Source organism: Pholis gunnellus (assembly GCF_910591455.1).
Source record: "Pholis gunnellus genome assembly, chromosome: 18".
Classification (NCBI taxonomy): domain Eukaryota; kingdom Metazoa; phylum Chordata; class Actinopteri; order Perciformes; family Pholidae; genus Pholis; species Pholis gunnellus.
The window spans coordinates 2000001-2057428 of record NC_136545.1 but is presented as its reverse complement, the minus strand read 5'-3'; the positions used below and the strand labels follow the sequence as shown (position 1 = coordinate 2057428).

Genomic DNA, 57428 nt, shown 5'->3' with positions numbered 1-57428 from the left:
CACTCCTCCTTCCGTATTCAATGCCCACTGTAACTGGCTAGCTGGGTAAAAGTAATGAATAATTCCAGCGGAAATAATTCAATGGCAATCTTCCATTTTCCACCGTTAGCCATGCCATCTGCCAATATGATCAGTAATATTGCCACAGTTCACAATAGACAACAGCCCACTGTATAAATACATTCCATCAACCTCAGCATCCTCATCCCTCCAACAGAACGCTTCACTTGTCCAGATGTCCTTCCTCATCGTCTACTCAGAGAAGCCAGTCCCTGTTGGGATGTTGAAATCTAAACGAGTAGCAGTAATGAGTACATCCACACTGTGGAGTGACCGGAGGGTGCTCAACCAATGGCAGGATTTACAGGTAGAGGAGGAGGGAGAAGGAGAGACAGAGGAGAAAGGTGGGTTGAGAAGGCACACATTTGGTTTTCCATCGTCTTCCTCAGCAGACCTGTAAACATTGAAGAGAAGAGGTTGTAAATGTCACGAGTACTACGTGTTTCCATCCCCTTTTTATCATGCTCATTTTCAATTTGTGCATCAAAAACCCTTAATTACACCACCAGCTGTTTATCTTGATGCGCCCCATCCATAATATTTGCATAACAGTCGCGAGTGGCTATTTGCCAGAAATTGTGTTACATCTTGTGCTACAATTTTGATCGTGTGCTATTGATTTCTTTTTAATTTGCCGACTCTTCTGCTTGTATTGTCTTGATGTGTTGCTGAGATTGGCTTGAACTAGGGCTCCTATTTTTGAACAAATGAGGACAATGAAATTAGTTGAAATGACTTCAAATGCAGACGTCGTAGCCTAATCTTAAACCAACTACCTCTGAAACGTGGTACCTCTGCTGCATGTGTAGAGTGGCAAGCTAACAGGTGACTTCAGCTCTGTTGTGGTGCTAATGTTACTGCAAGGCAGTTGTGCAACAAAGGAAAAATACAGACTTTTCCCTTTATCAATCTTATTTCCTCGGGTAAAATGTCATGAGTCAATTTGAATACTTAATGGATTGTTCTATATTAGATCCTATGTTTTGTAAACCTTGAAGATGTAAATCCCAAGATATGGATGCTTTAATTGATGCAACTAATGATGGCTTGATTTATTACACTAATTTAGTCCTTTGTTAATGATAATATATTAGTTTGGCAATCAGGAATGGATGAAATGATGGTTTATTATATACACAAACAGTTAAATATTTCCTTTTGGTGTATCAGTTCATACATTCCTGATTGCGTGTCCTGGATCCCCGTGTTTGACTGAGCACACCACACCATGACCTACAGTATTGAGCCAATGGCACCAGCATCATTGAAGGTTTTTTATTTCAACAAAAAGAACAAAAATTATAGCCTAACTTGCTGAGTTGCAACACCTTGCCCTGTTGCCCAAAGGCTTTTTATGTTGATTCTAAAAATTGGATAAAGAAATGACTACTAGCAACACATGGCCTCTCACCTTCTGGTCGGACATCATGCTGTTGACCTGCAGTGGAGTTGGATGTCCACCGAGCAGACCTCCCCCCGGCCGGTCATGCTCACAGAAGATAGTCCCGTTGACATAGTGAAAGCGATCGCCAGGGACCAGGCGGTTCCTACAGGTGGCACAGGTAAAGCACTAGGAAGACAAGATGACGAGACAGTGTCACTTGTGATTATATGTAATCAAGATAAACTCATTGAGAACAGCAAGACAACTGCGGTAATGCAAACATTGGAGTGATACGATTGCTTAATCACACTTACCTTAAGGTGGTAAACGTTGCCTTGTGCTCGCATCACCATCTCACTAGCAGGTATGGACTGTCCACAAGCACTGCAGGCTCCACTGTGTCCAAACAGCCTGCACATAAAACCATGGCACAAGTCTGTCAGCTCAGCTAACATGAACAGCTACAGCAGCATTTTTCTTTATTTGATTCTATATAAAATGGTAATTGGACTGTACTTGTATATCTCTTTTCTGGTCTACACACCCATACACACACTGATGACAGGTGCTACCATGCAAGTTGCCCATCAGAACTACTACAAGAGGGTTAAGAGAGAGATATATATATATATATATATATATTAGTGCTGGGCAACGATTACAATTTGTAATCGCGATTAATCACATGATTTTTTTGCGATTAATCGCATTGTTATGCTCAAAATTCAATAATGAATTCAAAAGTAGTGTATTGTGCACTTTTATTTTAAAAGTACTGCTATAAGAACACAAGTGCAATAACATTTGGTTTGCAAACACTTAAAACAAATCAGGTTCTTTTTAACAGCAGTATTCTCTTTACACAGTAGCAGTTATAATACAGTTATGATTCTGATAATAGATATTCAGCCGGTGTTTCCAACTTTATCTCCATGTGTGTAAGAGATGCAATTTGAAATCTAGACCGATTCCTGTTTTTTTCTAATGTTTGTTAAATTCTCAGTAGCGATAACTAAATTATATGTTTATTATACAAATTCCAAACAAAAACACTTTAAAAACTCACATTTTTTTTAAAATGAATCATTGCTTTTTATCTTTTTTTAGTATTTTGGTCAGACACATGCAACACTGATTACCGTAATATGTGTGGTATTTGTTATAAATGTACGTTGGTACATAGAATGTAGGTGAAGGAAACAGGAAACACAAACCGCTGTTCACCACTCGCTGCCGGCCGGTCGGCCGGACGGTTCTTGTGTTAAAAATGTCCGCTTAATAATAAAAAGTGCTTGCCCAGCACTAATATATATATGATAATAATAGCGAATAAGAGCGAGAATACACAAAGTCACATAGCGGAGGAGGGGCCAAACCCTTTCAAATTGTATAAACCAGGCACACATTCTTAAATAATCTAAAATGATCAAAGCTTAATCATTTGTATTTCTCCAGTAATGCAATGGCTTTTGGTTTAGAGTTTTGAGTTTGTTTGTAGAAGGACTCAAGAGGTCTTATGGCTGTTGGACGTTGCATCAATGCCAGTGCTCCAGATGAAAAGTTCAGTTAGAGTTCTGATATTAAGACATCGTGATTCATGCTTTGCGTACAGCCCCGACTACTCCTCCTTTATCGAGCATGGATTTAATATGTTATATTTCATAGTAGTATCACTCTAAAGGTAAACAACCCTAACCCAGTCACCCATTTGTGTGTCTATAAAATCCCTCGAGCTAACAACCGCTAACCAAACTGCCTTCAGACCTCTGTGAGCTTGATGAGACAGAGGCTATGTGAGATTAAATGAGCTGGCATTGTCCATAGTTCACTAACAGAGCATAAGAAAAAGGCAATCTGATGGTTTAATGACATCCAGTCAAAGAATTTCTCAGAATGTGTGTTGGAGCCACAGCAGGTAACTTTAACATTACATATGCCCTGGTTCTGCCTGACATCTACTATCTATATATACACTATAATTTACTTTTAGTCACATTTGTATTACTATATGCTGCCATTAATACCTTTATCATCATTATTATTATATTGTATCCACTACTGCTGTTATTACTAGTAATCGTAATGATTCCATCATTATTCGGTCTGTTTTTAGTGTGCATATAGGCTAAAATTGTATGCTGACATTTCAGCTACCCTGTAGGAGTAGACGTGCTCCTGTGGCTGTGTGAATGCAGCCATCGTATGTTTCCACTTCTGTCTCATTAAATTACAAACTGCTGTGCAATGTGTTTGGCATCGGATTAGCCTTCAAACCCATGGATCCATTACTCAAACCGGCTTCCCTGCATATTTCATTGTCTTAACGGTACGTGACACAACATAGACCTTAGTGTTGTCTAAACACAGTGCTGTGTTCAGTCTGAATGACAAACAACACGTTACACATGCACTCTCTGTGCTCAAATGCAGAGCTTGTACCATTACGCTGGTCTCGTTTCTCAGGTCTATTGATACACAGCCCTCAGCAAAAACATACTTTTCATTATTTTTTGTTGTTGTGTTGAATGTGGCGAGGCTGCTCTGCTGTATTTAAATGACTGTGGGATTTGATACCTTGTGTTGCCTCGTGGATTTGTTGCTGTGCAGAAACTTGAGGTAGTGTGCATTATTTACAGGGCCATCTAGATTTCATTTGCATTCAACAGAAATAAACCAAATGACATTTTTATTGGATACATATGGTGACAGTAATGTTGAACTCTACAGTATATGCATACTTGGAAAAATGCACAGTTCAAGATCAAAATTCCTGCAGCATTCAACAACAGCTCTGAACAAAAAAAGGACATTTGACAAATGTGGACACATAAAACCCGCCTGAACTGCAGCAGGTTGAAGTTTTAATAGGAAGCCTCTGTCATCAAATCTTGTGACACTTGGACCTACTTGACCAGTTTAGGGCCTCTCTGTCAATTACTGCACAGAGTCATGATTTTATGTTCAAACAGTCATTTAATGAGTCACTTAACATCCAGGAGGTTTTCTCTGAATTAGCAAATCCAACTTTCAGCCTTTTTATACACATGTATGAGCTTTTTATTTGTATCACTGCCACAAACCTGAATAAATGAATGCCAAGTGGCAGGTCAACAGCATTAACTCCTAACCTGGCACAACTGAGTAACAGTACACAAGTAGAAATTGCTACAGAAAATAAACCATCAAATCCACAATAGTCAAGCTAAAGATCAACTTAGAAAGCAATTTAGACCATCTAGCAATTCACACTACTCTCTTAATATTGCTATTTATATGCTATTCAGCATTTAAAACAGGCAATTCACAATGCACCACTGATTAAACCACAACACAGCTAACAAAAACCTATTCAAAACAAAATCTACTCAGCCAACTCAATATAAAGTCTAGAGAGTGACGATGTGTACCGTTTCCTCTTTGTCAGTCACGTTGGACCAGTACAATGACTGATCTTAGAACATTAGCAATATGTGAGGCCACATTAGACCAGTACAATAATTGTACATTTATAAAATTACACCGCCGAACGGCATGCTGGGTACAGCTCCCGGTAGCACAACAGTCTGTTAACAGCTGGGAGAGGCTCCGTCGCTACAGTAACGCTACATTAAAGAACAGAAAAGAGCGATGCAGGATGAACAAAGACAGACCGGAGATGCACCGATAGAGTCTGTGCCCAAGAGAGGAGCTGGGTCTGTTGTTTGGAAGTGTTTTGGTTTTAAAAAGTCCAACATCCAAAAGACTATATATTCAAAGTGTGTCGAGCCACTGCAGCAACTTACTCCATCACCTCAGCAGAAAACATGAGTTGGAATACCAAGTGTGTGATTACGGCTGTCAACCAGTAACGTTAACGCTAGTGAAACGGTGAAGCCAAAGGTTCAGACATCGCTTGAAGAGGCTTTTGCTCGAGGCACTGCATACGACAAGAAAAGCAAGCGGTGGAGCGACGTTATGAACGCAATAAAGATCCAGCTCTGCAAGGACATGGTCCCGCTACAGACAGTCGAGAAAGACTCAGAGCAATGATTAAAACACTGGATTCAAGGTACGTCTGACCGGGGCGAAAATACTTCAGCCAAACTGCTATCCCAACATAATACGAACAAACCCTCTAGTAATCAAAGCCTTTATACATGACGACATTAACATGTTTTTATATTTTATGTACTTCTGACAGTAGAGTAAGCCACTATAAACCTATATAAAAACACAGTCAAGGAAGAAAAAAAATACCGTGATATACCATGAAACCGCCAGAATCTTAAAAAATACCGTGATACACATTTATGGTCATACCGCCCAGCACTAGGTCACGTTAGACCAGTACAATGACTGAACTTAGAACATTATCAATTCATGAGGTCACGTTAGACCAGTAGAAGGACTTAACTTAGAACATTAGCAATGAGTAAAGATGTAATGAGCGCCTAAATCTATCTTACAAAGTCACTTTAGACTAGTGCAATGACGGATATCATCTTAGAATATTTGCATGCTTTCATTTAGGAACCATGTTCTTATGATGACTAATTCATTGGTTTTCTCCCTCTCTTGCTCTGTTCATCTTTGTCACAGACAAACAATGAAAGTTTAACAAGTTAATCAACTTGACTAATTAGGCAAAATGAAATAGTGATTACAAATGTTTGCATACTAAATTTACACTATGAATTTACAAGGTCCGGGACAGCGTGGGTAAGTTAGACGACCACAGGCAGAATAACTGCTTTCTGCAGAGACGTTTTTATGTGATAAAGCAGTAAATGAGGAAAGGCTGACACCGCTCTTTGTTTTTGATGAACAGCGTGTAAATGTTTTTCTAGAATTCTCATGGTGGCATTCATATCCTGCAGTGTGGTGTCCATTGTGCTCATGCTGAAACACTCTCTACCCTTTGAAGCTGCCTTTTCCTGTTTATCAGCACTACCTTGCCTCTTAAGGCGTGATGAAGCTGCAGGTTTGATCAACATTTGACAGACGAAAGCAAACTGAGTGGCATGCGTCAAACGTAGCCAGCTAATTGTGCTAGCCTCAAACAGACACCGTGTATTTAGTCATATGTTGGTATTCATTTGGTACTCTTTTAGTACTTTGTGGATGAGATGCCTGTAACGATTGGTGCAATACAACAATCCTGCACCTACACTACTGCAATTAAAGACGACAAGTGGTAGCAGCGCCAACAGTGTCATCATTTCTTAGAGATATTGGTTTTCCCAAATGGTTTTGACACACTTGTAAAATAAAAGTTTGAAGACTTCTGCTACACGAGTTAATATGACATTTTATTTCTATAATGTTTTGAGAGGGACCTGATGGTGGAGGATTACTACTTGTTTGGTAACTAGTGTGTTTTGGACTGTTGGTTGGAAACAACAGGCAATGAGGAGACATCACCTTGGCCGTGGACATCTTCCACTATTATCTGATATTTATAGACCACTGTACTGCACTGTACACAGATGATCAGGGCTCACCTGATGTAGTCGTTCTTGCAGAGGATCATGCCTCCTTTGCTGTAGCAGGTGCTGCTGTACTCGCCCAGCTGAGCGTGGCAACAGGAGCACTTGAGGCATCGCGTGTGCCAGTACCGCTCCATTGAGAAGAGCAGGAAGCGGTCTGCGATTCGACCCCCACATCCTGCACACAACCTGCCCGCTGTCACCCCGCCACCACTCATCACTGCCACTGTGGGCGCCTCCACCCTGCTGTTCACCATAGCAACCTGAAGACGAGAGAAAGAGAGGTTAGACATTAAGGCAGGCAAGTGGAAATATTCAATGGAAACAGTTAAATATGTGGCATCCTTAAATGTAAAGCTCCAAACTGCTTACTTTTCTGATAGTAAGGCCCTTTTCCTTATCAAAAATGTCAGTTTGAATATCGGTCAATATGTATATTAAAATTTGGTATCAGCCCCAAAAATGTGGCCTTACAATGTGTATAAGTTGACACCGTTTATAAAAGTTGTTCGTAGGCTGTTAGATAGAACTTATTTTTTAAGTTAGGTGACTAAATTGTTGTTATTGGGACCACCAATGAAGACTCAAATCAATAACTTGTTATGCAAGCCTGTCTGCTAAAGCTGTCGATAATTTAGGGCTTTAACTCCCCATTATTTTCTTTTATTCATTCATTATTTTTTCTATTAATAGTAGGGCCACCCCCTGATTAATAATGGTGAACGAATAATTTGTGCGAATAAATGACAAAGCAGTTTATACTTTCGAGGCTATCCACACCCAATCCAAAACTTTCATATTTCACAGTGCAGTGTTTTTTTCAGCAGCTGTTTCCAGCAAGCCGGAGAGTAAACCGCAGTGAGAATGTTGTTTTTAAAAGGCCAATCGCCAACAAATAGAGATTTAAGAAGAATATCTTGTTAGATAAATTCAATTTTGGAAATGGTGGCATCTATCTTTTTTTTTTCATTTTGACTGTCACATTACAGAGAAGGACTGAGCACCACGTTGCTGAGTGAGAGTGGTTTAGCACTTAATGTTTATGCTTGAGGAATCCACACAGCCCTGGAAGTATTAAGCTGACCATTCTAAATCATTAGGCCTCGTATCGGCCATGTTTCCAATCCAAGCGATTGACTTTGGAACTTCCTGGTAAAAAGCTTGGGACTATTTACTGGTGGGGGGACGGACACGGACACACACACACACACACACACACACACACACACACACACACACACACACACACACACACACACACACACACACACACACACACACACACACACACACAGTTTTTGGGCCTACAGATAATGTACTTTACCGTGATCATTTGTCCAAAGACGAGACTCTTTGGTGCTGTGGAACATGGCTGCACTGTCAGCGTGCAGAGACCTACACTTCATTCATTTCATTCTGCTGCTCATTGCTTCATCATCTCTTTCAAACGCCATGGAAGCACAATCCAAACTTATTGTAAACGGTTTCAAAATGTAATGGTTGTAAGTTGCTGTAGCCGTTGGTGTTAGACATATGCCATCAGGCAACATTCACTGTATTTCTCCTGTTTCTTTCCATGACAAAACTGAACATATTTCATGCACAGCTGGGAATAATATTGCTTTTGAATCACACTGAGTACAACCATAGCAGTGTGTGCTACTCAGCAATGAGTCAGCAACACCGCCTCTTCAGCCGCTTCCATGATTTATAATTAGCGCCAACAACAACATAAAATAATTGCAGGGCTAGATTCATTTTCCAAATGAGCAACAGCAGCACAATTTGTCCTCTAGAGCGTCTAATTTCAGCAAGGGCATGTTTAGCTTTACGACTAGCCTTCCCACAAGATTATTTGAGATTGCAGCAGCTGGTCCTCTGCAGTGAAGCAGGCTGCCCTCAATACCCTCATTTCCTAGAGTAGCCACCTGGCTCTAATCAGCCACAGGAACACCATGTAAAGGAGCCCAAGGCTGCATTCAAAACCACAAACAGCCTCGTGCACCGGGGCCAAACCTTCCGATTAGTGAAGGCTTATTCATGAATGAATTGAAAAAGTGAGTCAAACTGTCTAATTCAAAAATTCACTTTTAAATGAAACCATTTTAATTCTGGTGTTGCCAATATTAGCATTACATTCAGGTTCAAGAGGCTGAAATCTCTTTTAAGGGTTTCTAATATTTTGACCTTTTCCAATTTTTACAGTGCATATACACAACAACAGCACCAACCAAAGGGCAATATCATTAAACATAGTTCTCTATTCAAAACAAAAGGTCTTTGTCTGATTTCTTGGAACATAAGAAATCTGGTTATTCATGTTCCTGTTTATCCAGGGTTCTGATAGTGGTTGCTTCTCATTGTTGACTGCATGTATTGGGACTTCACCATGTAGGGGAGACAAAGAGAGAGGCCTACATGTAAAAAGAAATGCCTGAACTGGTTTAAACCTTGGTGCCTCATTGGACGAGCCCCACAGGAACCCCAGGGAGTCCCTGTGACACGGTCATGACGTCACCAAAACTATAAACATCTGTGCGCAGTTCCACTGCGAGTCATGTTGCTGAAAGGAGGCAACAACATTGGTGCCGAACAACCTAGGTCACAGTCCCTCGCTGGACGATGAGCTATTGTGTATTTTACAGACAGCTGAGCCCCGTTCAGCCCCGTTCAGTGTTGCTGAGCTTTGGTGTGTTTAAATCCTCCACCACGAGTAAAGTTGGTAAACTGTACTTTATTAGTTCAAAGGTCCAGTGGCAAACTGGAGTTCTCCAGTCGGTCTTCTGTGGGATAAAGCTACAGTTACTGTTCTTTACTGCTGTGGTGAGGACCTGCCTTGTATTGAGTGCTTTCTTCTTCTTTTCTTAACTAACCTACACACATATCCATACGTGGTGTTAAGGGTGGCCTCCATTGTGTGTTGTATCCCCCCCCTTGCCTGGCATAACCACTCACATGACTACGTCTGCCATCTTGCTCTCTCTCTCCTTTTTCTCTCTCCTTCCCCTTCAACACAGAAACAAACACACACCACATGATTGCTTGTTGCTTTTAGGTAGTACGCTTATAGTTGTGTAATGGATGTTTTGTTTATTTATAATATTCTTGATTTTTGACTTAATCCACAGTTTGGTTATTGGTCCCTGATCCTAAGGTGGTGCGAAAAATCCATTTCTCATCATTTGTTGTTTTCTTGACAAACGATGTATCCTGGTCTTTATCACAGTGCTCCAGCCAGCATGTTGAAGTTTCTAAAACCAGGTAAAAGGCTTAACAAGGCTGAAACAAGAGCCCTGACCTGCTGCGAAGCAGGATGGAGATTAGAGATCAACTCATATAAAAGCACCGCCTGCTGATCAATCACAGCTCTGTATGTGGATTGTTAGAAAGTAAAACAGTTTAAACTGTCACATGCAGGAAGGACGGCTGGTAATAAATCACTGACTGTGTGAATGTGTAAAATAACATTCAGAATTTCACTGCTTCATCTAGAGCACGATAGATCGGACTATAATTACATGAGTGTGTTTCGTTAAATTAAATGAATAACAACGATACAATTGTGGCTAAGTGGAGAGCAGGGCCGTCCTTCAATCAGAGGATCGGCGGTTTGAACCCCGGTGCCGGCCCTGCTTGCCACATGTCGATGTGTCCTTGAGCAAGACACTTATCCCCAAAATGTCTCCCGTAGCTGTGCCTACGGTGTAGAAATGTGATAGAATCTGAATTGTAAGTGGCTTTGGATGAAAGCGTCTGCTAAATGACTGTAATGTAACAACATAAAGCGTTACTCAACAGTATATCATGAGGTTTACTCCATATGTACAGTGGTAAATGGACTGTTCTAGTATATCTCTTTTCTAGTCTTCCGCCACTTTCACACTACATGTCATCATTCACCCATTCATACACTGATGACAGGGCATTCATACAACCTACAGACAATTTGGGGTTAAGTGTCTTGTGCAATGACACAACAACATGGACTACAGGGCCGGGGATCGAACCGCTGATCCTCTGATTAAAGGACGACCACAGTGTGTAATCGAATCTTTCTGCCTTTAACCAAAAGCATTTCCCATGAGCCTTAGACATTTGTGGCCTTAATGTCACAGCTTGAGAGAAAAAGTGAGTCCATGAGGGAGTTGAGAAGCCAAGGATGGTTCAGACATGTCTGGAATAGTTTTATATATTATAGTATAGTAGATATGGACAAAACCAATGAAAGAAATACTGAATGACTGAACTGTGTCACAGAGGCTAGCGTGACGTTTTGGCTTCATCTCTCTGCACTAGTGGATTTTGCAGCTGGTTGCTGGTGGAAGCAGTCTGGGTGTCCCATGCTTTGACATACAATGAAAGGTTCAGGGGAAGATACAGTGGTCAAGGTTCAACCAAAGAGGGTTAATTAATTCTTAAATCCTTTGAAAGTAAACAACATGGACACCAACAGTGAAACCTTTATCTTGAATTACTTATTCCCTGCCACGTGTGAACCTAATTGCAGAGGAGCAGCCGATGTAATCCTCATGCAAACACCTGTGTTACTCCAGCAAGTGTCACGACATCTGTCAAATTCTCTCTAATTCAATTCTTATATAAATAAAGTGCAAATCCTGCTTTTATTCATCATCTGCCATGCAAAGCCTTGATGTGACATCAGTTTCAGTGAGTGGAAGCAGGGCTTTAGATACTTCAGTGTGAATCCAGACATGGCCTTCTTCTGTTGAACCTGACTGTGGTAAAGAACAACACAGTACATACTGCTGGATATGAAGAAGTAGTAGACATATCATGCTCATGACGCTAACTACATACTTTCTTAGTACTTGTACTACTGTATTTCAATAATGCCATTTGTATCATTTTATGCGCCTCAGGATGCGTGCTACGCTGCTAACTTGTAGCATTAGCATGTTAGCATGAAGCGTACTGCAGCGCGGACCAACAGTAAACTGTGTGTAAGTTAATGTTGCCGACTGTCTATATGGGCTCTTGCTGTAGGCCATTTCACATTGAAAATACACACAGAGAGTGAGTGGAGTATTGGTAAGATGATGTGAATATGGTAAATGGTACACGGGTCAATGACATGACATGCATATTTTTGTGTCCGAGTCCACCATTTCCTTTAAAAATAATTGTATCAATTCAAGACATATATCATTTCATTCTATAAAACCTATCCAGTTTTGATACATTTTCAGTGCAATCAAATAATATATAATATTTGATGTTTTGGCATCTCAAATAGGGCTGCAACTAACGATTATTTTAATAATCGATTAATCTGTCGATTATTTGTTCGATTAATCGATGAATCGGATAAAAAAAACTACAAACTAAAAAGCATTAATTTCCAACCCTTTATTCAAAAACAGAACTGACAGTGCTAATTCACAGTGCAAAGAATCTTCAGAAAGTGCACAAACAGGTTGCTCGAACATCCCTGAGCTGTGAAAGTAATAATTTAAAAAAAAATGGACTAATATCAGGAGTGGGGTTCAGTGGGTTACCCACGCCTCTCAGTGAAGGGTAGACACACGCTGATCCACTCAGTGTGGCGCGCATGCAGCCCCGGACATCTAAGGGCATCACAGACCTGTTGTTGCTCAATCTCGTGCGCCACTTGTCCCTCTAAGAAGTTGAACGCTGACCGCACGGGGCCGCGTAACTAGTTAGCATGCCGGAGTCTCGTTCGGTATCGGAATTAACCAGACAAATCGCTCCACCAACTAAGAACGGCCATGCACCATGCGTCCCTCTTAATCATGGACCCAGTTCAGAGAAAAACCCACAAAATAGAACCGGAGTCCTATTCCATTATTCCTAGCTGCGTTATTCAGGCGACTGGGCCTGCTGTGAACACTCAAACATCTCTGCCACTTATTGGGTGACCAGGGACGTGCGGTCAGGTAAGGCAGGGGAGGCTGAGCCTCCTTTTTATAGTCAAAATCGCTGAATGTGCTCATGTCCTGTTCAAACAGAGAGGAGACACGCGAGGTGAGGCAGCGAAGAGCTGTGCCTCACCTCAGATTGCGCAATCCCTAACAAACTGGGTTAAGCGCGTGCCTTTTGCTTTCTCATTGTTTGTCACCACTGTAATATTTGTAGACACTTTTATCATAAGTCCTTTCTTTCCATAGAATAGGTCATGTATTGTATTTCACGTGTGTGTAGAACATATTCAGTCTTGCTGATCTGACAGAAACCGCAGTGAAGTAGCACAGTGGGGAGCAAACAGTACCTCTGCCTCACTGAAGGAGGCGCGCGAGAGCCCACGGGTCGGGTTCATGCTTGTAGTGCCGTTACTCTTCTTCTACACTTTTCTTCTTCTATTTTGCTTGCAAATGTTGAAGATTAAATATCTAAGCTTTAACAATTCTAAAAAAACAGGGAAATATGACCATATCAACAGCAATTCAACCTGTGTTTGTTCTCTTTATAAATCCGTGGTTGTTACACAGATTTTCGCGGGTGGCGCCCGCGAGCGCTCCGCGTCTGAAACAGGTTGGTGGGGCAGGTCACAGATCGCGGAGCAGACGCTCCTGGTGCAATCAAATATGTACCTTACCAATGTGTGTAAAGAATGCTGATATGAAATATGAAAAAACAACCAGTAGTCAATGTGCAAGTTGCCAATTGAATGGTGATTTAAGCTGCTCTATATTGGGTTCATATATTTGTAAATCTGACTCTGAAATAGTCAGTGCCTCACCAGCCACTAGTGACTAACCTCACTGCACTTCACTGAGTGGCGTAATAATCGCGCGACACAACGAATCGATAATGAAATTCGTTGCCAACTCTTTTAATAATCGATTTTTATCGATTTTATCGATTCGTTGTTGCAGCCCTAATCTCAAACCCTGGAAATGTCAGGCGCTGCACCTGTCCTAGCAGATGAACAGACTAAGACTATTAAAAAGGTATTTAAATGATAATAAATTCAAAATAAAATACTATGGCATGCTTTTATTGTTGAAACGATTCAAATAAACAACATTTTTATAAATACCAATAGTTTTAAGCTGTTGCAATAATTTAAAAACTGTTGAACAATTTGAATGTTCTCTAATGTCAGGGTGGCACAACTGTAAAGATGGGACTTTTATTATGAAATTAAAGTGCAAAACAGTAAACAGGATATTGCATCATCAAGAGGAGCTCAACTGACCTTTATAGCAGAGTGAAAATGTTTTTATATCTCTTTTGAATGTTGATAAAAACAGCTACTTTCAACTTATAGGTAGAGCGGTTCACTTTCCATGTCAGGCTGGAACAACCAATGTAAAACTAGAAACATGTTATTTTATCATAAATGTCTTTATTCTATTTAAAATGTATACGTATGAAGTTGTTAGCAAGAACAAAAGCTAATGCTAGTGTCCTAGTAGATGCCTGTTTCATTTGAAATAAGTTGCAAACGTCAGGTGGAGCAACCAGTAAATCAGGTGGAGCAACTGCAAAGAATGTCACTTTATGATGTTATATTTAAGCTCTAACATTAAATAAAAACATTTCAAAAGTTTAACAGTGTTAAGTTAACAATATTATACACTTTCAAACTATTTCCATGATATTAATGAATACTGTTTAACTATTAAGGACGCCACTGTGAAGTAAAGCAGAATGATCAGGACCCAGGGAGCAGACAGCAGGTCCTGTGTGGAGCGTGTGCAGAACGCTGCTACGATGAGGTAGAAGCTGCAGCAGCCCGGGAGGAAGAGACTGTGATTCTATTACACTTATGAGCTAAACATGATTACTGTGAAATATTTACTACTTTTACTTCAAAAGAGACTGTTGACTAACAAATGTTGTATTTGAAATAAAAATGCAAACTTTCTGCATATTTCCTGTGATTACTGATATTATCAGGTGGCACAACTGATACATGTCATGGTGGTGCGACCAGGTAAAATATCAATTTAAAGCAATAAATAGGTTAAAGTGAATTTTTGTTTGCTTAATATGATGTGAAGAACTATTGTATTGCATGTATTCATTTGTATTATTATGTTTAAATGTTAAATATACTAAATACCTGGCCAAGAGAACACAATTATGATAAATTATTGTATATATATATATAAAAAACACAACCACAAAATACGATTAGACACAGTAGACACTCTAAGGGAAACTTATAAAATAAATATGAGGAAAATATATATTTTTTTATAAATATGTGGTTGCGCCACCTGACTGATTTTTTAGCCTGTGAAGTTAAAATATACTTTAAAAAACTATTTAAAACATTATGAAAAGTTGGTTCACAACTTAGACTTGTTTCATGACATTGTTCCAGACACAAACATATGCATTACATCCATTTTGAAGATCATTTAAAAAATGACCTTTTTAGAAGCCTTATTTGTCAATGAGCCATATAACAAAGTGCTTTTACACGTTCATACATACATACCATGCACCTACTCATGTATGGCTCAATTTATACCAATTGAGCCATGAGCAATTTGGGGTCGAGTGTCTTGCCCAAGGACAAATCGACGTGAATTAGCTGAGCCGGGGATCGAACCGCCGATCCTCTGATTGATCTACCACTGAGCCACAATCTCCCCAACAGTATACAGTTGGGAAGTGAGTAAAACAATAATGTACAAACAAGAAGAAGGTCAAAACAAAGTTTGGCATTCAGCAACATACAAACAGTGTACAGTATGATACTGTGTATATAATATTCCATGTGTTCATCCTAATGCAGTGTTCACACCAAACGATTGGTGTGAACACTGCATTAGTTGTTTATGTAAAATTGCGAGATTTTGGTTTTGATTTATTGTTTGCACTGTGAACAATCATGTATTTTTCTAGTTTACTGAAATTGTATTTAAAACATTTAATAAAGAAAATGAATTGTTGCCCGTGTCCCATGGTTTCCTTTGTCCTTTAAGTGGAAACTGTTGGGTCTGTAAATCACTTCTTTTACAGTGAGCTGTACTAAGTTTAGCAGACGTTTAAAACTGGTTCAAAATTGAACGTTTTTGCAGTGACTATTTGAAGACGGTGATAAAACATTGACATTTAGATCATATTTCACAATCGTTGTGTGTTTTTTAAGATAAAAAATATATATTTAGAGCTTGGCAAAATATCCCTTTAATAAATACCATTGTATTCCGTAACTGTTTATGTGAGTTCCTGTATAGACTGGTGGTGATGCTGATGAAAACGATCACTCCCCTGAGATACACACATCCACCATTGTTCTGTCTTCATTAGATACTTGAACCCTCCTCACCCAGAACAAAGGCTAGTGAATAAGCAACCACTTGTGTTGTGCCCTGGTCATAAACGGACTGATGAAGACAAACACTATTCCACTGCAGTGTGGACACACTGAGGAATTGTATGTGGTTTCAGGTTGACAGAGACAATAATGGCTCATTTTCCCCAAACCTAAGGCAATTGACCGACCGAGGCTTTTTGGATCAGAGGTCTTGTGTGACTCTCTCCACTTTTTAGTACGAGTGATCCTGTAGTGCTGGCTATCTAATCATTTATCACGTTGAGTAAATAATTACGGTCTCTCTGAGTCTTTAGGCATGAAGGGGTTTGTGTTTCCAGGATGCAGACAATTACTTTTATACATGTATTAAGAAAAGGACTGAAAAAGAGGGACAACTAATTGATTAGTCAACAGCAGCATCACCCATGCATGTTTTGATAATAAGTTAATAATCAACCTAAAATCAAAAACATATACATCTAATGGTGCCAGTTACTCAAATGTGGGGATTTCTCTGTTTTATATCTGTGTAAACTGACTATCTTTTGCAGCATTATGAAGACTTTCTCTTGAGCTCTTGCATTCGTTTTCAATTTGTTCCAACCAGAACCGATTGGTGTCTGAAGATGGACACAGAGATATGCAAAACGTCTGCTTTAAAATGTGTTCAAAGGCTTGACTGATCAGTCTTGTGAATCGTCACTGGTCCACTTTGTTTTCCTGAAATGTAGGCCCGATTGGGTCACACTTTACTATCTAATTCACAGCCCAGGAGATGCCGAGAGGTGGAGATGAAACCACTTCGTTTTCCAGGAATGATGACCGCCTTCCTTCTTTCATAGACAAACACTAACTAGATCATGGATCCACACCCAGTCCACACACACACACAAGGAATAATTAACAAATAACCCCAGGTCATACACGACTGAACTCTCCAGTACTGTACTGTAGAGAGTGGCACTGAGGCACATTCGGGTTTGTTCTCTTGAGAAGGACATGCGGCTTCATTCAAACCCGTCTCTTCTTAATTAACACCAGCGGCACGAGCTCCGGGGGCAGAAGTGTTTTCTTGCGGAAGAACTAGTTCATTTATAAAGATGCCCTTTTAGTGCTGTGGACTCATACAAAGCAAAGCAGCCTGCATGCACAGCAAAAAAACAAACATTTTGTAAGTTTCTAATCTGAACTCATGTTTGATCAGACGAGGAGAGAGGAACTATTTATTTCACTATATTTCCATTTAATCCTCCTTCTACAGCCACTAGCCTACCACTACTAGGTTGTAACGATTAACAACAACATAAACTGCTGTAATATTAATAATAATACAATTGTTGTTGACAAGTATTTTGATAATGAGAATATCTGGACTCAACCCAGCTTAATGTCACGTTAGCTTAAAAGCATTTTTCTCTCACTTATTATTTTTTACTTATTATATTATCATTATTTCTACTGTTTTCCTTTGAAGTTATGCTATGCTAAGCCGCTGTCGGTCCATTACTCCTCGCGCTGCGGAGACCTGTGGAGTGACATTCCGCTCACCTCGCTGCTGTGAGCCTGAAGTGTTGACGCTCCGCGGCGGTTCTCTGTCGCCCTCAGCTGAAGTACAGAGAAGCGCCAGATGACATACAGAGAGCCGGAACTTCTCCGCTGCTACGTCCTCCTCGCGCCGGTTTGTCTGTGTGGAGGAAAGCCAACTCCTCTTCTCTTTTCCATTTACAAAGCTCTGACAGAGCGTCACCTCTCTGACCACCGACTGGTCTCTGGAACGTTCCAGCTGCTGTCTTTGTTCCTGAACAGAGCTGCGGCCCCGCGAGCAGAGAACAGAGGGGAGTTATCTTCAGCTTCAGTCATTTAAACGGATGTGTAACTACTCCTCCTCTGACGTGGTGAAGGGGGCGGGGCTCCCGCCTCCTGTCAGGATAAAGCGTGATACTGGAGAGTTTTTCCTACCTTAGAATGTTCAAAATGAGTCACGATCAGAGCCTTTGGAGCTGCAAGAACAGCGATGATTTGTTTTTCTAGCATTAGAACTGTAAGTATCTCTTCACACCAAAGCCTTCTTAATATCAGGGGTGAAAGAAGTACTCAGATGTTTTAAGTACAGTAAAAGGAGCAACACCACTTTTCTAATTGAGTTTAAGTAATGATATTATTATGAATAAGGGTGTTACAATATGGTGTTGCTAAGGTCCCTAAAGACCAGACCAAAACTTCTTACAGCATTCATAGAGAAGGGGTCAAAGGTCATCAACCAGGATTCTGTAGACAACCAAAAGAAGTTCACGGAGGCCACCCAAAGACAGTTTTCTGTGAGAAAGCTTTGACGAACCCACTGTACACCACCTGCCCAGCACTAAACAGCACTCAGACAAGTTTAGTGACTAGCCAGGGAGCAGTGCGAGAGGTGACGATCACAGAGCGCTATGCTGCCTCCAAGTGGCCATAACATAATGAAGTAATGCTAGTTTTATAGAAAAAGCTGGGATGGATGTGTTAAAGCATAACTGGAACACTGTTGATTTTCCATGCTTTTTTCACCCTACTATGTCAATTGAAGACCCACTGAGTGTAATAAGATGAAGTTAGTGTTTAGTTTACTGAGTCTTAATAACGTAATGCTGTGGCATTAGATTAAAGTTAAAGTTGATGACAGATTCTCTATTAATACGCATGCATATCCACATCTAAGGATATACTATTGCATTTAGGGTTACAGTTCAGGGAGACTCCAAAGGGGTGCTGTTCTTACCACAATGTCAGTTCCCTGTCATCGCCTTGATGATGTGGTTATATAGTCAGCGCTGTGTGCCTCTTGTGGTCTAACTAAGCCTGTAGCTGGAACCACAATCCTACATCACACCTGCAGAGCTCTGTATAAGCACAGCAGAGTTTTGCTCTCTGGGACAGGGCTGCTCAAGGATCCAGAGTCTCAGAGGTTGTGTGCTTATGTTAATAATAGTAATAATAATAATAATAAAGTTCTTGTTAACCAGAATAGGCTTGTATGAAGACGTTAGGGAACTAATCTGTTGAGTTAATGGGCAGGAATGACAAAGCACTGGGGAAACAGCTGATGTGACTATAAAACATTAAGATGTGGTGTAGCTTAAAACCACATCCAAACACATTTACCTGTATGAGTTCGCTTAGCTGTAAAAGCTTGGAGAGGGTACTCTATTTTTCATTGACATGCTGTCGCTAAGCCAGAAAGGCACAAAGAAAACCGAGAATGTAATCATTACCACAAGCAGTCATATTGTATGTTTCCCACCTTGCACTCTGAGATACCAACACACATTTGTAGAGTGTGACCTCTGGTGGACAAACTGCTAAGATGCAGGAATGAATGCTGTCGAAAATATAGGACAGACATCCATTATATTAAAGTCCTTAAGGTGATGGATGATGGACCTGAATCTCATGTTAAGTCATGCCCCTGCGATGTTAATGAAGCTGTATGTGAGTGTGTTCTGCTATGCTCCCATGGTTTCATGTGCATGTATTACTAACACAGTTAGACCATAGGTGGGTTAGCTTCACTATAAGGTGACACGAGTTTGAGCATCTGCATTGGACATAGTGCTGTTTGCTTAAACACTAAAACTAACACATTTATACACAGCAAAGTTATGCCTAAATCGTGAAAACAGTATCATTCAATTAGTTACATCAACACTATAGTAGAAGTTCATGCGTCGTGCTGCTCGCACATTGGAGAAGTGTGCCTTCAAGGCCTTAGGTCTAGGCAGCAAATCAGTCAGGTTGAGGACAATTACAGAACACCCCTCTGGCAGAAAGGCCTGAAGGTGAACTTCATAAATAGTCTTTTCCAGAAAGCTGAATTTACATTTACACACCAGAGTCTTTGGGACACGTGAAATGATGTGTTTCCTTGAGAAAACATGTTTCCGATACATACTGTACTGCATAAATGATATACTGAAATCCACTGTAAATAAAATAGCGTTGATACTACACACTCCATTCTGTAGAGGGCGACATGTGTCTTCTAGCTAGTGAATCCACTCGTTACTAGAGGAAGAAGATAATCGAATGCCGTTATTTGTTATGATGTCGATAAGCAGCCTTCGTTGAGGAAGAGTGACCATCATCATCTTTTTTAACTAGGCAAGTCACCGACATCATATTTCCGCTTTCTACGACTGACTTGGCTAATCACGAGCTAACGTTAAAGTAACGCTAATGTTCAACGCCTCTTGTTAACAGTCTACATCTGAACTCCCCCTCTGGCTCTTCAGATAACGTTAACGTTAACCGGAAGAGTGAGGATTAGTGAAACATCAACACACGGCCCGTGAGTAAAGTTAAACTCCTGGCTTTAGTTTAACTGTGTTGTTATAGCATGTGGGTTGTTGTTATGCTACATGATAGCTTTGTTAGCTTGTGTTCGCTAACTATAACGTCAGCCAGAGGGCCAAGTTGTCATCTGGCTAAGCTAACATTATATGGTATAACATTTAGCCTTATTGGTGTGAAGTGAGCTAGCTAACCTCCCTACAGCGGGCTAATATTCATATCGTTGCTATTAAGAGCTACATGGGTAGCCTGACAGCGGTTGTCATATGGCCCAAAGTGTTGCTTTTGGCAATATTTGTACTTGTTTTGCTGTTAAGAAACGTTAGCTACGTACTTTACGTTAATGCCCCCCCCCCCGCTCACATCCATGTTACTTAAACAGATTCCGTCATCAGTAGTTACATCACTGAAATAATAGTTTAAGATGAATGAGTGAGTTACTGGGTTGGGTTCACAAACGTTAGAGTTGCTGCTCAAAACGAAAACCAATACATAATTCCTGGTCCTGTGTGTGTGTGTGTGTGTGTGTGTGTGTGTGTGTGTGTGTGTGTGTGTGTTATTATATATCCACGCATTTTTCTTTCTTCTTTTTCATGTCGTTGATAAGATAAGGAGAGGAAAGTGTCTTAAACATCAGGCCGATAGTCAGGATCACCCTAGACTAGAGGTCTTCAAAAGGGGGTCCGCGACCCCTAGGGGTCCGCGGAGGTACTGCAGGGGGTCCGCGAAATTCTTGGGTGATTAGACTATTTTTTTTTGTTTTCCAAACATGAATCTGTCTATTATTTTAATAGTTCACTATTGTATGCAAGATAACAGGTGTGTTTATGCATGACAGTGGCACTAATAGGCCATCACTCATTTCCGTTTCCACATTGATGCTTAAAATAAAAACATCTATTTGAACAGCTTGTATGCATGATTATCATGCAATTGACAGACAATGTTGATATTGTCATTGGTATCAGCTGAAGGTATGTTTCTAAATGTCAGTGGCACGACCCCCCTACTCACTGTACCTTCATGTTTAAAATAACAACATGAATATATCAACCTGTGTATTATTAGAATAGCTTAGAATGCACAATAAAGAAGTATGTTTATACATGGCACTAGGCCCAGTTTAATATAAAACACAATTTTATACAGTATATATATATAGTCTGGGGTCCCTGCTCCATCAGTTTGGGGGTCCTTGGCCTGAAAAACTTTGAAGACCCCTGCCCTAGACAGATGTGACATCTCTAGTAGATGATCGTCTATTACTGGCTGCCATCACTGGTAGATACATGGGACAAACAAGTGGCTCATGAGCATGGTAGGGGGACTGAACAATCGTGGGAAACATCATATTTTTTGTTGTGTATTACTTGTGTCTCCTCACACACATTAGGTATGAAATTAGCTTCTGATGCCCGAACTTGTTTTAGAATAAAATGATGGACTTTGACTTTTCTAGTGGAGTTGGGGGTTGTAATACTGACTTGCATATAGTAATGGTTGTATGTTTCAGGGGGGATAACAAGGGCTCATCAAAATATGGCCTATATGTAGATTTGCACATGTTTAAATAGAGCAGGTTGAAACATACTGAAATAGTCCTCAAATGAGGCCTTATCAGAAATTAGGCCGAACAAGAACACAGAGTTTCCCTTAGGAAAGACATTTCTTTTTTCTAAAAACATTTAAATAATTTCAAGCTGTACCAATCATTATTTTTTATATTTGTAACAATGGTTCAAATGACTGTGTAAAGGTGTCACTCGCAGTAACAAACCCACCTAAATTATCACCACACTCAGCGGTACTGAGATGTTTTGCCTTTTTTAGCTAATTGTCTTGGATTTCCAGACCTCAAACTTCTCTCATCAAGTTTGTTTCCAGACAGTAGCAGGCAGCTGTTTTCAGCTAAAAACACTGTACACTACCAAACAGCTGACAGTCAAAGTTAGCCACTAGCTGGTGAACATACTGGAGCATTTAGCCACTGAAGAGCCAGGTATTTGTCTCAGGAGTTGGTGGAGACCATAAACAGCGTAGATATTGGACTTACATTAATCAGGTGGCCAAATGAATGATAATGTTGCTCTGCATTTGCTGAATGTGTAAAAAGACAGTAAAGGGCTAACACATTCACCACAACAACCTTTTAAGGTTAAGTTGGTCTTGTGTTTTTTGTTCCACAAGTTTCCAAGTGGCCAACAAACATGTATTCAGTCAGCTTTAATGTACAATTTCCACATTTATTTATAGTTTCCATTCATCATATGAGGTATTGTGGAAGTTCTAAGGGGTTATTGCTATATGAGTTCAAGCTATATTGCTCCATCTGATTAGTTCAAATGTTCTTACTTTTCAGAGTGCAGGCTCTGTCAGTGCCTTCCAACCTGCCCATCAGTCATCTGGAGTGGCTCTTGTTGTAGTGGAGGGACAGGAGGGAAACCCAGCAGGCAGAGAGACGGTAGGACAGGCACAACTCAGGATGCCTCTGTTCTTCAGAAAGAGGAAACCCAGCGAGGACTCCCAGAAGAGACTGGAATATCAGCTGTACAGGGTGAGACGAGTGTGTTTATATTAATATGTCCATCCATCCATCTGTCTTGTTTCTGCCGCTTATCTTTGGCGTGGCCGCAGTGGCCGCAAGCTAAGCAAGGTCGTCCAAATGTCCTTCTCCCCAGCAATGTCTACCAGTTCCTCCTGGGGGACCCCGGGGCGTTCCTAAACCAGATGAGATATGTAATCTCTCTATCCTGCTCTGGGTATACCTCTGGATCTCCTACCAGTGGTACGTGCCCTAAAAACCTCCAAAGAAAGGTGCCCAGGAGGATCCTGATCAGATGCCCGAACCACATCAATTGGTTAGTTTTGACGCAAAGGAGCAGAGGCTCTACTCCCGAGTTCCCCTTGGATGTCTGAACTTCCCACCCTACCACTAAGGGTGAGCCAAGCCACCCTACGGAGGAAACTCATTTTGGCTGCTTGTATCCACAATGTCATTCTGTCAACCACTACCCAAAGCTCATAGTCATAGGCGAGGCTTGAAACATCAAAAGCTTTGTCTTCTGGCTCCGCTCACTCTTCACCACAGTTCAGGCAGAGAACCGTGGCCTCAGACTTGGAGGGGATTACTCTCACCCACACCTGGCACCTTGCCACTGAGGAGCTTCTTAACTACCTCAGAGACCACAGCTGGAGATATTGATGAGGCTTCTTCCAAGTAGGCTTGGGCGATAAGACGAGATTATCGTTCAACACCATATCATGCATCTTAGAATCAAGACATTTCCACATCTCTAATTAGGACTGTACCAGAATTTTTGCATTCAAATTGTATTTGGCTGTTTACTATGAAGATTCAACTATTCATTCCTTTTCTTTTGGCAATGTGTCTGCCAATCAGAAACTATTAGCATAAGTCTCCGTGAGGATTTTTAACCACGTTAATATAGTCAAATGCAACTCGCCACAGTTTCATAATGAACAGAACATAAGGTGAGGTCTGCATCTGTTTTCAAACTTATTACGCTTCACAATGATATCCGTGAGTGGGCGCTATGTAAACATACAATGCCACGAGGGGACATATAGGGATACACAATGTGACTTAGCTGACGGGGCCCCCTGCTCCCAGCGCCTTTGTCAACCAGATGGACCATCCTCGTTGACGGCAAACCACCCAAACCCGTAAAGAAACACGGACCCCGTCTCGTTAACCATGCGTTGTGGGTGTGACATTTTTGCCGTGTCATCACCATTCATCTCCATACAACCAATGTCTTTATGATACATTTATTTACTTCATAGACGGCTCAACTTGAAGAGTCAACTGAGGGGTCACCTCCAGATGATCTGAGCCATGACCTTAAAGGGGCAGCCCTACCTGTAGTTACAATGTGCTCACAGCTTGAGATTACATGATGTTACTGGGACAAGCTGCAGCAATCTTTGTGTGATTATGAGTTATTCATCAAAAATTCATCGCCCCAATGTGGAAGTATTGTCTTTAAGATAACATGATGCGCCCTTGCTGTCTGAAAGAACGAATGTCTATTCTAAACAAACCCAATAACTGTCGTTCCTCGTTCCTCAGTCTAAGGAGGCCGGTGCTGATGACATCCTGGACATCTCAGCTTGTGAACTCTCAGAGGTGAGGATGTTACTGTCAACAGTGTGAGGCAAGCTTCACTGATGACTATTGGTGACAAAAAGTCTATTAATAGGACAACAAATGTTCAAATGTTTGAAAGCCAGGTTTAGTAACTTAAAGGCACTATTAAGTTATCTTCAAGGAATAGTTCAACAGTTTGGGGTTTTTAGTCGTATCCTTTTTTTTTCATTTTCCCCTTTATTCCTGTTATTTCGGAGAGCAAGATGGGAGGATCATTTTATTACCTACACCTGTGATTGTCCTACTGTGACATATCAAAACGTCTTTTGTAAAAAAAGACCTATTACCAAATAACAGACGCCCAAGTTTCAGTTATGCCCCCCCCCACCCCTCTCTCACTCTTGATATTTGTTTGTAGAATTCTGTATTGAGTAGTATTAAGTCTGTATTATTAGTGTGTGGTTTGCACTGCAGATGGAGACATCACTGGTTTGTTCTGTCACAGGTTCCCTCAAGTGCCTTTTCCATTTGCAAGGTGCTACAAAAGAAGGTAAGCCTGGAGACCTAGTATATTTATTTTTTATTCTATTGATGTGTCAAACACTGTATTACCAATACGTATACAATACCACTGTGTCAGTATTTGTACGTGTCCCTTGCTGAACAGTCAGCAGTCAGATATGTCCTCTTCTTCAGGTCCTCATCCTCCATAACAATGAGCTGAAGTCATTTCTGCCCAAAGGATGTGACATCAGCACTCTTGCCACGTTAAAGGTAGTGTAATCCAGACACAAGCATGATGGGAAATTTAAGTGACTATTAAACTCATATTAAAGCGTGATATGATTTAAAAAACAGTTAGGTCTAGTTGGCTAGTTTGGTCAAAGTGGCGGTTCTGAAGCAGCATGAGGTTGGCTTTTCTGTCACTGCATAAGAAGAGAATATAAAGATACAGGGCATCCCATCTGACGATGACTCATTTATGATGGTTTCCCAAAAGACCAGAATTTCCACTAGAAGCCTAAACACTTCATCACAAAAAAGAATAACTGAATCTGTCCGCTTCTAAAGGTTTTGGATCTGCATGAGAACAAGCTCACTTCCCTCCCAGAAGACATTGGGAAGCTGGCATCACTGCAGGTAAAGTCATTCTGAACTACAAGGGAAATAAGTGTCAATGAATGCTACTCCTCATCCGTGCATGTCCATTTTGTGTCCTATCAGATTCTGAATGTGGAGAAGAACCACCTAAAGGCCCTGCCGGAATCCATCGGGGATTTGCGTCTTCTGCAGACGCTCAGTTTGAAGGGTATGCTGCCTCCTGCCTCCTGCTTCCTCCCAATAATTAGAGAAGATGTACAGGTCAAATAACATAGCTTATGTTTTCCTCCATCACTGTTTATCTGTATAGGTAACTGTCTCAGTGAGCTGCCGTCCTCAGTCGGTTCTTTGAGCAGCCTGCGCACCCTGGACCTGAGTGACAACAACATCGTCCAGCTCCCCAAAGCTCTGGTCTACATCCGCACCCTAGAGGTGTGTGTCTCGGGATTCAAACTATCAGGAATGCAGGAAGGATCCAAGCTTAGATATGGTTTTAAACTAACCCTGTGTGTGTTCTATGACAGAGCTTTACCCTTGATGCTGCTATGATGTCCTACCCGCCTGCGTCTGTGTGTACAGAGGGCACAGAGAGCATCCAGCGCTTCCTATGCACCGGTGAGGCTTTACTTCATGCTACTCACACTCGCGCACACACACACACTCATCACTACCATGCAGATTTATAGATATGTGTAGATATTTTGTAGCTTAGTGAAAAGCCATTTCTCCTCACAGAACAGAACCAACGTTTTGTGATTGAGTTTATCCACGGGGGTTTTAGATAGTGTCATATCACTGAGGCTGGCCAAAACAAACAGGTTTTTTTCTTTAAGATAATAAGAATAGTAAATGGTCTGTACTTGTACAGAGCTTTTCTAGTCTTCCAGCCACTCAAAGCTCTTCAAACACTACATGTCATCATTCACCCATTCACACACTGATGACAGGAGCTACCATGCAAGGTGCCACCTGCTCATCAGGACTAACTAACATTCATACACCGCCGGCACAGCCTACAAGAGCATTTTGGGGTTAAGTTACTTGCCCAAGGACACATCGACATGGACTAGCAGAGCCTGGAATCGAACCTGTTGGGAGACCCACACTTTCACTGAGACACAGTCGCCCCTGTGCAATGGCATGGTTGTTATGTATGTCTTGTAGTTTCAATAGTGTTTAATTGACGGTGAAGTTTGTGTAGCACAAACACTAAAGTTACATTAAACCGGCTTCTCGCGGGTTTAAGACTTCATTGAAACGTGTAACTACAGAGGGGCATGTAACCATTCAGTGACAGTGAGAGGATGTCTTACTGTCCAAAGAATTCATGGTATTCACATGATCGATATATAAGACTGTATAGGAGACTAGTTAGATATCTTGGTTGATGTGGTTTTCAGAGCTGGGAGAGGAGTACTGCCCTCCATCCCAGTATCTCCTGCCAGTGCTGGAGAACGAGTGTGGCGAACAGAACTCTGACTGTGTGGATGGCCTGGAGGAGGCTTGGCAGGTACAGCAGGTGACACACGAACACACGTCCCTACACAAGGGTAGAAAGTCACTTTTATGACGGTAGTGCTGTTCACTTGGAACTTGTTAATTGTTTCTGTTGATGACACTGAAAGTCTCATTCAATCTTTCCTCACTTTCTGTTGCAGACCAAATTCAGTGACTACGAGAAGAGAAAGGTATGGGACTCGAGTGACTGGGGGCTCTCAGCTGCACACATTTCATTTGAATTGTGAAAGTGACAAACCCACAGATAATTATCACCAACTCTGGAGTACCCCTCCGCTCCACTGAGGTTTTTTAAGCATTTCTTCAGCTCATTGTTTTGGTTTTAAGGTTTGAAACTTCACCGTTCTCATCGGCGTCGTTGGCAGCAGCAGCACTTTGTGCTCAGCTGCAAACAGCAGACAGACTCATTCAGAGACTAGCTGTTGAACACAGTGGAGCATTCAGCAGCTAAAGAGACGGATCGTTTTCTCTACTGAATCCCAGAAGACATTCAGCTATTACTGCAGTGCTCACTGAGTCTTGTTGCAAGGATGCTGCATTTCAGGCCAGACCCAGTCCATGATGCCAAAGCGGGTATTTTGCCTTAAACAGTCGAATGAGATGCAGTGATAAAGTCCCATGAAGATGGCTTTTTATGTCAGATTACTAAAAGTATCTGTGAGTCCCTTACAGCATAATCCTGTTGAGCTCATTCATGCCTTTAAAAACATTTCACAGCTTCCCTTAAAAAGACGTTGTTGTCCATACCATAGTTCATATGAAAGCTGTGCAGGTTAACAAGTAAGGACAGCTTTCTTTAGCTTGTTATTGGTTGATTTTCATTTGTATTTTTCAATGGCACACAATGCAAGTGTCATTGCTAGTTTCAGACCGACCCAGCTGTCATAGTGTAAGTAGCAAATGTACTTGCACCCATCTGTGCTCCCAGTGGTGTGTTGGTGTTAAAATGAGGTATCGTCAGGAGCATTGTTGGCACACTGCTATCTCGAGGCAGCAGAGAGTGAGCGCACCATTGCCCAACAGAACCCTGCTCTAAAGTCAATGGTGCCGTATTTTGCTGCTATGTAAACGCGTGCACACTCAGCTTGTTACACACCCAGCAGCACTCTTCCACAGTTCAATAGGGTATCAGTGCATTAGCTCATATGCTGTCAAATGGAGTTGTTAATGGGACAGAAGATTGGAAGACTGGGGAGGCAGAGGGTGCACATGGCTTTTAAAGGGAATGGGAGATGACACACTGATTGGTTTCAAACATGTTTTTACTCAGAGCACACTTATGATTAATGAAGAGACTAAATACAACCCCTTTGCCCCTTGCGCCTCACTTTGCACCCAGATTATGCACAGTTTAACTTGCATAAGTAGAGCTGGGCACGCCCTAAATGCACTTGCACCATGTGCTATAGATGGTTTGAATAGGGCCCTCTGACTTATCCCTCTGTCCATCAGGAGCAGAAGCAGCAGGCAAAGCTGGCCTTTGAGTGGCACCTTGAGGAGAAGAAAAAAGAGCACACCCAGCTCATCCTCATGAACACCTCCCGCAAGGAAAACATCCTCCACTCAGTCCGACAGGTACTACGGTAGCATCGAGATACGTCTCACGTGCTCACTCGCAGCAGTGTTGGATAGATATGCTTTTTATCAATTCTTTGATGGAGCTTTGTCTTATGTCACTACGCCGATGTATTGCTATGCTAAATAATCTTCCAAGCTCACTGTTGTTGCTTTGAAACTCCTAACTGTCAACTATGTCTTTCAACACACGAACAGTGAGCTGTGGGGAAGTTGTGGCATTGCTTCATTATAGAGTTCATTGTACAGTACAGCGCCAGCACTCCAGCCATAAATGCATAACAGACTTTGAATTACGTTTGTCAATGTAAACTACATCAGAGATCATTTTTCCTCCACTTCATAAATGCTCATGATTCTTTCTGGTGATGGAGTTACAACATGTGAGCTAAACCTTTGTGGTGTCAGTGAACAGCTGATTTTGTTGCAAGCACACAAGTGGTTATGTCATATCTGACCTACTTTCAGTTTATTTCTCCCCACAGAATGTATTTCTCAATATATAACGCAGCACTATCAGCTCTTTGTCCACCATACAAGACGGAAAATAAATAATTCAACTGTCACCTTTAACTTGTTGACCAATTTAACAGTCTCTCAGCCATCAACTATTCATGAAGTGAAAGGCAATCCCGCTACAGTATGCTCCTTATCTCGGGAATATGTACCAACATGAATGGTTTCCTGGCCAGTCATCAGCCACTCAACATATTCCAATGATGTAATCCATCTAATCACACAGGATGTTCTCTTACTAAGGATGAGATTCAGAGAGTCAATGCAAAGATAGCGGACAGAAGTAAAACATGTGATGAACTCCAGCTGATGGGGCAGTCGGAAACCTTTCACTTCTCTCTTTAAAGAAAATGAAAGATACTCATCTAGGATTTATTTATTAATTACTATGAATTTTATGGCAGTTCCATATTTATATAGGCTATTTATTTAGGTTGTATTAGATGATCAGTTTAAGCAGTTAGTACAGTCTGTCAGGTTGCTTTTGTGTGTGGGGGAGTGGTATCAGCTGATTAATCGGCTGGCGTCTTTTTCCTGCTCCACACTTTCGTTATTATATTTAAAAATCAACTTCTAATGTTTATATACTGCATGTATTGTATGCTGGGATTCTACGTCCTGTTCAGGTTTGCTGTATTAATACGATTAACACTTGAATTGTAATTCCTATTCAAGTTGTTGGTGTACGATTTATTATTTAATACTATATAACATTTCAGGAACTGTATTTCTATGTATTTAGTTGTTATATGTTGTTTAACAGTCAGTAAAACATGTTTTAAGTCAAGTGTCTTAGTGAGGCATACAGCTCATTGATCAGTACTCTGTATCAGCTGATACAGCTTTTATTACTTTAGTAACATTTTTATTCCTTTTGTGTACTTTTATCTTGTATATTGTTTACCGTTGTTTTGTTTGCTGCTGCTGCTGGCTGAGGGCTACCAAACGGAATAAATACCTCTTTATCTTTATCTTTACCAAAGACGCAAAAAGTCGGATCAGTGCACCCCCAATCTATTCATTTATATAGTATTCATACTATGTGCATAATATTCAAAAATGTTTTGATTAATATTTTGAAAAATTATTTATTTTATTATTCTATAAAGATATTTTTTCATGACACAGCGGTCATCCTCTCACTGCGTGACGATGCGGTTCACCCCTGTGCTTCAGGTTCCACCAACTCTCTGAAGAAGCCAATAACGAGGGAGTTTCTTTCTTTTGTGTCTGTTTTGTGAGCTATTTCTAAGTTGTTTTTGCTGATTTCATCTGCGTCTATCTGACGCGTAGGAGCAGGAGCGTCTGGAGCTGGGGGTCAGCCAGCAGCAGAGAACTCAGGAGGCAGAGAGGCTGCTGGTGCTGGAGAAAGTCAGACAAGCTGAAGACGGCATCAGCAGTCGCATCAGCAACATGCTGATGGACAAAAACAGGTAGGACCTGAAGGAACTGGCTATGTAATGTAGTGATGTTTGCTTTGTTGTGAAGAGGTGGTGAGTGGATCTGTGTCACATGATAGATGCTATATGCTGCTAACTGCTGTGTGTTTATTTTCATCTCTCCAGACAGAAAAAAAGTACAGCGTTTCTTCAAGCCATGGAGGAAGATCGGTGAGTGGACAGACCAGTGATCCATGATCTATCGCAGCAAAAACACACGAGGCACTCCAGCACATAGCAATACATACTGGGTGCAGGCTTGGTAGAGAATATTCTACTTTTTGTAGAATTAGATTCCAGCGGTGCTTGTAGGATTGTTACAGACTTGTGTGATTCAAACAAGTCCATAGCTCCAGAGCATTGTCAACATTTTTGAAAAAAGACAGATGTAATGATTTCTAAAATTCACAATCCGTTTTATAGAAAGAAATATTCAGCTCCACAATGTAACATTTTAACTGTGGCTGAATACGCCTATATGATTTGATAAGTCCGAGTTCTACTGACTGATACATGGTGCCACATTTAGCAGATGACCTCAGTGACATATTAAAAGTCAAACAACATTTTCAGCGCCTGATAACCAATAATGATACATGATCTGAGAGAAGTGCGGTAAGTCAGTAACATACTCTCAGCCTAGATGACTAAATACAGACGTCAAGGTACGCTTTCTTTTCATTGGATTTTTACAGCCAGGAGAAATACCCTTTTGCAAAATCCGTGGCAGTATCAGGAAGCTGTGTGAGGAGATTATCGCTAAAACATTGACTCAAATTAAAACTGAGTTCCACTGACAGAATCCTGATGAAACAAAACAAAAAGACAAAAATGTGACTTTAAACCATCTGCGGTCCTTCAGGACCAAAGCCCGGGATGCCCACTGACTCAGACCCTTACATCCCAGAACAGCTTCTTACTGTTACACACCGTAGCACATCTTTTCTCTTTTAATATACACTTGACACTTTAATAATATACTTGTATATTTGTTTGTTTGTTCACCCTATTTTATTATAATTTCTTTGTCATACTATTGCACTGTGTTTTACTGTTACACACCAAATCATCATAGTGTTGCTATTTCCTTCAGGATTCGTATGGAGCATCTGACTGCCATCACACAGGAAGAAGCCAACTCACTGAGGAGGAAGGAGGTGGCTGGTAAGCAGCTTGGCTGATGTACTTTACCTACAGTGTTCTGAATATAGAGTCATGGCTGTAGTGCTTCTGTTCACATTAATAATGCACAAATGTAAATAGTTCCCAGTATTTCCATTCATTTACATATGTACGATCAAATATATGGATCAATCAATTAGCTGCTAACTTAAGGGAACAGCTGTGTAGGATTTAATTGTCGAATAGTATAAAATGATGAAGTGAGTTTGTTTTCAGTGGCCATGCAGAAGATGCTGTCAGACGGCTGTGCTATGAACCTCCTCCAGGAGGCCAGTGACTTCCGCAGACAGAGCCTGGTGTCTGAAGCCCACAGAAGGTTAGACATGCGCACACACACACACACACCAGATCTGAGCAGTTGGATGCTGTGAGAAACATGTTCTAAACTCAGTGTGTTGTCTCTCTCCCATGTCTTATAACAGCATGGAGAATATGGACAGGAAGTTTGATAAGATGCTGTCCCTCCAAGTTTTAGACAAATCTAAAGCCGTTGCCCACATCTTAGAGGAGGTATGTTGAGCCTGGGTTTGTCTTCTTTAGTTGGCACCAGTGCTGTGAGAGCCTGGTGGAGAAACGTACCTCAGTGTGAACTTTTTGAGCAACCACGTGTCCTGTCATTCCCTCTCATTGCTCTCTGCAGGAGGAGATGCAGAAAGCAGCTTTCCAGGCCCTGCAGCTGCAGAAAGACGCTGTACACGGCTACATCCGCAACCAGGTCTGTGTGGGCGGGTGGAGATGGGTGGGGTGGGGGTCCAACCTTTCTCTGGTCTTATGATACTGATGTGATGGGGCTCACCATCACATGAAAAGCTGTTGTGTGTGATATACTGTTCAGCTGACGGAGCCGTCAGCAGCCACGCATGATAGACGCTCTGTGGTGCACTAGCATGTTAGACTGAACTCTGACCAGGACGCACACCTTTCATCTCTCTAGTTGATGTGTTCACATCACAGATGATGAACAAAGGCTTTAAAACGTCTCTTTTTGCTGAATTATTTACGTATTAGAAAATGCATGAACCACAGGCACATGGCACTTTAAAATACCAGTTATTTTAACTTGTGGATGAACTGTTTAGAGGTATTTTAGTCAATGAATCCAACTGTATAAGTGAGGGGGAATGCATTAGGATTTTGTTAAATTACGTCCTTGAGAGAAGAGTGATTTAGGGAGTCACAATTAATTGTCAAAACAAACACCAAGGATACATGTATATCATGTAATATAAATATTGATCTTTATGCCAGAAATATATTTGATTGTCAATTTACTTAGAACCGTATGATCAGACACTGGGATTGAACGGCCACTGACCTTCTGTGAACTCTTCCAGTTTATACGGGGAGGTCACTATTCTTATATTACCAGTTGATTAAATGATTCCATGTAATGTGAAACGTGTGACTCATAGTGATGTACCAACAGAGAACTATCCCGCGACTCAGCTGTACGGATTACCGGCCCATAACTTCACTGTTGCCTTGGTTGAGTCTCAGCGCTCTCATCTTTTAGATTATATCGCCCTCAGGAGTTGGTGGAGACCAAAAACGGAGCTGAAAGGAGAGTAAATATTGAACTTCTATTCATCAGGTGGACACAAACACAACCTAGATTGAATGCTAATGTTGCTCTGTGTCTACTGGTTTCTTAAATACACAACTGCTAACACGTTAGCCAGGTCAACTTAAAAAGTGATGTATAGCAATGTTGTGTTTACAGCTTGTTTTGCTGCTCCCAAGTTGCCAAAAAAATGTGTTAATGTAGGTTCAGGGAAATCCAAACTTGGTTTGAAGATGTAAGTGGTCACACGCACATCTTTTTGCTTTTCTCTCTGGCTGTTAGACAAAGTTCCGCTGGTAAAGATGAGAAGAAAGACATTGTCATTGTCATTTACTTTTTCCTGTTCTGTTCTTTTTCCTTTCCCTCATGTCACCTGCAGCCCACCCATAGCCTACTCATATTTACTCATTCTGGTCAAGTCATTTTTTTAAAAGTAGTGTCTATTTACACCCGAGTGAGAATAGTCACACGGCAGCTATTCGACTATTCACACCTTGCCAAGTTGAATATGCTACTTCATTTAGCAGTAGTTAGCTAGCTGAAAGGCTTAGATTTAGTAGTAGTAGTATAAAGAGCAACAAACTATGTGTAGGTAGTGAATGAATGTGTCAAACTCAGGACTTTCACCTAAGTTGGAGTCCAGTGAGAAGCCTATTGTTACACTTGGTTGATTTATTGTATTATTATCATTATAATCCTCAGTTTTCATTGGCAGCGTGGTTTGGTTTCAGACAAATATACACAGCCTACAGGAGGCTACATATGCACATAGAGTATCTAATGTGGGCCCGGCTCAGATGCAAACAGTATTGTTGGCTTCTGACACCAGAATGCTAATAGCATCTGCCTTTTTCAAAACGTTCTAATTACCTGTCGGGTAGCCACGAAAACCCTGTGTAATATACCCACAGACAAGGTTTTTATCTTGACTTAGCGTACAGCAGCATGTCCCTTCTCCTGCTAGCTTCATGTTTGCTTCTCCACTGTCCCCAGATCAAGCTCATAGAGGGTGAATTAATGCAGCTGACTAGATTGGAGATTAAAAGGCGCAATCTGGATGCTGAGAACCTGCAGGTGGGTGTCACCGCCTTCTGGCATCGCCTTTTGCATTTATTCGATTTTCTTTCTGCTATATCATTTCTTTTGGCTAGTTTCATGTCATTGCTCCATGTCAACAATTTATCATTTTACACATTAAGATAAAAAACAGATGCCAAACGATTTTAAATACGTGACTTTGATTGAGTGAATACTATCATATCAGAGGCAGGCTTGTGATTTATTTTTAGTCTTTCAACAGTATTTATTGATAAGTGTATTGTCATGTCATTGTGTGTGTGTACACGTACAGGAGGTTCTGGTGGAGCAGCGAACAGCTCTCAGTGATTTGTTGCAGCAGCTGCTGAAGCAGAGAGACCAGAGAGAGCAGGAGCTGCGGCAGGTTCTGGTGAGGAAACGGCTGCTTTGTCCAGACCTCAGTGGGCCTTTCACTTCTCTTTCAGAGCCGAGCAGTGGCTCATGATTTACGTTACAAGTTTACAGAGGCCGCTCACATTTACTTTCTGATAATCATTTTACACACATGTTGTCTTCCTCATTCCGGGGTCAAGAGGTTAAAAGAGATCAGCAATCACTTTGTGTTTTCCAGGCGGAGATGGAGCGGAAGTCTGAGTCCAACCAGCAGAACTACTGGATGATCCAGTACCAGAGGCTGTTGGATGCCAAGCCCCTGTCACTGCGCATGCAGGTACAGTATGGTGCAAGCTGGACTCACAGAAACATCTGAGAACCAAACTGTCCTGTTGTTAAACGGTAATCTCATTGCAGGAAGCGGGCGTGGAGAAAGAGTTGGTCAACCTGATATGCAAACTGTCGGCTCAGCACTACCTGCCCATCCTGGCTCATCATCGAGTGACAACTGAGGCCCTTCGCCACATGACGGCCTCTGACCTCAAGAAGGTCTGTTTGCAACATCATTGCTAGCACATTACTATCAGTTGGCCCTTTTGATATTTGAGATCTTTCACCTCGTAGACTGTGGCTCACACGGTTCGATCCCCAGCTCCGCTAGTCCATGTCGTTGTGTCCTTGGGCAAGACACTTAACCCCAATATGCTCCCATAGGATGAATGCGTGTGATTGGGTGAATGATCATATGTAGTGTTAAAGCAGCTTTGAGTGGTCGGAAGACTAGAAAAGAGATAGTACATTCTGTTTACCACTCAGTATCACCATCAGCTGTCAACACAGTGTCACCAGTCTACAGTGTTTGCTTGAGCTGCTGCACCAGCATCGGTACAGAGTCCTATTGACTCAAAGTCCCTCCACTATGATCAGAAATAGCACAAAACAGATGCATGTGAAGTGGTTCAAGTCTGAGTTGATGGTTCTCCCCCTCTGGGTTGGGAGTGAGTCATTGCTCCAGGGATGAGGATAAGATGTTGTACATGAAAGGGAACGAAATATACGAACCGGTGCAGGTACTAGAAATGCTCATCAACCAAATAAAACTCAATGAAATATCGCGCTTTGGGTAGTGACCCGAAAGAATGAGATCGTAGATACAAGTGGCCAATACGGATTTCCTCCGTAGGGAGGCTCAGCCTGAGAGATCGGGTGAGGAGCTCAGACATCCGGAGGAGCTGCTGCTCCTTCAGGTTAAAGGGGCAGCTGAGGTGGTTCGGGGATCTGATCAGAATGCCTCCTGGGTGACTCCCTTTAGAGTTTTCCCTGGCATGTCCTAGTGTTAAGAGGCCCCTGGGTAGACCCAGAACATGCTGGAAGGATAATATATCTTGTCTGGCCTGGGAACGCCTCAGGAACCCCCTGCTGGAAAACGTCTGGAATACTCTCCTTATCCTGCTGCCACCGCGACAAACTAGCCTGATAATTCAATGAGTCTTCATATAGAGAGGACATCAACAACCTTCAGAGTGGAGCTCAGAGAATAACCTGCTGCTCAACGTCAGTAGAACCAAGCAGCTGATTGTTGATCTGAGAAAAAAGGAGGTGAAGACGCACACCCCTGTCAATCAATGGAGCTGAGGTGGAGCAAGTTAACAGCTTTAAGTTCCTGAGAATCAGGTTCACAAACAAGCTGACAAGGTCCTCACACATCTCCATCCTGGTGAAGAAAGCTCATAAACAGCTGTGTTTCTGAAGGAAACTTAAGAAGGCTAAATTCCTGAACATCATTGGTCTACTGAGCATCAGTGATATTGGTGAGAAGAGGAGCCTGAGAAGAGCTCACAGGATATTAAAGACTAAACCCACCCAGACACAACCTGTTCACCTGCTGCTGTCTGGAGAGAGATACAGAAGTATCAGCTGATGAACCACCAGACTTCAGAACAGCTTCTTTCCTCTGGCTGTGAGACTCTTTAACTCATCCTCCACCCTCCATATAGAATATAGGTTTTGAGTTTATCTTGTGTAAAGTGGGACTACAATCTGCATTTAGTTGTTCAACCCTATTGTACAATGACAATACATAAACCTGTTAATATATCAGTGTTGTGTTTACAGCTTGTTGTGCTGCCTACAAGCGTGCAGGTTTAACTACGTAATTCATGTGAAGAATAGTCGGCATTATTCATTTCTCTCTTTTCAGATTGGCATTAATGAAATCGGAATCCAAACTGCTCTTCTGAACTGGGCTCTTCAACGCTACCCTGAAGGTATATTACACACATCCTACATCTTTATGTATTCGACAATTATAGTGAAAAGAATGTGTGTTTTTAAAGAAAAAGTACAAAAAGTCCATACTATGTATATTATTGAGGTCCGAGTGAACGCTTGTAGTGGACTACATTAAGACGGGTTTCAAATGTTTTACTATGACCTCAATGATAAAAGATAATAACTGAATTAACACCTTTATGACAATGTAGGCATCATAAAAGTAACGCGATGAAAGAAGTGGAAACGGTCACACAGCTGGTCTCGCTGCAGAACCGTCTGAACTAATCATAGTTGTTTCGGCAACAACAGCACAACAAAAGAACTCTGGTAGTTTTGAGGACGGAGCAACACACGGCGCCTCTAATCTGCAGCTAGAGCCAGATGATGTGGGGGGGGTATGATAAGTTTAGTGCAGCTGTTCATATGATTGCATCCACCCACTTCTTTGTCGGTCATATTTCTACTGTAGCTCACGTCCTAAATAGATACATCCTGTCTTAAAATATGACACAGCAGCGTAAAACATGAACCACTGAATTAGTTGTTTTCTTTAGTTGCTGTGATGTACTGAATGAATGGACTCCAATAATCCAGTGTCTGCCTCATAAACGGGCAGAATACTGAGTTAAGCAGTCTGATGTGTGCTTATTATGTAGTTTCATTTGATTTAATCATGATATATGGTGGACGGCTGTGTGTAACGCCACTGCGCTCGAGCACAGGCTACAGATTTATCATCATACGCGTCCTGATGCCTTCAGATGTCTGCAGACTTTGATTCAGTATGAAGCAGCTGTGGACAACAGACGCTGAAAGAATCCAGTCTCATCTTTCTGTTATTTCTGTGCATCAGAGTAGTGAGTCTGCTGTTGTTGAAATGATCAGATTGACGTTGTGCCACAAACCGACTCCGTTCTGAGACGTCTATTCTCAGTGTAACGTCTAAGACTGATAGACTCTGTTATAGCTGTGCCTCGCTAATATTAGCTGATATTATTGGTTCCTGATATATTTATTTCCTTTTCTTTATTTTCAACATTTTATAATGGTTTCAGTAGTTGTATGGCAAAATAAATGCCGAATTTCAAGGTCATTTACTTTTTGGATTATTTTTTTCTGGATGAAATTGTCCCTAATAGAATATAAGAGAGTGAACAATGAAAGAAGGGATATTTCACATTCTCTCTGGTTACAGAACTGAAATCAAAGAAGAAAACAACAAAAAAAGTGATTGAAAATTGAATTCATGTTTAAATAGCAAAAACTTCTTTTCTACCTCTTTAAAGAATGCGGAGGGTGTAGGATGTGTCCGCAGTTCTCTCACTGTCTCCTCCTCCACCAGGAGCCTGTAAGGCTGTCCAGCAGGACGAGGGGGCTGAGGTCACCCCCACGGCTCCGTCCCCTAGCCCCCCTCAGTCACTTCCCAGCACCTCCACCTTCCAGATCCCCAGCCCACCACTCACCCCAGGGACCCCCGTCACCCCCTCAGCCCCCAGCCCTGTGGAGGGACCAGGGACCTCAGAGTGCGTGGTCTGCATGGAGACTGGGGTAAGACAAGCTGTGTCTGCAACCACGCTCTACTTCCTTCCTATATAGAGCGTGTGAATGAATCACAGTTAATCCAGTCCTTACGCTTCTGCTTTTGTGTACCACCCTCCAATCTCTTTAAAATGCAGAGGATTGCCCCTTAGTGACTGTAAAGATGTTTGTAGTAATGAAGTTCAAATATGAAACACGACTGATGGTGTCTCATCTCTCCCTGTCTCCAGTCTCAGGTCATCTTCCTGCCCTGTGGTCATGTATGCTGTTGTCAGGTCTGCAGCGGCGCTCTGCAGAACTGCCCTCTGTGTCGTAGCAACATATCCCAGCACGTACGCCTCTACCACAGCTAGGACCCACTGCACTGTGCTACTCCGTCACGCCGCTCCGCTCTTTATTTATGCATGACCGTGGAGCGGCTGTGAGTAGGCTTTTGGCAGGTTTTCGAAGAACTGAGTCACTTTCCTGTATTAACCAAACGGTACTTTGTGATGTATATGCTGAAACAAATCTGAATAGAGTTACTTTTACTAGTGTTGTGTTTTTGGTTTTCAGTGGTGTCCAAGCCTGTTTTATTTAGTTGTTCTTTTAAATTCAATATTACATTTTAAATTTTTAGCATTACGTGTTAAGAGCCAAGCGGACTACACCACTCACTGGTTGAAGACTGTATGTTCTTTGCCTTATAGTAGTTTCTAAATTGATGTGTGCCTTTTTCTGGGAATCTCTTTTTCATACAATACTATTTGTCTATGTTGTCAACCAAACTAATACCTGTCCAACTATCATCTGAACTAAACATAATGTGTTGATTATTATCATCACTGATGCAGCATCTTGTTGCCCTTCAATGTCTTGTTCTGCCCTCCCATTCTTCTCATCCAGGCCCCTCTGTGCCTGCTGGAATCATTTATCTTCTGTTAATATAGGGAATTATATATCAATGCATATCAAGACAATTGGAGGGTGAAACTGACTTCTGCCCAGGTCCAAAATGAGCTGCTGTAAACACCCCAGTTCCTCCTCCGCTCTGTATTATATTACTGTAATTCTATCACTACAGGTTTGCTGTGTAATAATCTGGAACACAAAGAAATGTCTAAATGTGCACCATGTAAGAACAATGAGAGTCACGTTTAGTTTGAGTCCTACTCGTATTCAGTTGTGTAATGTTTTCTGTGGCTCTAGAAGGAGCTTTTGAAAGTCCCATGCTAAGGGCTAAAAGTCAGTATTTCTCAGCCCTTTCTCACTATTTCCACAGCTTTATGAAAGTGAATGGGAATAAAGGAGCAATGCTAGATTTGTGGACTACCCCTTTAAAATCTATTTGGACACAAGATCAGTTAATAAAACAGGACCCACCTTGTGTCCTAATCGTGCTTCAGCGGAGCATATATTACCATTTCTCCAAACAAAGTTACAGTTAATCAAATGACCACAACCCATCTGCCAGACAGTCCAGCTGGGCCTTTAGGGGACTCGTATGGGTCTGGGGTCCCTGGGCAGAAGGTAATCCAGACTTGGATTAGTTTCTGTCTCACTTGTCTTCTGGTCCCTTTCTCATTTGAACTGCTATATGTGGTGCATATGTGTGAACTAACAACACCTCACCGGTTTGTTGCCATCACTAATGCTGTTACACTCTATCAAGTGCTCTTAACTTTGACATCCCAGCATGTATCAGGAAATATCTTGCTGTATATGACTGTTAACTGTAGTGTGTTAGAGATTTCACTTCTATACAAAGCTGACATTTCATGTCAACAGACTGATGTAAAATATATATATATATGCTGTACTCACCTTGTGGTCGATGTAAAAGCTTTGTGTTGCTGAAGCGATGCACTATTCTCCCACAGACAGAAGCTCTGGACATGTAGTGAAATACAGTGAACCGTGATGTGTGAGCTGGTATGCATGAAGAGTCACAGGTGGCTTTTAAGTATGGATTTATTGAACTAAACATGAAACCAACATATTAAACAAATTAGTTTTGAAGTTCTGTGCCCATAAGAGGCCATCTAAACAACTGAACTCGTGCTATGCTAACTTATAGCATAAACTGATCAAACTAACTGACAACAAAGGGGAACATGTCTGATGGGTTATCAAGGCATTTCAGAAACAAAGACAAGCACTACCAGCTAAACTACAAATACAACAAGTGTTGCTATATTCCAATCGGCCACTTCCTGTATTGAACGGATTTGCTTTAGGGACCCTCGGCACTGGTAGCTCATGAGAAGAAAAAAAAAAGATTAGAATGACATAAAGCAAACTTATAAATGAAAGTAATAATTGCAAAGATTTTCATTTGGACGCTAACTCACCAGCTATCCCAGAGTTGGTGATTGAACCTTTGGCCCTTGCATTTGCCACATTAGAAAGTCACAAGTGGCGTTCTCTGGGAAGTTAGATCGAAACACATTGTAACACTTGTAATTACTGCTTAAGAACACAAAACGGAGATCTTTGAGATTGTAACTTAACTATTTTTATTTGCATTACAAGTAGAAACTAAGGTAGTCCCAATACCAAATAAACAATGAATATGATATATGAAACACAAGCTGTGTGTTATTTATTTTTGGAATGTGTGTGTGCATAAGGGCTTCTTCCCGGCACCCACTTAATCGTCAAGGGTTCCTTTTCCACTGTCCATTAGCGGACCTCCCTGGGGAATAGCTGATGTAGGCAACCTGATGCCGGAACTCTGGGGGTCCATGCAGGAGCACAGCTCAGAGGAATTAGTTTGCAAGATAAAATTGTCATTAAAATCTGGACAGTGGAGACATTGGGTTCCTACTCAGGGGTTGCTGGATGTCCCCTGCCATAGCCTCCGCTGTCCCCTGGACCTTCTGGGGTTGGGGCATCGCAGGCTGGTCATGTCAGTCTGTGGAGCAGCCCTGACTGAAAAGTTTGGTGTGAACCGATAGTAGAAGCCAGCCATCCCAAGAAAGGATCTGAGCTGCTTCACAAATTGTGGGAGAGGACATGATTCTTATGAACTTCTGGTTCAATATCCTCACCTTCAACGGTGAACACAAGGTTCTCCGCTTTAGTTCTAGCAAAGACACATTTGGCTGGATTGATCATCAGGCCTGCTGAGTGTCAGCGCTCCAGGACACTTTCTTCAGGTGTCCCAAGTGCTCCTCTCAGGTGGTGCTGTTAACATCAATATCAAGCTGGAAGCTGAGGGTTGGAGAATGCTCGTCTGCTTGCTTGGCTTGTGTTCTGGTGACAGCAATATGACAGCTTTGTGCTGGGTTTAGCAAATCAAAGAGGCCGGGCAGATCCTGACCCAAAACCACTGAGACAGGAAATCATCAGACGAGCCAATATCCAACAGACAAGTCTGTCCTTGCACTTCAATTTAAGGTCAGCAGTAGGATAAGGCTTCTCATCACCATGCATACAGCAAATGGCAATGGTCTCACAAGTGCAGAGAACATTAGCTGGTACATATTGTCAGTGCACAAAGGTCTGAGTACTGCCAGTATCAGGGCTAATGGGTTTTTCCATTAATCTTTACAGTGGTTAATTTCATACAGTGGCTTAGTGTGACCTTCCTGTGCAACACAATAAGACAGCAAGACCTTAAGGAACACCACAGAAAAATCCTTGCTGTGATTTGGTATCAAACACTTTTGACATTTGTAGATTTCTGAAAGAATTGCATTTTCAGCGATTGGATGGCACTTACTTCTGTTGTGGAAACTGCTCAGAAACCCCCTTGTTGTCAAGATACATCCTCTGAATACCTTTGTTCTCCAGCCTGTGGTTCTAAAGTTTCATGAGACTATGATTATCATAGAGGTTGAAACATGTCATTTTATACAGTGAAGTTTTAAAAAAATGATCTCACTACAATGAAATGGTTTATCACACACCCATTGGATCCACGAGTCTTCGCTTTCTAGTCATACACAGTGTTTGCAATTCAAGACATAGTTTCGGGACCCCACTATGCAGAAATATTAAAAAATATTAGAAAATAACACATTTGTACGGCATGCACATAGATGCAAGGGATTCTCATAAAGTGGGGAGAGTCGTGGGTACCATAGAACCCATTTTCATTCACATATCTTCAGGAGAGAGGTCAAGGCTTGTGAACCCCTCTCCAGTCCAAACTTGTTCTTGGTTAGGTTTAGGAACAAATCCTGATTTGGGCTTAAATAAACCCTTTCTGGCAGAAAGCCCTGAAGGCAATATTCTCCTATGTGCATTCATTGACGGTGGATGTCCGTAAAGGGATGTAGAAAACACGTATCTCTGATTTTCTCCGTGCGGCTTTAAATGTAGCATCAACGCACGAGCCAATCACAACTGGCCGTAAAGTGAAGCGTTGGTGTTTAGAATGAGGAGCTACATGCCTTACCTAGTGGAGGTATTTGTTCATTTTATTAGCGTTTAAGGCTATTGGTGGCGAAGACAGCAGCGGTAAGTATCGTGGTTCATTAGTATTTGGAGATATATGTGATTTTTATAGAGGAAAAATATAAATACTAACAAAAGAATTGACCATATTTCCTCGCCAGCTAGCGTTAAATAGCCTGCTAGCAACGAACGTTAGCCACACAGTCATGTAATGTGAAGTACAGGGAGCATGACAGGAGCATTGACTTCACTAATGTCGTGAATTACGGTAGGAAATGACAGATATATATGAGAACGTGTAGCCCATGGGTGTGTAAGAGAAGTGCATACAGTCGAAAGGTCTATACATACCAATTCAAGATTGGTATTAGTTTATTAGAGTATTGCCGTTTGTTCCTCACAGGTTAACCAAGAAAAACGGTGAAAACATGCAACCTTTAAATGTCGGGAGACGTGTATTGGTTTATGAGTCAGCTAGAAGACAACAAGGCACATACTCGTGCTAATGTCTTTGACGGTCCCCCTCTGATTCAAGCTTCAGACATCTAATACACAGAACAGCTTCACAGAGACCATTACATGTTATGTTACTCACTAACATTGAGTTTGTCCATGCAGCCTCTTCATTACACACACCTGACAAATGAATCAAGACCATTTTAAATATGTATTAGTTAACCAAGGTAATATTTTAACAGATATATATAGTAGATTATTATGAACTATTCACACTTCAGTTGGTTTCCCTATGATTTGTGACCTTTAGAAATGCAGACCACTTTGTGTATAATATATCTAATTATCACCTACGTTCTCCTCTTGTGTGTTCCACCTCAGGCTCTTTATGTTTCATCTGTGTTTAGCGCCTTTCCAGTTTTCCTTTTACTATTCCAAGTCCACGTTCTTCTAAAATTCCAGAGCATCTTGTGACTTTGTGTCTCTCAGTCATCATGTCAAAGCCCAGTCTGCTGGTCCTGTATGGAAGCCAGACTGGTACGGCCCAGGACACAGCCCAGAGGATTGCACGACAGGCGCAGAGAAGGCAGCTGCAGGTTCGAGTGTTGCCGCTGGATAACTATAACGTGGTGAGTGTGTCGGTAACAAGAATGGCAATGACAGGGAATGTATTACTGCTTGGGCCAGTTCTAGTCACAGCACCAGATCCCTGCAGTGGTCTGTGATGTTTGTTACAGCCGACATGAATCGCATGACAACACTGTTGCCTCATGAGTGTTTCCTCTCATCTAACAGGCCAACTTGATCTCAGAGTCTCTGGTGGTTTTTGTGTGCTCCACCACAGGCCAAGGAGACCCTCCAGACAATATGACGGTAATGAAAGAGCACAAAAAGGCGTATAGTAAGATTCATTTAGTTTAATTTGTTTCTATAACTGGGATGAACAATCACAAGATGCAGGTGAACATGGACATGCTTGCCTATTGACCTGATGAGTGAATATGCTTTCAATTTCAAATATCTTGTATCAATAGTTTAGTTCTGATCTTCTTTTACACCAGACCTATTACATTAGTCAAAATCCAGACAAATGCATTCACTTCTGTTATACTGTCCACCTCTACTTTCTTCACAGGTCTTCTGGAGGTTTGTCTTTAGGAAGTCTTTGCCCGTTGGCTCTCTGAGTCGCTTGGACTGCGCTGTACTGGGCCTGGGGGACTCCTCCTATCCCAAGTCAGTATTTCAGGTTTACAGTTCTCACAGTACACATTCACAATGACTCATGGTCAACCACATTCACCCGTAGGTTCAATTTTGTGGCCAAGAAGCTTCATAAGCGCCTTCTGCAGCTGGGTGCCGGTATGCTGCTGCCTGTTGGGCTGGCTGATGACCAACACGACCTGGGGTAAGAAACATGTCTGAATCATGGCATACCTCATTCATTAGGAATGAAAATAATCTTGCTAAATAAATGGCAGAGCGACAGCCTTCTGCTGGTTGAAACACGGCTATTGTAATTTAATTTAGCTAATGGCTGACCTGAGCCAGCTTTCTTCACCACCTCTTTATGTTCCGTAACTGTAGCATGAATTCATGGTGGAATTAGCCAGCTAGCCATCTAACTATCTGGCCAGCCCCCAAATCAGTAAAATCCCTCCAGTATAGGAAAGCACATTTGAATTTCAGCCTAGAATATCTTCAATTTATCAATTTGTCAGCAAAGTGGAGAGTCTGGAACAGTGGGGGGGGGATGTTACAAACGTTCCCAGCTGGAATCGAAGTGTGGACGTTACCTTTGCTTACCTCAAACTGTCCTAACCAGGTCAGACGCTGTGGTTGACCCGTGGCTCACATCCTTTTGGGGGAAAGTATTTGCTCTCTACCCATCTTTGGCTGATGTGATTCCACTGAGGGAAGATGAACCGTGAGTATGATTTTGTCGTGATGTTCTAGATATTTTTTGTCTCCTTCAAGCCTTTTATTAACTCCTATTTGGGTTTTGTGTTTGATCCTAGTCAGTGTTTTTTTTTTTGCTTCCCTCTTTTGGAAGGCTCCCTCCAACGTACACTTTCCACTTCCTGGATGATGTAAAAGAGAGAACGGATGACAGGCTGAGGATTCCCACAGAACAGACAGTCCCCTCGCAGGCCCATCCCTTTCCTGCCAGACTGGTGTCCAACAGGAGAGTAACGGACATGTCACACTTTCAGGATGTGAGGCGCATCGAGTTTGACATCACAGGATCCAGTATTGAGTAAGTAACTTTGAGTCTCTTTTGGGTGTGCGTGTGCTCAGGTTGTGGATCTGCCTTGTCTCCTTTTAATTTTGAGAGCTCATTAAACTCTTTGAAATCTGGGATTACAGAGATCAATTTGTCAAAAATAAATGTTCCTTATTTCATTCAATGTTTTTAATTTTTGATATTTTTAAGTTTTGGAGGAAGTGCATCCCTGTGGTCACTGAGCCCGTTCTGAGGATCTGTCTCTGCTTTTGTTCTCCTGCCCAGCTGTTGTTGTTGTAGTCCTTGTTCAGTAGGAGACATCAACCAGACTCCTCTCTATCGAGGAGGGAGAGAACTGAACACTTCATTTAGATCCACTCGATTAAAGTCAACCTGACCAACACCTCTTCTCTGGGTGACAATTCAGTTTGTTTGTCTCCAATTTCAACAGCACATGTATTTTCTGAATACATTGATTTCACCAGATCAGACGTTTTGTCTCTGTACAGATTTTCATAATGTGCTCTTCAGATGTCACCGTTTTGGATGATAAGCTTGTGCTTGTTTTGTGTTGAAGTTGTTAGTAGTATAACTATGACATCAATGAAGATAACAAACATGTACTGTAATGTCCCTCAATATAGTAATATGTGGATACATGTTAAACATAAAGTATGCTTTAATAAATGTCTTCGATAAATTATACAGTCATTGAAGCTTTTTCAAAATGGAAATGTATTTGGAAAATATTTTATTCTTTTGTCTTCATATTTAGGACATATACATGAGAAATGTATTTCTAATTCAATGTCCACACACACACACACACACACACACACACACACACACACACACACACACACACACACACACACACACACACACACACACACACACACACACACACACACACACACACACACACACACACAGAGACAGAGAGAGATATGTGTTCTGACATAACAACCAAGTGTTTGGACATGAATGATAATATTCATGCTAAATCCAACATGTTGAACGTTGTGTGTGTGCTGGATGTTGACGGCCCTGCAGCCAATTTGTAACGGTGAAGGTATAGTATCATCAACAACTGCACTGAGCATTCGTTGTGGTGTTGCGGTGTAGGTTCGCTGCTGGTGATGTGGTGATGATGCGTCCATGTAACACTCCAGAGGACGTACAGCAATTCTGTCAACTACTGAGATTAGATCCAGAGGCCATGTTCACTCTCAGGGCCACAGACAACACTGCAGGTGTGTGTGTGTGTGTGTGTGTTTTCACTCTGTGCATTATCTAAAACTTTTGGTTCAAAGAAATCAAGCAAGCCAAACACCCCAAAACAAGCCGGCCTACAAATGACTTTGCCATGAGAGTATATTGATTTCAGTGAACCTCTCTCATAGTCTCCCTGTAACCTGCTTTTGAGTCTAGTGTTCAATAGGAAGTAGGCAAATACACTTTATGAAATAATCATATACATACATTGATAGAAATGTATTGATGTACCAATCAAATATGACTCAACTTCAATAGTATTCCACTGTAGATTTTTATTGTATTTCAAAATGCACTTTTATTTCATGTCCTATTTTATTTCATACTTCTAAGGTCCTTTTTCTTTTCTTCATAATTCCACTTTTTATGACATTGGAATCGCTCCCTGTCTCCTAACAGCTGCCTGCTAAAGTAACGTTATTCCAAACAGTAAAGTTGTTCATAAAACCAAACCAATAAACTGAAAGAGGACGAAAAAAAGGTTGTTTGATAATTCTGTATGGGTTTTTAGTTTTGACCCCTTTCACATTACACACCGTCATTTGAGTCACTATTACTGTAATATAAAGAGATGATGACTTGGCCTTAACAGACCTGTGATGGTGAAATGACCATGAACCTGTCTTCTCAGTTCAAGCCAGGCTTCCTCAGCCGTGTACCGTCCGCCACCTGGTGGAGAGCTACCTGGACATCGCCGCCGTGCCTCGCCGCTCCTTCTTTGAGCTGCTGTCCACCTTTGCCACCAATGAGATGGAGCAGCAGAAGCTGGTTGAGTTCAGCTCAGCGGCGGGCCAGGACGAGCTGCATAGCTACTGCAACCGGCCCCGACGCACCGCGCTGGAGGTGAAGGATCAGGGTTAGAGTCAGTGCTGGGCTGGGAGCTGGGAGAAAATGTGCCTTTCATTTAGCTTTTTACTTATCTTATCACTGTGTACGATTTCATGTGATTATAGCATCTTTTTAAATTACTTTTATAGCATATACAGTCCCTGACAAAAGTCTTGTCACTTATCCATTTTGTAGAAACAACAGCTTATAACCTGACTTTGAATTAATCCATTGGTTTCAGAAATGGCTCATATGAAAGCTAAAACCCTCCCAAATTATGTTTAATATACTAAAATAAATTTGCTTCACTGAAGAAAGATTGATCATTTAATGAACACAGAAAGGTCAGATTTTGGCAAGACAAAGGTTGTGTCGCCTACAGAGAGTAATGTGAAAATTGAACAAATAATTTACTTCAAATACAAAAATATGTTTCATAACATCAGTGAATTAAGTAGTGGTGCTGTGAGATCCATATTTAATATCTTGTAGGACTTCCATGAGCTTGAAGGACTGCATCCATGCGGTTCGACAATGATTCATACAATTTATTGATGAAGTCATCAGGAATAGCAAAGAAAGCAGTCTTACATGCCTCCCAGAGTTCATCAAGATGCTTTGGTTTCGTCTTCCATGCTTCCTCTTTCATTCTACCCCAGACATGCTCAGTGATGTTCATGTCTGGTGACTGGGCTGGCCAGTCCTGGAGCACCATGATCTTCTTCGCCTTGAGGAACTTTGATGTAGAGATGGAAGTATGCGATCCTGCTGCAAAATTTGCCCCCTTTTATGGTTGGGAATGTAAGAGGTAGCTAATACTTCTTGATACTTTAGGCTATTGATATTGCCTTCCACCCTGCAAATCTCTCGCACACCCCCATACTGGATGTAACCCCAGACCATGATTTTTCCGCCACCAAACTTAACTGTTTTCTGGGTGAATCTCGGATCCATGCGGGCTCCAGTAGGTCTCCTGCAATATTTGCGGCGGCTGTGATGTAATTCAACCGAAGATTCATCTGAGAAATCCACCTACTGCCACTTTTCCAGCGTCCATCCATTTAGCAGGCTGTGGGCCTTGGAATTGCCTTTTGTTTAGTGATGGTTTCTGGGCACTGATTCGACCATGGAGGCCATTTCGAGACAGAATTCTACAAACTGTCCTGGCTGACACGGGGACTTGAGGTGACCAGGCCTGGTGGAGCTCTGCTGCAGTGGAAAAGGGGCTGGCCTTGGATTTTAGAGCCAACAAACGGTCCTCCCGAGCAGTTGTTTTGCGGGGTCTGCCGGACCTGGGCTTGTCAAAAACATCTCCAGTCTCTTCAATTCTTTTTCTTATTCTTTGTACTTGACGCTGAGACACATTGAAGGTGTCAGCCACCTCAGCAGTGGATCTGGTCTTCAGCCTCTTGATAATCAATGCTTTGGTCTCAGGGTGAATCTTAGGCATGTTGTCAGAGGTCAAGTTGCAGTTGATGTGAAGGTCTGGTGTGCTGGGGTTCTTTTTATACACACCCACTAATTGATTGATCAATTATTGATCACAGGTGAGACTGTAATCTAGGATTGGGTGCATCATATGACAAGGCGACAAGACTTTTGTCTTTGCAAAAACTGACTCAGTGGGCTTTACCAAGCTGTGAATGTTAGAATGCTTTTCAGCAGTTTCGTTTGGCACCAAAACATTATTTCAAAAGCTGTTGGGATTGAAATTAGCCATTTCTTGTAAAAAAAAAATTGATTACAAATATATTTGAGGGGCACTTAAGGTCAACTTGTACCCAAGCGACAAGACTTTTGTCAGGGACTGTATTTTTGTTTGTAGAAACATTTGGCAATCTTGCTCATTAGATCATTGCGGTCTGCCTCAGTGTCTTTTATGTGCAAATCATGCACATAAAGGCTTTGACATTGTAAACGTGTGCTCTTGCTGCTGCAGATCTTGGCAGATTTCCCCCACACCACAGCAGAAATCAAAGTAGACCATCTCCTAGATCTATTCCCTGAGATCCAGCCTCGCTCGTTCTCCATCGCCTCCTCTCTCCAGGTAGTCCTTCATGACAACTATTTAACTGCTATGAAAATAGATGCTTCACCTGGATGCCTCAGGCAAAGCTGTAAATGAAATCATTGAGTGGTAAAGACACAAATGAAATGACTTCTTCTAAAGCCTTCTCTCCACACAGGCTCACCCACACAGGCTTCAGATCCTGGTAGCTGTGGTTCATTACAAAACCAAGATGTATAAACCAAGAAGAGGCCTCTGCTCCACCTGGTTAGCCTCCCTGGACCCGGCTCAAGGTCTCTCACCACATTTAACAAGTGTTTATATTGCCTCCACAGAGATGACTTCATTCTGGTTGGCTGGATGTTGTGTGTCCATTTCACACAATCCTGTCATCTGTTAGTATGATACAGCTTTTCCTACTTTTTGAAATAGATGTGTCAACACATTTGGCCTTCTTGCAAAATCACTAATACGAGCAGATCCGTTCCTAAGTGGCACATACGAGTGATGGAAGAGAGTTTTCTCACAGGGTACAAACACAAATCTACATTTACTGTAAGTATTTACTGCTACAATACTACAAAAAACAGTTGCGTTGTCTAAATTGATAACAACAAAAACAAACCAAAATGAAAGGCAATCGCTAATATTAAAATAACATTAAGGGGGGTACAAAATGGCTCAAATGGAAAATTAACCATAATGTACATTAATACAAAGGACCGATTTCACCAGAAACAGTCATATCACCACGCTGCTGCTCTCTTTTAACGTGAATACTAACTCACCTACTCATTCATGCTCACTCACTTATTTACTGCACACATTCACTTATTGATTATGAACTGCACACACCTACTTGTTTACTTCACACATACACACAGCCATTTATCACACACAAGCACTCTTTTACTGCACTTTCTTATTTACTGCAGACAATCACTTATTTACTGCATTTATTGCACACATTCTCACACACAAATACACTTTTTTCAGCACACAGTCTCACTTTTTTCTGACCCTTTTAGCCAGTTATTGTCGATGGCTTAGCCCAAAAACCAAACACACACACACTGCAGTCATGAAGTAAGAACATCATTTCTTTTAGATGGAAAAACTAAGAGCAGTAGAGTGGCAATATGACTTTACTACTGAGAAGTAGTGCTGTGGAAATGTACATTATACAGAGTCTATCAAGAGACAACAGGTAAACATGCAGACAAACAGCATCAACAAGATCAGAAAATATGATTTCATGTCTTCACAGAAAGTAGGAGTCAAGACACATCTCTGAGCCAGTTTTAAAGAAACACGTGGTTTTCTCTGCAACTCTGGATAATAAACACTTCTATTTTAGAATTTCTTTTTTAATTTAACTTTTAGAAAGCAACTGTGTGCCAACTAAATGCAGTACACCTCACCAAGTCCTTCAGTTTGTAAGATACACTGCAGAACTTGGAGAATACAAATCTCCTGTTGCATTGCATTACAATGAATTAATAATGATTTTTTTTGTGTCCTATTAACCGGTGTTGTAGGGGAGGTGTATGTGCCGCAGTGGGTGAAGAAGGGAAGTCTGAAGTTCCCCAAAGAGAAAGACACCCCTGTGATAATGGTTGGACCTGGAACAGGAGTGGCGCCCTTCAGGGCGGCTTTACAAGAAAGGATGGCTGAGGGGAAGAATGGTGCGACCTTTACCTTTCTGACTGTCTCTCTTATTTTCTAAATAAATGACATTACTCGACATCATTTCACAGCTTTGACATGACACATGTCCTCCTTGTCTTCCTGCTGTTTAGCCAACGTCCTGTTCTTTGGCTGTCGCTCTGAGTCCAAAGACTTCTACTTCAGGTCAGAGTGGGAGGCCATGATGAAGACTGGACATCTGACCCTCTTCACTGCCTTCTCAAGAGACCAGGTCAGACAAAAGTACTCTATGCACATGCAAATGATCACAGGAAAAGTCTGAAACGTGTCTTTATTTTATTGGGTTGTCCATCCATCCATCTGTCTGCTGCATTCTTGTGAACACATTATCTCAGGAAGGCCTGGAGGGAATCTTATCAAAGTTGGCACAAACTTCCAGTTGAACTCAAGGATGAACTGAATAGATTTTGTAGGTCAAACATAAAGGTCACTGTGACCTCACAAAACATGTTTTTGGCCAAAACTCACAATTAACACAAATGTCTTAAAACCTTTTAAACCCTAGTCCAGGGGTCGGCCACCTTTACTGTCCAAAGAGACATTTTCATCTATTTTCCACCAAATAAAATGTGTCTGGAGCCGCAAAAGCTATTTGATGTCACAGCTTATAAAGTTTTATATATAGTTATATTATATATATACAAAAACTGTAGTTTGTTGTATTTATGAAATTATAGAACTAGAATAAAGACACTTGTTGACATTTTATTGCTATTTTACGTGTTATAACGATATCAAACTCTGATGAAGAGGAGAGTTTGCTGCAGCAGAGGAATCGCTCTTTTTCTCTCATCTCCAGCGTGATACTTTCAGCTAATGCTGTGTGTTTGTTCTGGAAGCGTCTCTCAACTTTACATTTTTTGTTGTTTGCAAATTTCTCGCCACATATCAAGCATACAGGTGAGCCAGCATCGTTGGCAGTGAAAGCAAATGAATACGTCCACGCAGAATGAAACTCTCTAGTTTCCTCCGTGACGTACGTGTGTGGGTGTGGGTGTGGGTGTGGGTGGGTGGGTGGGTGGGTTAATGCGTTTAACCACTGTTAAAACTACGAATGACTAGATTCTTTTTAAACGATGAAACAATCTTTTGATTCCTAATACATTGAATTGTGAGTTTTTATGCTAATAACTGCTGCAGATTACTTAAACAAAGAATAACATTTATAATTTTTGATGGTTTACTCTGACTCCAGAACGGTTAAAATGATTTTTGGGTTGGCAATTTTGATGTCGTATGCATTGAATGTGTTGTAACTCTGTTATGATGTTCATTCTGTACACATGACATCTATCACACTTCTGTCCATCCTGATAGAGGATCCTCCTCTGTTGTTTCTTCCTTTTTCCTCCCTGTTAACGGGTCTTTGGGGAGTTCTTCCTGTAGTGATGTGAGGTTCACAGGACAGAGGGTGTGTACAGATTGTAAAACCCTCTGAGGAGAATGTGTGATTCTTGTAGACCAGCTGCTGTAACCAAACAAATTTAACAAAAACAATCTGAATCAGGCGATATGAATCATCGGCGATTGGAAAAATTGGTGGCAAAAAAACGTGATCAAGGATTCTCTAAAAGTTATATTTGGTCACTTTTTTTCTCTTGTTCTGATCTCATCCGTGACTTGAAAGCGTGAGACGTTCCTAATGGGGAGTGTTATGACCCGCTGAACCCCTAGCAGATACCGGCATTGACTTCAGGGGCTTAATGGAATCGGCAACAATTTAAGGACACAGAAACAACTGTCAGCATCTTTATTTTCATAAAATATGAATTTAGCAAAAATAAAATCTCTAGAATTCTTTTGGAAAGAAGGCTGCCGTACTGTACCTGCACTCTTTATGTGGTAAAAACAGGAGGAAACTGAAATAGTGGTTCAAGGAAACACCCAACCAGAATTTTTCTGCCACTACATACAATTTGTGTGTATTTTTTGTGACTAATAAGGAAACTGAGTGTTTTTGTATTTCAGGAGGAAAAGGTGTATGTGCAGGACCAGGTAAGGGAGAACGCTGAGCTCCTTTGGGACTTGATTGCCAATAGACGTGCCTGCTTCTACATCGCTGGGTGAGTCCAAGGCACCAAAACCATCTCTCCTATGTTCACATCTGAGTTGTCTGAGGAGTGCCACTAGTTGTCTGTGGAGAGGAGTGCCAGGCTTAACTCTGCTGCCTGTCAGATGTCAGTAGGTACCAAGGTGGCTTTACGACAGCTTAATAATTTCAATGGAGGCTAATGGCTATCACGACGGGGGTTTACAAATGTCTGTTAATAATAATAGTGGCAGCCCTGTGACAAAGTGGCACTCCTCTGACAGCTTGCGGCAGACTTACAACCTTGTTTTTTTTTCTATGCAGTAATGCTAAACAGATGCCAACCAGTGTGTGCGACGCTCTGAAAGAGGTGTTCCAGCACGAGGGAGGCGTGTCCTCCGAAGACGCCTCGCAGATGCTGGTAACCATGGAGAGGACAGGCCAGTTGCAGAGTGAGACCTGGTCTTGATCACATGCCCTTAACCCACTACTTCAGAGTTCACATTAAGCTGCTGCTACCATGTTGACTGCATGATACAATCCCTGATTTGGAATAAAAGTGTCAGCATATCGGCATTAAGCATGGAAGTTCATTCGAGACCTTTTGACATTCCCTTAGCAGTGTACTGTAGAATAGTCATTCCCAAAGACTGGATCGAGACCCCCAGGTGGGTTGCAGATTTGTCCAAATTTGTCTGTTTCTCTCTCTCTCTCCATCACCTGTCTAGTTTCTCTCTCCCTCATCATCTGATGTCTGTCTCTCTCTCCTCTCCCTCCATCATCATCTCTCTCTCTCCTCTCTCCCTCCATCATCTGATGTCTGTCTCTCTCTCCTCTCCCTCCATCATCATCTCTCTCTCTCCTCTCTCCCTCCATCATCTGATGTCTGTCTCTCTTACTCTTCACCAACAGTAGAGTGAGTTTTAGTTTGTTTTGGAGCCATGCTGTAATGTAAATTTATGCAACATGAGGTTTGTCAAATAAACTCAAACGCCTCCATTCATCCCCTATCCCCCTGGTTCTGAAGGAGTAATAACAGAGCTCTTACATCTCTTGTAATAGCAAAGAGCAGTGTACAGTCAGGTAGCAGCTTGTCATTCATTTAATCAAAAGTTCTCAAGGCCCAAAAAAGTTGATTCAGACATCCCTAATTAAAAACAGTGAAATATAGCCACAAAGTCTGTTAACACATGAATCTTCAAATCTGTCTTTAATAAGCTGTAAAAATGTCCATAAAACATCTCCATAACATTGGAAATGTGTCTTGGTGAGAGTAGACGATGATGATGATGATGCCCCGCTTTTGAAAGGTCCAGTGACATTAGAACCAGGAAGTGATGCAGCTGAATCCAGTGAACATTAGCCTTCTGTTCAATGACAAACTATAAACAGTCTGTAAGAGTGATGCAGTGGTTTGTAGTCTGGTGATCACACACACAGCACTAGGACTTGTCCATTACCAGTTTCTATTGGCTGGCTGTGCATATCCACACAGTTGAACTTGGACCTGAGATCCTGCTCGACATCACACTGACACAGGAAAAGCATGCTTGGATTTGACCGTCTTGAACTGGAGACTTAGCAACTATTCGTAAGACAGAAGTGTTACGTGGCCGTACCTTTAGATCTGGTAGAGCAGACAAGATGACTCAGCAATTAGCACAGAGCAGAAGACTAATTTATGGAGTTAGCTACACACTCCACGAACACGCACTGCAGATCATTTCACAGATAAGAAATACTGTGTATACTCTAACTGTCCTATCTGAGAGCCAGTGTGTGGACTTGGTAGATCTCCTTTGGGAAGTTAGTTTGTTGCTCTTCGTGGATGATGCGGAGGCCTGCTCTGCTCACCAGACTATGAACTATTACCAGGTCTCGGCAGACGCTGCTGTCCACCTCATCGGGGACCACGCCCTCATACGACACATTGTCCTTGATGATGATGAGGCCGTTAGGCCGCAGGGCTTTCTGGCAACGCTGCAGGAAGTCCACCAGGTGGTCGTCTGTCAGGTGGCCTGAAGGGAAAAATCAGGAGAAAGGTTTTCTATTTATTTGCATCACTTCTGCCTTAACCCTACTCATATCTAACTACGTTTGAGCAAGCACAACAAGAATACGTAGGTGGTATGGCTTCCTTCTTCATTTCTTTTAAGACATTTCTATCACCAACCAGGTTTAGCTAAAGTTACGTCCAATCAGGTCACTCAGGTTTGTTGTCCAGCGATAGTCCAGTAGATGGATCAATAGGGTGTGTGTGTGTGTGTGTGTGTGTGTGTGTGTGTGTGTGTGTGTGTGTGTGTGTGTGTGTGTGTGTGTGTGTGTGTGTGTGTGTGTGTGTGTGTGTGTGTGTGTGTGTGTGTGTGTGTGTGTGTGTGTGTGTGTGTGTGTGTGTGTGTGTGTGTGTGTGTGTGTGTGTGTGGCGTGAAGCTACAAAAAAATAAAGGATATGCCGCGGCAACCCAAAGTAGATAAAGAAGATAAACCTTCGCTTCGGTAAATGAACGAGTAACATAACTTATTTTAACGTTCTGCTCTTGGCGTCCTTAAGCTGCATGCCCTGTGCACAGCTGGTACTAACACAATGTTAGTTATTAACATTTTACTGCCACATGGGGCAGTAATACCAACCACGGTCTAACAGTGTACTTTATCTCAAGAAGAAATTGAACTTGTGCTTTTTGGCTCCTACAGTAGGAACTGTGATCAAGGACTTCAGTCAAGATGAACTAAAGGAAAAACCTTCTAACCCTTTTAGATCACATCACTGCTCATTTTCTTCACCTTTCTAACAATACATGCAAAACATTACAAAAGTATCTATTTCTTCCTATTTTCATTCTGTAAAACAAAATATGAAGTGTGCTTACTTTAGCTATTAACCAATTTCATCCTCAAAATATCATGACATCCATCAATCAATCTGCAACTTCAAGGGAGGTGTGTGTGGAGCCACAGTCATCTGTAGTTCCGTATTGATTGTAGTCCAATCAAATGCAAAGGACTTGATTTAAATTCCTCTCACAGCTGTGCACTGCTCAGATATTCCCTTTCACTGGGGAACACTTCACAGTGCAGAAGACAGACGCTCTAACTTGCGTTTCACTGGGCTTCAATATGCCTGAAATGAACTAGGTCATACAACGTGTCCGACCACATCATCTGGACGAGGGGAATGTTAAAATGGAGACAACAGCCGACACTTTGGAACAGTCCAACCACCAAATCGGGCACTTACAGAGTTGAGTATGTTGAACATACTTGCCTGAAAACAAAGAAAATGATGGCTGCGTGGTGCCCAGGCCCGTCCCCTGGTGTATGCTACATACTTCTATACAAGCTCAGTTCAAGTGACACATAGAAGCCTGTCAGTCATATTGACCCTCATAATTACCTCAACAGGTTTTGTTCCACACTAGGGCTGCAACTAACGATTATTTTAAGAATCGATTAATCTGTCGATTATTTGTTCGATTAATCGATGAATCGGATAAAAAAACAAAAAAGCATTCATTTCCAACCCTTTATTCAAAAACAGAACTCACAGTGCAAAGAATCTTCAGAAAGTGCACAAAGGTTGCTCGAACATCCCTGAGCTGTGAAAGTAATAATTAAAAAAATAAATGGACTAATATCAGGAGTGGGGTTCAGCAGGTTACCCACGCCTCTCGGTGAAGGGTAGACACGCTGAGCCACTCAGTGTGGCGCGCGTGCAGCCCCGAATATCTAAGGGCATCACAGACCTGTTGTTGCTCAATCTCGTGTGGCTGAACGCCACTTGTCCCTCTAAGAAGCTGGACGCCGACCGCACGG

The 57428-nt window shown here is 41.6% G+C and overlaps 4 protein-coding genes across 5 annotated transcripts in view; 2 read left to right on the top strand and 2 right to left on the bottom strand.

Moving 5' to 3' along the window:
• Positions 1 to 329: 329 nt before the first annotated feature.
• Positions 330 to 17909, bottom strand: lmo4a (LIM domain only 4a). Its single transcript, XM_079179024.1, has 5 exons — positions 17711 to 17909; positions 6925 to 7172; positions 1759 to 1855; positions 1472 to 1630; positions 330 to 454 (listed from the first exon to the last, which is right to left on the bottom strand). The coding sequence occupies exons 2-5, from the start codon at positions 7164 to 7166 to the stop codon at positions 446 to 448; spliced, it is 507 nt and encodes a 168-aa protein (XP_079035150.1). The 5' UTR covers positions 7167 to 7172; positions 17711 to 17909; the 3' UTR covers positions 330 to 445.
• A 2341-nt stretch (positions 17910 to 20250) lies between these two features.
• Positions 20251 to 39235, top strand: lrsam1 (leucine rich repeat and sterile alpha motif containing 1). Of its 2 annotated transcripts, none has more exons than XM_079179144.1 (25): positions 20251 to 20486; positions 22848 to 23042; positions 24579 to 24635; positions 25102 to 25146; positions 25293 to 25370; positions 25668 to 25736; positions 25821 to 25905; positions 26008 to 26129; positions 26222 to 26312; positions 27098 to 27207; positions 27356 to 27385; positions 28668 to 28790; positions 30600 to 30739; positions 30872 to 30916; positions 31839 to 31909; positions 32144 to 32243; positions 32350 to 32437; positions 32568 to 32642; positions 34482 to 34562; positions 34840 to 34935; positions 35137 to 35235; positions 35316 to 35447; positions 37099 to 37165; positions 38515 to 38720; positions 38942 to 39235. In XM_079179144.1, exons 2-25 carry the CDS (start codon positions 22971 to 22973, stop codon positions 39062 to 39064), a joined length of 2205 nt encoding a protein of 734 aa, XP_079035270.1. In that variant the 5' UTR covers positions 20251 to 20486; positions 22848 to 22970; the 3' UTR covers positions 39065 to 39235. The 2 variants fall into 2 exon arrangements, with proteins under 2 accessions (XP_079035270.1, XP_079035269.1); XM_079179143.1 differs by having other exon boundaries at positions 27098 to 27216.
• A 3822-nt stretch (positions 39236 to 43057) lies between these two features.
• ndor1 (NADPH dependent diflavin oxidoreductase 1) lies at positions 43058 to 54587 on the top strand. The gene is made up of 15 exons (XM_079179549.1): positions 43058 to 43154; positions 44037 to 44176; positions 44343 to 44420; positions 44683 to 44780; positions 44854 to 44952; positions 45370 to 45471; positions 45598 to 45801; positions 46894 to 47021; positions 47675 to 47886; positions 49811 to 49918; positions 50058 to 50172; positions 51418 to 51564; positions 51679 to 51797; positions 53555 to 53649; positions 53940 to 54587. The coding sequence occupies exons 2-15, from the start codon at positions 44042 to 44044 to the stop codon at positions 54082 to 54084; spliced, it is 1785 nt and encodes a 594-aa protein (XP_079035675.1). The 5' UTR covers positions 43058 to 43154; positions 44037 to 44041; the 3' UTR covers positions 54085 to 54587.
• A 157-nt stretch (positions 54588 to 54744) lies between these two features.
• ntmt1 (N-terminal Xaa-Pro-Lys N-methyltransferase 1) overlaps positions 54745 to 57428 on the bottom strand; it is a 7876-nt gene continuing 5192 nt past the window's right edge. Inside the window, exon 4 of the mRNA XM_079179550.1 lies at positions 54745 to 55633. Within this exon, the coding sequence (XP_079035676.1) occupies positions 55377 to 55633 (257 nt within the window). The 3' untranslated portion in view covers positions 54745 to 55376. The remainder of the gene's footprint in view (positions 55634 to 57428) is intronic.

Excerpts from the sequence above, each read along its gene's own strand:
- ndor1 (XM_079179549.1), top strand. The coding sequence starts at position 44,042 with ATGTCAAAGCCCAGTCTGCTGGTCCTGTATGGAAGCCAGACTGGTACG. Across the intron at positions 44,177-44,342 it reads CGCTGGATAACTATAACGTG|GCCAACTTGATCTCAGAGTC; the intron begins GTGAGTGTGTCG and ends CTCATCTAACAG. Across the intron at positions 49,919-50,057 it reads CCATCGCCTCCTCTCTCCAG|GCTCACCCACACAGGCTTCA; the intron begins GTAGTCCTTCAT and ends CTCTCCACACAG.
- lrsam1 (XM_079179143.1), top strand. The coding sequence starts at position 22,971 with ATGCCTCTGTTCTTCAGAAAGAGGAAACCCAGCGAGGACTCCCAGAAG. Across the intron at positions 35,448-37,098 it reads CGGCCTCTGACCTCAAGAAG|ATTGGCATTAATGAAATCGG; the intron begins GTCTGTTTGCAA and ends CTCTCTTTTCAG. Across the intron at positions 37,166-38,514 it reads TCTTCAACGCTACCCTGAAG|GAGCCTGTAAGGCTGTCCAG; the intron begins GTATATTACACA and ends CTCCTCCACCAG.
- lmo4a (XM_079179024.1), bottom strand. The coding sequence starts at position 7,166 with ATGGTGAACAGCAGGGTGGAGGCGCCCACAGTGGCAGTGATGAGTGGT. Across the intron at positions 1,856-6,924 it reads TGCAAGAACGACTACATCAG|GCTGTTTGGACACAGTGGAG; the intron begins GTGAGCCCTGAT and ends TTTTATGTGCAG. Across the intron at positions 1,631-1,758 it reads GCAACGTTTACCACCTTAAG|TGCTTTACCTGTGCCACCTG; the intron begins GTAAGTGTGATT and ends TTGTCTTCCTAG.